The sequence below is a fragment of the Mus caroli genome, unplaced genomic scaffold (assembly GCF_978045245.1).
Source record: "Mus caroli unplaced genomic scaffold, Mus_caroli_1 scaffold_1, whole genome shotgun sequence".
NCBI classification, from domain to species: Eukaryota; Metazoa; Chordata; class Mammalia; order Rodentia; family Muridae; genus Mus; species Mus caroli.
This window is the reverse complement of record NW_028227256.1, coordinates 163,860,132-163,915,811: the sequence shown is the minus strand read 5'-3', so window position 1 is coordinate 163,915,811 and position 55,680 is coordinate 163,860,132. Positions and strand designations below refer to the sequence as shown.

Below are 55,680 nucleotides of genomic sequence, written 5' to 3'. Positions count from 1 at the left end.
TCATCACCCCATGCCCAAGACCCATTAAAAAAAAAACCAACCAAACAAACAAACAAACAACCCTTGTTTTTGCCTGGATATGTGACCTTGCTGACCTTGACCTGTGAAATCCGATGAACCCACCAGAGAGCTGCCTCCAAATAAACCTGTCATTATCTACTTTTAATCTGGTCTAATCTGGTTGATTATCTGTCAGTGAGAAAAGACGACCAGTTATCTGAAAAGATAAAATTTTTAAATGAATTTTCAACTCTACTTATACACAAATTAATACACAAAGGAATGTAGTTGGGAAGTAGAATGAGAAAACCCAGGCAAGATCAAGCAACACAGTTTGAACCAGTATGAGAACTCAGTATTACTAAATACACAGGCTCAACCTCGAGTCAGCAGTCACCAAGTAGATGAGAAAAGTATTTCACAATAACTTCGAAAAATGACACCTACTAATAAAACTGACCCCTCCCCAAATTACCCAGACCTTATAAGAAAGCCTATAAAACTTTATTCAAGGATGTTTTGTGAAACGGAAGTTTTCAAATATGTTGTGTTTGGTGGTGGTGTTGTCGTCTTGAAAACACCCTCCTGTTCCCACCTTTTCCCTCTCAGTGCTTTACACAAGCTCGCTAGTTCGGGCTGTGAAACACTCAGGAACCGAAAGCACCTGTGAGTCCTCTTCCTACTAACGGGATACATCACGCAACAATGTACAGGGAAAAAAAAATAATAATAAAAGCACCAGGCCTACCACGTGACAATCCCCGCCTACCGGGCAAGTGAGTCAGCCAATCACAGTGCTCTCCCCACCTGCGCCTCGCTCTTCCTCCCGCCCGCCCCCTCCGCCCCCTCCCGCACGAGGTGGAATCTTCCAGTTTCAGGCTGTTTCCCCCCCCACAGCAGGGGGCTCAATGCGGCTGCGCGCTGCGCCCTGATTGGCCAAGCGCCTGGCTGAAGCGCGCGCAGGCTCCGAGCTCAGTTACTAAGGGCGGGAGCCCGGCAAGGGCGCCGGCTGCTTGCTGAGTCTCTGGAGGGCGTCGAGGCCCGACGACGCCATGCCCAACCGCAGGGCCAGCCGCAATGCCTACTATTTCTTCGTACAGGAGAAGATTCCCGAACTGCGCCGGCGAGGCCTGCCGGTGGCCCGCGTGGCAGACGCCATCCCCTACTGCTCGGCCGACTGGGCGGTGAGGCTGCGGGCAGTTGGGCAGCGGGGAGGGCGCGGTGGGAACCCAGCCTGGGGGGAGCCCGTGGAGGGGACACGGCCCAAGGGCAGGACCAACCGACAGAACCTTCCAGAACCAGGGTGTGGATCGGACGCCTCACCGCTCTCCTCTCTTGTCTCCCTCTTCTCCCCAAGCTCTTGAGCGAGGATGAGAAGGAGAAATACTCAGAAATGGCTCGAGAGTGGAGAGCAGCCCAGGGAAAGGATTCTGGGCCTTCAGAGAAGCAGGTAAGGGCAGCCACCTCTCGCCCGCCCACCCTTGGACTCCAGCCACAGTGGAGCCCCAAGAACCTTCGGGAAGCTTCCAGATAGTGCACAAGCCTCAGGGGAAAGGCAGGTTTGGGGTTGGGGGGATCAGGGCTTGCACTATACGGCTCCCCGAGTGCCTTTCAGTTCTTAACGGTTAGACAGCTGTAATAATAATTTCTAAAAAGCGTAGGCTTTTATTTAAATGATTCCTAGAAACAAGCTTGTTAACAGTGCTTTAAATATTGTAATAACGAGATGTGAAGACCTGGGTTAACATTTGTAGATCCTACAGACCCCCCCCCCAAAAAAAAAAGTTAAGCAAATTCCAGAGTATTGGGATAGTAGACTACTAAGTCGGTATCTACAAGGTCATTACAGAAGTCTTTTTCTTCTCCCTTATGCTGTTTTTCTCTGTTTGTACATACTGAAATTTCTTAAATTTGTGACATTGGATTGGAATTCAAAATTGTGGCAAGTTATTTGTAAATATGGTAGGTAGATTTATATTTTAAGTTGATGTCTTAAGTCAGGTGGATTTTTGAGGATCTGTGCTTGTGAGCTTTGATTGCTCTTTTCAGATTTTTCTATAAAACATACCTCCTCAAGGGACTGGTGATGGCTCACTGGCTAAAAGCTCTGGCTACTCTTCCAAAAGTCCCAGATTTGAGTCGGTGCACCCACGTGCTGACTCACAACCATCTGTAACTCCAGTTCCCAAGGATTCTGATGCCCTCCTCTGGCTTCCACTGGTGCTGCACACACACATGTGACATACATACATGCAGCCAAGCCCAAGCACCTGTCTGCACACACACACACACACACACACACACACACACACACACACGAGAGAGAGGGGGGGGGATGAAAATTTGAAGAAAAAATTCTCCATAAAACTTAAGTATATTGTGTGTGTGTTCATGTTCGTGTGAGCCCACTTGTGCTTGAGTTATGATAGTTGGAGGCACAACCTTTTGTAATTTTCACTTTTCAATGAAAACCACAGATAACATTATAGACTTTATGATTTTGTTCTGTTTTCTTTAAATACTCTTCTTCTGCACGCCAGCCTGGCGTTTAGTAGGTACTGACTCGGGGAAGTAAGATGACAGAGAGTGCACAAATGGCTTTCAGCTATAGCTATTTACACCCGCCTTCCCATAGAGTGCTGTGGTTGGCTGGTATTTACTGCTAAAAGTCATGTTTTCATTGGCCTTGAGGGAAGGCTGACATAGTCCACAGGCTATTTTGAGGTTACTTTATTACATTTAAATATGGGAAGTAAAGTATCTAGCAATGGCTCTGCTTAAAAGTGTTTGATTGGTGATTCTCTTACTTTCAGAAACTTGTATCTACACCACTGAGGAGACCAGGCATGCTTGTACCAAAACCAAGTATTTCTCCCCCTGATATGTCAAGTTTATCTATAAAAAGTGATCAAGGTAGAGTATTCCTAAAATACTTCACTCAAATTTGAATGGCATATGGGGCAATTTTTAAAAAAAATGTTCTGTATGATGTGGGAAAATGGAAATAGTGTTTGCCATGCCATGGAAAGGACCTGCACCCATATATAGAGTGGTGGTCATGCTAGTTTATAATCCCTGTGCTAGGAGGTGGAGACACGACAGCTAGGCAGCCTGGCTAATTAGTAAACCTCAGATGCCCATGAGAGATCCATCACAAAGAAACATGGACAGCTCCTAGAGAATGACACTAGAGATTGGTGTGTGATAGCCTCACTCAAGGACATCAAGTCCCCACACCCATGCAAGTGCATCCCACCCCCCAAATGTGTTCTGTTCCTTTGATCCTACATTTCAAAGTCCTTGACTATACAGATTTAAACATGCTAGCACTGAGGTAATGCTGGATGAACTAATTTGCATTTGTTGAAATAATACTGGGAAGTTTTTTGTAACAAAAGTCCCCTGGTTTCTACCACTTTACATATTAAAAACATTAGTCTTCTTTGTAGCTTCCATACTTAGATTATAGAGGTAGACAAGAAGGATAAGGCTTTTAACCTATTCCCCAGCCTAGTAAGAGTGGATTCTAAGTGTTGGAATACAAAAACAGGTTACGGATTGATGGATATGTTAACTTAAAAGCTTGACTTTTAATCATTCCACAATTTATAAATACTTGAAGACCTGTGGTAACCCATAAAGATGTACTATTATTATTCGCCAATTAAGAATAAGGAATTTTAAAATATCCTGGGGTGGGCAGGCATGAAGCAAAGATAAGTTATTTCACTACCTTAGAGGAGAATGTAGCTAAGGGCCTTTTCTGTTCCTTCTGGCTGGCTTTATTGTGTTCTGCCTTTGTTTAACACAAACTTTTAACATTGGTCTTCCATGGCCAGTGCTAGTCCCACATATTTCTCATGTATATAGGTGGTCTTCTGTATAGTAGCAGAAAGTACAAAGGCAGAGAACTAAATTTCCATAGCTATGGCTCTACTTCATTTGTTCTCTTGGACTTTATTCCCCAAACCTATTTGCTGCATATGTCACAACTTATGTATCTGCTGAAAATAATGCTAACCTATAGCTGAATCATGTAAAAGCTGTTGCAAGACTGAATAATTCTATTGCTTTATATAAAGAATGGTTACTACTTAAATTCTTGATAAATGTGGTTGCAAAGTTTTTTACTTACCTGGTATAGTTGAGTTTTCTCTTTTATAACTCACTAGCAAAGACAGAACACATACCTGCACAAAAGCAATTCTAAAAGTCTTAGGGTTCTGTTTTGTTTTTCAGCTCTCCTTGGAGGCATTTTTTATTTTCTGAACATTTTTAGCCATGGTGAGCTACCTCCTCATTGTGAACAGCGCTTCCTCCCTTGTGAAATTGGCTGTGTTAAATACTCCCTCCAGGAAGGTATTATGGCAGATTTCCACAGCTTTATCCATCCAGGCAAGTACCCAGCATTTGATAGATCCTAAAGAGCATATAACTTTTAAAAACTGGCTTCATAGTAGTAGTTTTCTTAAGAGCTGGTGGGTTCTTAAAGAGTGCATAGACATAATACTTAAGTCCCAACTATTTTGGTTGATTGGTGCTTTTCCTCTTAAGTGAACATTAGAGTTCAGAGGATAGAATTCAGAAATGCACAACCTGCTGTTCTTTTACCCATGGCCTCACATCTTGGGGTTTTTCTGCTTTGTGTCTTTCCACTATCCGATCCTTCACCTCAGTAGTCTTTAGTATGAAGCTGATACTGCTTTATAACCTTGAAAATACCTTTCTGAACCAGCTAGCTCATTTGTAAAGTATTAGTGACTATTGAGACAGTGTGGAGGTAGACCAGTACTCTAAACATCCTTAGCCATCTCCTTTCCACTATTCAATTACACTAAAAGCAAAACAATAGCCCAGGGGAAACTCGAACCTGTAACATCGGCACTCTTTCAGAAGCTAAGTAAGGCAAGATTATTTAGCCTACACAGTGATACCCTGTCTCAAGGAACAAATGAAAAGCAGGATAGTTACAAAGAGTAGGATCTAACCAGTTCCCAAAGGACGGAGAGCAGTTAATACCCTTACAGTCAAGAGGGGAAATGTATCAAGAGAGGAGAGAGCTTGAACATTAATTTGGACATGTTCATTCTCAGAGGACAGCAGAGTTAATCATCTTATGCTTGTGGACATTGCTGCTTAGGGCAAGCCATACAGTTTTTAGTGTGTGTGTGTGTTTTGAAACACTGATAAGATAAAATTTCAACATTCTGAAAAATGTGTGTATGCTTGCAGTGTTGTGTCCCACCACCCACAGAGCTGTCCATTGGACCCTAGCTATAGAAGTTGTTTGCCATGACTTTTCTTTCTTAGTATAATTTTCCTGGAAGGAACAACTTGCTGTGAAAATACATAAAAATTATGTTAGTTATCATATGTTTGATTTATACAACAACCACCAAGACAAAAGGAAACAAAAAACAGAAAAGGGCAGTATGAGTTTTAATTTTATATTTCAAGGTAATAAAAGTAACCCACACTGAAACTTGGTCATCATATGAAGGATTACTGCAGCACAAGTAAGAGAACTTCAGATTTCTGTTTCTCAACAAAGTACTTTGTGTTATAGGTGAAATTCCACGAGGATTTCGATTCCATTGCCAGGCTGCAAGTAAGTATAAAGGAATTTGGGTAAGAGGGTCTGAGTGTGAACAGCCCTGTTAAGACTTGCTCCTTTAACTTAGAAAATGCACGCTGTGGGGAATGATAGGTGGAATGATCTTTAAAACCTTTAACCTACACATGCACACTCCTGGTATAGGGGACAGGACTGGGGCCTTACACATGCTAGGCAGTCACTGCCACAGTGCTGGACTTGCAGCCCAAAACTCTTAAAGTTTTCCTGACTTTAACTCTTCTTCTTTCCAAGGTAATACAGATTTACTTTCCTGATGTTAATAATCCATAGGTTTCCCAGGTCAGCTGTTGGCATAGTGGCCAGGCTCTTAGGAAAGTCATGAGAAGTTTCAGGTGATCCAGACTTAGACCCATTTATGAGCAATGTCTATTTTAAAACATTTTTTTTTTAGAATCCATACTTTTAAAAGTTCAGACTGGAGCAGTTTTGAGGTTTGGGTGAGAGAATCAAGCTTTTAAGTATTTTGTAACCAAAAAGCTTGACTATGACTAAATTTATCTAAGATTGGAGCTCAACTCTTACTAGAAACAAGGTTTTAAGCAGTTTCCTGTTTGACGAAAATGAAAATCATTAGTTTTACATTAAATTGAGATTCATTCAATATATTCTTTAAGGAACCATTTAATTCCTACTTGTACAGTTTAACTTTAAAATGTGGTCAACTAGTCTATAGAAGTATTAGAAATAGATGTTTGTCAAGCCTACTGTAACTGGAATATCATAAGTTTTATAATGCTTGTGTGTGTGTGTGTGTGTGTGTGTATACACATGAGCATGCATGTGATCAGAGGACAGCTCTGGGCAGTCCGTTTGTTGCCCACCTTGTGAAGCTGGATCACGAGTTTCTCGGGTGCCTCTGTCTCCCATCTTGAGATAGATGTGCTAAGATTACAGATGCCTACTGCCACATCCAGGTCTTGTTGTTTTTTTAATAATGTGGGTTTTAGGAACTGAACTCAGTCTGTCAGAGTTACTTACCTGTTGTACTGTCTCTGACCCTATAATGCTGTTTTTATACAAGTATTTTGTATTATCCCATTATATTTTGTATTTGTCTGGTTCAAATATTTTAAAAACAAGCAAACAAAAACAGTACAGATCTGTTGTTTGCCCTAGAACCAAAGTTGGAAACTGTGGACTAAGGAGTTTGAAATTTTCTGTTCTTTTCTGTTCTGTTCTTTTCTTTTCTGTTCTTTTCTGTTCTGTTCTGTTCTTTTCTTTTTTTTTTTTTTAATTATGCCTCCTCATATATTTTGAAATAGGAAAAGAAGCTTATTCAGAAACATTTTAAAATCTCCCTCACAAGTTACATTATTTGAGGTTATTGTGCTGGTAAGTAGATGGTAATTAAAAACAAGTGGAGGAGCTAGAGAGAGAGGTGGCTCTGCAGTTAAGAGTACTTTCTAGAAGATTCAGGTTCAGGTTCCAGCATCCACATCAGGATGCTCACAGCCGTCTAATTCAGGGGATCTGATGCCTCTTCAGGCCTCTATAGGTACCTGCACTCAGTGTTCATAGACATACACACAAAGAAGTAAGTGAAATAAGTGTTTAGGACCTAAGAATGAAGCCAGGGACAGTAGCTTATACTTGTAATTCCAGAGCTTGGAAGATTTAGGCAGGAGGACCTGGTACAACTTGAGGCAAGCATGGGATATAAACAGAGTTTGTTGCCAGTCTATGCCACAGAGCAAGACTTAAACTCAACAAAAATCTCAAACATGTTTTTTTGTGAAATCTAGTTTCTGGTTTTATTTTTGTGTCTTAACTTGAAACATGGTTTCAGTGGGTTCATCATCCGAGTGGGTGCATTGCCTTCCTGCTGTGTCCACTCAGTTATTTAGAGTGTCACTGTTGCCATTCCTTTGCTATTTTAGGATCAGATCTTTAAATATTTTGCTTAATTGCATGTTTTGCAGTATTTTCACATTAAGCAAATTAACAGACTCCTTCCTTTCTAAAAGCTGCCTCTCTTATCTCTATCTCTTATCTCTATCTTACTCGAGGCCAGGAACATTTTCTTCTTGCTCATGCTGAGGATCAACCTAAGCAGGTACTACTGCTGAGCTACAGCACAGCTGGGAATGGCTTCCTAGTTTATTATTCCAGATAATTGAAACAGCACAGTGTTCTCATTCAGACAAACTTAAAATGTTTGGAGCTTGCCAATTTAAGCCTGTCTCAAGTTGCCAATTAAATAACCCTGGGAAATGTGCCAATTAAATAAGATAAATGATGGTTAGAGTGACAGCTGTGTTGACATAGTACCTAAAAATGCCTGTGCTAATGTAGTGTACTGACTCGGAGAAGACCAGGCTTCATAGAATAATCTACCAAGCCAGATTTATATATTGATATGTGCTCTATTTAAGCAGAGGCCAGCAAACATGCACATAGATTTCTCATGGCTATGGAGATGGCTCAGTGGGTAAGATGCTTGCTGCCAAAACTGATGCTTGCGCTCGATCCACAGGAACCCCATGTACCTCCTTCCTGAACAAACAGAGACCTGACTGCCTGGTCTTCAGGTAGTGAAGTGAAATGAAGACTGCTTCACAGGCATTGTAGGTTACTGTGTGGGAGTAGTAAAGTGTCTCAGGATTGAAAGGCATTTTAGTATGCATTCCAGTGACACCTCCTTCCCACTTAGGCTCCTGACAGAGAGGTGCTTCCGGTTCTCTGTGAGCTGGGGACTGAGGTCTTGACTCCTTCCTCCCTTGAATGAGAAGCGCTTGCCTTGGCTCATCTCACTGGTCAATGTTAACTTTTCCTTAGAGAAGCTGTGCTTGAAGAGAGGCCAAGCTTGGAGTCCATGCTGCAGTTGTCTATAGGAAAGGCCCATCAGCTTTTCAAATGCATCTTTATCCAAAAAATGCACCATCAACTTACCCTGTAGACTGTTAATGAACAGCAACATACAAGTGCCATTGGCAGCCTTCCCTCCCCCACAAAGGTCTTTATAAGAGAAGTGTTACAAATTTGGTGTTAATCGTATTTTCTGAATAATTTTGCTATGTATATGTTCATTTTTTAATTTTTGTTTTTATAAATATGTATTAGCATTTCTGTAGTTATTTTTAAGCACATCTTTTGCTCATTTACTTCTTTTTCTTACATTCTGTATGTTTAGTATAGAACTTTACTGTTTGTTTATTAAAATGTATGAAAATGCCCTTTTCTCATCTTGAGCCTTGCATTTTTCACTCTCTGTGAGGCCTTTTTTAAGAATTTCAGTACTAGGTGCTGAACCCTAGGTTCTGCACATGCTAAGCAAGTACTAGATTGAGCTGCATCCCTAGCCCTGTGTGCTGCTGTCTTTTAATAAGCACAAGGGTTGGGTTTTAGTTAGCAAGCACTCAATTTTTATCAACTGTGACTGTAAATCGCTCTTTACTACCTGAAGGTTAGTCATCTGCCCTAAACTTTGCTATTTGTTTTTTGTATCTGGTGCTTACTCCACCTGGAATTGAGAAACGGCAATTTAATTTCATTGCTTTCTCCTGTAGACAGCCAGTTATTTGACATCATTTAGTGAACAACCTAATTTTCCCCAGTATGTAGTGCTTCTTAGACTAGATCATACTTCTGCTTGTTTTTTTTTTTAAATTGGTCTGATGGGATTTGTTTTTTGTTTGTTTGTTTTTTGAGGAGGCTGGCTTGACTATCCTTAATTAAGCATAATAATTTGAAAATGTTTAGATAGCTCCCCTGACCTTGTGAAATATCATAGCTATTTTTGACCCATGTTTTTCAGCCACAATTTGGAACCAGTCTTTCATTCACCAAAAACAAACAAACAAACAAACACCCCTTGTTGATAAATTGGGATCATCTGTAAGTATTTGGGTCATTTTGGGGAAGATAGATGTCTTCATAACGTAGCCTTTCCATCATGAAACAAGCAATTCCAGGTCTATAATTTCCTTAACAAGGTTATTGTTGATCTTTTTTTAAAAGATGGGAGTCTTCAACCTTGACTAGCCTAGAATTTCTTATTTAGAATAGGTTATCATATCTAGGACAATCCCCTGCCTCTGAGTACCTCCATCACCTTGCCATTTTTATGTTGTCTTGTAAGTGCTATGTTTTGAATTGTCTTCTGATTTTTTTTACTTAGTTTTGCCTTAGTATGAAGGCTATGATCTCTACTTTGTAGTGTCTCACCAACAAGTAATTCGTTGTAGTTTCTTCTTCCCTCACTTCCCTTATTTTTGCTGTGCACACTTTTATCAGAGTGAAGAGTTCCTTCTGTTTTCAGTTTGATTACAGATGAATATTTTAATAAGAATACTCTTTTCAAGGCTCCAGTGTGAATTCATTAGCTACTTACCAACTTAAAGACTTACCAACTGCTAAACTGTTTCGTGTCCTGGGTAGTGGTGGCTCACACCTTTAATCCTGATGCAGAGGTAGAGGCAGAAGCAGAAGGATCTCTGATTTCAAGGCCTGCTTGGATTACAGAGTGATTTCCAGAGTAACCAAGGCTACGACAGAGAACCCTGTCTCAAAACAAAAACAAAACCAAAACAGGCAACAAAACTTGTTTTTGCACTCTAGAGAAAACCCAACATAGTAACCATAGGTCTCTTAATTGTTGTTTGGCTTGCTCATGCTTTGTCTTAGCATCTGTACATTTATGATGCTGTTGACGTCTTATTTGGTTACCAGGTTTACTTTCTATGACGAAAGATGATGGAAATGGGTTGGGATATGTTTTGTTTTGTTTTAAGTCTGTTTTCTGGTTCTGCAGAAGGTATTTAATAAAGTTGTTATTTCTTTGAACAGAAGTGACCTAGTTGTTTAAAGACTTGTGTTAGTAATTATATTATAATTATGTTTATTCGGAGAGGCCCCACCAGTGCCTGACAAATACAGAGGTGGATCCTCGAAGCCTGCCATTGGACTGAGCACAGAGCCCCAAATGGAGGAGCTAGAGAAAGGACTCAAGGAGCTGAAGGGGTTTGCAGCCCCATAGGAGGAACAACAATATGAATTAACCAGTACTCCCAGAGCTCCCAGGGACTAAACCACCAATCAAAGAGTACACATGGTGGGACTTATGGCACCAGCTGCATATGTAGCAGAGAATGGCCTAATTGGTCATCAATGGGAGGAGAGGCCCTTGGTTCTGGGAAGGCTCTATGCCCCAGTGTAGGGGGAATGCCAGGGCCAGGAGGCAGGTGTGGGTGGGTTGGTGAGCAGGGGGAGTTGAGGGGGATATAGGGGGTTTCCCAAGGGGAAACCAGGAAAGGGGACAAATTTGAAATGTAAAGTAAATATCTAATAAAAAATCAATTACATTTATTAATATGCTTTCATAGCTTCTTAGTTATTGTGTTAATCAGACAATCCCCCCACCTTCTTCCCTGTGTGTATGTGTGGTCATATTACTATTATCCAAGGAATGTTTATGGTTGTGTCTGGCAGAACACTGGAGTCACTAGGCATCTAAGATTACCTTAATGCATGATCAGAAATTGAGATAATCTAAAATTATGCTTCAAACTTTGCAAGTAATCCATCTCCGCTCTCTAATGGAGAGAGAGAAGGGGGACAGGTTACTACCAGAAAATTAGACATAAGATTTGTACCACACGCAGTAGAAGGCAGGAGACAATACATTTTATTAATATTTTCACATAGAATATCTAAACCAGTCTGGCCTTGAACTTGTGATCTTCATGCCTTACACAGAGTCCTCCCCCCCAGCCCCCCAGCTCTGAGATTACAGATAAGCACCACTAAGCTTAACATTTTATTTACACAAATAGAACAAAAGCATCTTAAATTTTTACTGAGTCTGCTAAAAATTGTGTAATTTTTCATGTTTTAAGGATTTTCTTTCTCAGTTCTTTGTCTTTCTTCCTTTCCGAGATTCCAAGCTCCAGTTCCTCATTATTGCATTGTTCTCTATAGTGCATTGAAGTAGAAGTTCACTTGTTGAACCTAGTAACTTCCACCACACCAAAGAAACTTTTGGGTACCATTCTATGAATTTCGGTTTTGATTCTCCTTTCTGTCTCTGTACATGCTATTTCACAAAGACTGAAAAGAAGGAATTTCAGAGTAACTTAGGCCTTCAGGGAGCTATGTTCACTTTATTTATTTATTTATTTTTACTTCTGGATGCACTTAGAGGACTCAGGTTTCTAATCATGGGTTCTAAGAATGTTGCTTGGCCATTTAGCTGCCTCTAGAATTAACAAGTGATCTAAACGCAGCCTTTTAGAAGCTTCCTAACTTATCACCAAGTCTTAACTGCTGTACATGTATGCTCTGCTAATATCTTAGAAGTCCTGTTTTTTGTGGAAGGGTTCATCTGAATCACATGAGATATTTTTTTTTTCTGGAGGCAGGGAATTCACACTGCCTTTAAAAATGATTTACTATTTTTAATGTGAATGAGTGTTTTCTGATGTATGTTTGTACATTACATGCATGCCATTGAGACCAGAAAGAGGAGGCTGGGTCCTCTGAACTGGAGTTGAAATAGTCGTTAGCCACTCACTGTATGGATGATGGGATTGGAACCTGGGTCCTCTAGAAGAGCAGCCAGTGCTACTAACCACTTGATCTTCTCTCCAAGCCCATACACCCTCTTTAAAATAGCAGTCATGGGCCAGCAATATAGTTCATGAGATAATGGCACTTGTTGCTAAGCCTGAATACTTGGGTTTAGTCATGGACTCCACATGGTGAGGAATCCGCTTCTGTTAGGTTGTCCTGTGAACTCCACATGCATGCTATGGCATGTGCATATGCTCATAACAAATTGTAAACAATTTTTATGGGAGAGGCTAGAAAAATTGCTCAATGCTTAAAGTGCTTGTGGCACAAATGTGAGGGGTGGAGTTTAGAGCCATAGAACTTATTGAAATACCTGGTACCTGTGATTCCAGCCTCAGACAGACACAGTGAATCCCCAGAGACTAACCATACCAGCAAGTTCTGGGTTTGAGTGAAAGACCCTGCCTCAGTGAGTAAGGTGAAGAGATCAAGTATGATTCCTGATAGCACATTCAGGTCTCCACATGCATGTGCATGTGTGTCCTGTTGTACCCGCCCCCCATTCCTACAAACATCCATACACACATGTATACACACATGAAAATGAAAAAGTTATACTATGAAGTCCTCCAGCATTTAACAAAACATGTTTGAAAGGCATCATGGGAACAATGCAAACACTGTAGACTTGGTCATCAAGAAACATGGGTTCAAGTAATGACTTAATTGTTGATTATTTCTGGGAGTCTCCGTGGTCTCTTCTTAATTTATGCATTTCCCACCTTCTAGAGTAATCATAAGATTTTTGTTGAAAGTGTGTACAGTATCTAATGAGAAGCAGGCTTGGCACAAATGCTTCCATGTGCATTACCCACTCTTCTGTAATCCTGTGCCCACACTTAGCTGGCTTGTCTTCCTCAGCTCAGGTGTTGACCTTCCACCTCTTTATTTCCCTCAGGTGATTCTAGTCACAAGATTCCTATTTCAAACTTCGAATTCGGGCATGATCAAGCAACTGTGTTACAAAACCTCTATAAATTTATACATCCAAACCCAGGGAACTGGCCACCTATTTACTGCAAGGTAATACCCAGTAAGAAGTTCTTTTAAGGTTATTCTTTTAGACACCAGAAGATTTTAAAAAGATACTGAAAGAACTTCAGTTTTCTGTTAGTTGTATGTTTTTAAATGTTCTGAATTAATTTTTGTGAAATTAGTATAGCCTTTAAATTCCTAAATTTTGGAGGCTACAAAAGCTGAGTGTATTTTTTTCAAATCCCTTTTGAAATACCTGCAATATCTGTTTTTGTTCAATGAATGGATACTCCATTCTGTATCCATACAAGACTATATGCTACACAGATTACTTTCCATCCAAAGCTGTCTTTATCAAGTAATTTTACTCCTTTTGTGATATTTAGAAAAGACTTTGCTTTATCTAAACTCTCTAGGATAGTGGTCACAAATTGGGTCCTAAACTTGCTACACATTGTATTCCCACGACCAGATCACATGATCTGAACATTGAATTCTTGATTGGCCTACTCTTAAGTCTCATTTGATTTTTATAAACTGTATTAACATATATGCGTTACTATCTGAATTCAGTTAGTATCTACACACACCTTAATTTAAAAGGACTGTTAATTAAAATAATCCAAAATAGGTGAAAATAACAATGATTTTCCTTCTGCAGTCTGATGATAGAGCCAGAGTCAACTGGTGTTTGAAGCGTATGGAGCGGGCATCAGGTGAGTGGAAACGGGGGTCATTGCGGGAAGTGCAATACATACTTTTAACATATGTGTTCTGAATGCCCAAATTCACTAATTTTATTTTTCTATTCACTAATGGAAGAAATAAGGCAAGATCTAGAACTTCTCACTGTAGAGGACCTTGTAGTTGGGATCTACCAGCAAAAATTCCTCAAGGAGCCCTCTAAGACCTGGGTGCGAAGCCTCCTAGATGTGGCCATGTGGGACTATTCTAGCAACACGAGGTATTGATAGTTATTTTGTAATTTGCTAATGTTGATATCTTTTCTGAACTACATTCTGAGAAAATAGGCTTTGACTAGGTTTTAGGTTTTGTGCTTTTTTCCTTTTGTGAAGTACTTTTTAGTTAAATCTGGTAAACATCTAAAACTATTTTTATGTGTATTAATTAGTGTTTGTGCACACACCAAATGAGTTCCTGAAATTCCTGGAGGCCAGACAAAGGTGTTAGATCCTCTGTTGCTGGAAACCAAACCCTAGGCCTCTAGAGGTGCTCTTTACTACTGAACCAGCTCTCCAGCCTAGGAAAACTTATTTTTAGATGTCGTATTTAATATTAACATCCAATAATTGATCAAAAGATACATTGCTGCTTTACACTAAAAACAAAAAATACCACCAAATGACCTACTAGTTTTAACCAGTAAGAATTTCTCTGCTAATGAAACAATGCTTTTAGATTTATTTTGACTTTAGTTTTACTAAATTGTTTTCACATATATAATATATAAAGATACATGAGTAAATTTGCAAAAATGTTTATTTTTATTTTGAAATAATCCTAGATTTACTGAAAAGTTAAAAGAACAATAAAAAATAAACAGTACTCTCTTGGTTTCTTTAATTAGCATATTAACACATTTTCATAATGATTTGTCTCTAAGTACATACACACTTTGTCTAAGCCACTTGAGAGTAAATTAAAGTCACTCTGCTTCTTTGTAGCTAAGTATGCCGATATTCCTAAGGATGAACACTTCTCTTATAGAAGCATGATTACCAAAGTCAGAATATTGCCATTGACACAGAGTACTATTATCTAAGCAGAAGTTCATAGCTTGCAAGTCCTTCCATGATGTCTTTAGAGATAAAACAGTATCTCAAGTCCAGTCCTGGGTCACATTTTGCATGGTCTTCATGTGTCTTACAAGTACTTTGATCTGGAACATTTTGGTCATGTGTGTGCCTGAGTGTTACTAGGGCCCACCTGGAATTCATGGTCCTATGCTTCAGCCTCCCAAGTGCTGGTATTACAGGCATGTACCACTCTACCACTCTCCTGGGCTCCTTAGTCTCTTACGGTTTTGACATTTCTTTGAAGAAAAATGAAGTCCAATTTTTTTTGGATATTTTCTCTATTTACATTTCAAATGTTACCCCTTTCCTGGATCCCCCTCCGAAAAAAACCCTCCCCCTTCCCCTGCTCCCCAACCAACCCACTCCTGCTTCCTGGCCCTGGCTTTCCCCCACACTGAGGCATAGAACCTTCACAGGACAAAGGGCCTCTCCTCACATTGATGTCAGACTAGGCCATTCTCTGCTGCATATGCAGCTGGAGTCATGAGTCCCACCATGTGTGCTCTTTGGAGGTTTAGTCCCTGGGAGCTCAGGGGGGTGCTGGCTAGTTCAAACCTCTTCAGCTCGTTGGGTCCTTTCTCTAGCTCCTTCATTGGGGATCCTGTGCTCAGTCAATAGATGGCTGGGATCATCCACCTCTGTATTTGTGAGGCACTAACAGAGCCTCTCAGGTGAGAGCTATGTCAGGCTCCTGTCAACTAGCACTTGTTAGCATTCACAACAGTGTCCAGGTTTGGAGATTGTAAATGGGATGGATCCTCAAGTGAGTCAGTCTCTAGATGGTCATTTCTTCAGTCTCTACTCAACACTTTGTCTCTGTAACTCCTTCCATGGGTGTTTTGTAACCCCCTTCTAAGATGGATAGAAATATCCACACTATGGTCTTCCTTCTTCTTGAGTTTCATGTAGTTTGTGAATTGTATCTTGGGTATTCTGAGTTTCTGAGCTAATATCTGCATATCAGTGAGTACATATGATGTATGTTCTTTTGTGATTGAGTTACCTCACTCAGGATGATGCCCTCCAGGTCCCATCCATTTGCCTACAAATTTCATAAATTCATTGTTTTTAATAGCTAGGTAGTACTCCAGTGTGTTGATGGACCACATTTTCTGTATCCATTCCTCTGTTGAGGAACATCTGGGTTCTTTCCACCTTCTGGCTATTATAAGTAAGGCTACAGTGAACATAGTGGAGCATGTGTCCTTATTACATGTTGGAGAATCTTCTGGGTATATGCCCAGGAGTGGTATTTCTGGGTCCTCGAGTAGTACTATGTACAATTTTCTGAGGAACTGCGAAACTGATTTCCAGAGTGGTTGTACCAGCTTGCAATTCCATTAGCAATGGAGGAGTGTCGCTTTCTCCAAATCCTCTCCAGCATCTGCTGTCATCTGCACTTTTTAATCTTAGCCATTCTTACTGGTGTGAGGTGGAATCTCAGGGTTGTTTTGATTTGCATTTCTCTGATGACTAAGGATGCTGAACATTTTTTTAGGTGCTCCTCAGCCATTCAGTATTCTTCAGTTGAGAATTCTTTGTTTAGCTTTGTACCCTATTTTTTTAATTAGGTATTTATTTCATTTACATTTCCAATGCTATCCCAAAAGTCCCCCACATGCTCTCCCACCCACTCCCCCACCCACCCACTCCTACTTCTTGGCCCTGGTGTTCCCCTGTACTGAGGCATATAAAGTTTGCACAACCAATGGGCCTCTCTTTCCACTGATGGCTGATTAGGCCATCTTCTGATACATACGCAGTGAGAAACACGAGCTCTGGGGGGTACTGGTTAGTTCATATTGTTCCACCTATAGGGTTGCAGATCCCCCCAGCTCCTTGGGTATGTTCTCTAGCTCCTCCATTGGGGGCCCTGTGATCAGTCCAATAGCTGACTGTGAGCCTCCACTTCTGTGTTTGCTAGGCCCTGGCATAGTCAAAACACATGAAACTCAAGAAGAACAAAGACCAAAGTGTGGACACTTTGCCCCTTCTTAGAATTTGGAACAAAACATCCATGGAAGGAGTTACAGAGACAAAGTTTAGAGCTGAGACGAAAGGATGGATCATCTAGAGATGGCCATATCCGGGGATCCATCCCATAATCAGCTTCCAAACGCTGACACCATTGCATACACTAGCAAGATTTTGCTGAAAGGACCCAGATACAGCTGTACCCCATTTTTAATAGGGTAATTTGTTTCTCTGGAGTCTATCTTCTTGAGTTCTTTGTATATATTGGATATTAGCCCTCTATCAGGTGTAAGATTGGTGAAGATCTTTTCCCAATCTGTTGGTGGCCTTTTTGTCTTCTTGACAGTGTCCTTTGTCTTATAGAAGCTTTGCAATTTTATGAGGTCCCATTTGTCGATTCTTGATCTTACATCACAAGCCATTGGTGTTCTGTTCAGGAATTTTTCCCCTGTGCCCATATGTCCGAGGCTCTTCCCCATTTTCTCTTTTATAACTTTCAGTGTATCTGGTTTTATGTGAAGGTCCCTGATCCACTTGGACTTGAGCTTTGTACAAGGAGATACGAATGGGTTGGTTTGCCTCCTTCTACATGCTAACCACAGTTGAGCCAGCACCATTTGTTGAAAAAGCTCTCTTTTTTTTTCCACTGGATGGTTTTAGCTCCTTTGTCAAAGATCAAGTGACCATAGGTGTGTGGGTTCATTTCTGGGTCTTCAATTCTATTCCATTGACCTACCTTCCTGTCACTGTACCAATACCATGCAGTTTTTATTACAATTGCTCTGTAGTACAGCTTGAGGTCAGGGATGGTGATTCCCCAAGAGGTTCTTTTATTTTTGAGAATAGTTTTCACTATCCTGAGTTTTTTGTTATTCCAGATGAATTTGGAAATTGCTCTTTCTAAATCTATGAAGAATTGAGTTGAAATTTTGCTGGGGATTTCATTGACTAGGTAGATAGCTTTTAGCAAGATGATCATTTTTACTATATTAATCTTGCCATTCCATGAGCATGGGAGATCTTTCCATCTTCTGAGATCTTCGATTTCTTTCTTCAGAGACTTGAAGTTCTTATCATACAGATCTTTCACTTCCTTAGTTAGATTCACACCAAGTTATTTTGTATTATTTGTGACTATTGTGAAGGGTGTTGTTTCCCTAATTTCATTCTCAGCCTGTTTATCCTTTGAGTAGAGGAAGGCTACTGATTTGTTTGAATTAATTTTATTTCCAGCTACTTCAGTAAAACTGTTTATCAGGTTTAGGAATTCTCTGGTGGAATTTTTGGGGTCACTTAAGTATACTATCATATCATCTGAAAAATGTGATATTTTGACTTCATCTTTTCCAATTTGTATCCCTTTGATCTCCTTTTGTTGTCTAATTGCTCTGGCTAGGACTTCAACCACTATATTGAGTAGGTAGGGAGAGAATGAGCAGCCCTGCCTAGTCCCTGATTTTAGTGGGATTGCTTCAAGTTTCTCTCCATTTAGTTTGATTTTTGCTGTATATTGCTTTTATTATGCTTAGGTATGGGCCTTGAATTCCTGATCTTTCCAAAACTTTTATCATGAACGGGTGTTGGATTTTGTCAAATGCTTTCTCAGCATCTAATGAGATGATCATGTGTTTTTGCCTCCTGATTCTGGGACCCTGTGATTCTGAGATCTTGGGTGTGTCAGAATTCTTGGCAGTCAAGCTTCCTCTGAGACCCTGAGATCCTGGTGTGACTAAGTTCCTGGGATCCTAAGATCCTGGGCATGTTAGAGTGCCTGGATGTGGTACCTCCTCTGGGGACCTTGGGGCTGTCTGCTAAGTTCGAAACCAAGGTAGACCAGTGCTGAAGGAAGGAACCCAAACCACTGATCGGGTGGGGCTCCTGTGTCCCTGCTCCTACTGTCTCCAGACACTCCCAGTTCTGTTGGAAGAGATGTAGTGTTCCACTCACCAGTGATCCTAAGATCCTGGGTGTGCAGGAGGTTCCCAGAGAAACTGGACTCTGAGGAGTTCTGTCTCAACAGCGATTTCAGGAAGGACAGGCTCTAATCAGATATATCAAGGGCAGGGAGCACTTGAGATAATCAGATGGCGGGAGGCAAGTATAAGAACAGAAGCAACAGAAACCAAGGTTACTTGGCATCATCAGAACCCAACTCTCCCACTGATCCTGGAGAGTGGACAGTCCTCTGGGGACCATGGGACTATCTGTTGAGTTTGAGCCCAAGGAGGCCTAACACTCGAAGTCCACTTATTTTATAAAATGTTTCTCAGTTTGACTTGGCTTATGTTTCCTCATGACTAAGTTAAGGTTACACATTTTAGGAGGAATACCACCAAAAAAAAAATGTTATATCTTCTCCACATGTCACACACTTGTCGATATGTCAGTTTGTCCCATTCCTGATTGACAACCTAGTTGCCTTAGATCTGTTGAAGTCCCCTTTGATCAGTCACTTTCATGTACCAACCTCATAATTGGTTCACATGAGCTCAGCAGTAGAGTGCTACCTAGCTAATATAAGGCCCTAGGTTCAGTCTCCAAACCAAAGTAATTTAAAGTATTTTTGCAGATAATGAAATTCCTTAAATTGACAAATACTAGTTCTGGCATCCAGTGATGATTTAGTTGAAAGGGTTCCTCCCATGCTTGTGAAGTAGTGATCTTTCCTTGTCCTTTCAGCATTTCTTAGTTAGAATTCTATAATAAAGGCTTTTGTGCCAGGCGTGGTGGCACATGCCTTTGATCTCAGCACTCAGGAGGCAGAGGCAGAGGCAGGTGGATTTCTGAGTTTGAGGCCAGCTTGGTCTACAAAGTGAGTTCCAGGACAGCCAGGGCTACACAGAGAAACCCTGTCTCGAAAAACCAACCAACCAACCAAACAAACAAACAAACAAAGGCTTTTCTTCAGTTTTTACTTCATGTGAGTATAGGCTTGTGTGGTTTTATTCAGTGAGTTGTACTCTGTATCAGGGCTTGTTTATTAAGCTCTAATAGCATATGGGGCCTGAAGGGGCTCCTTCAGGCAGCGGTCTCTGTGTCCCTTCACAGCATCTGCTCGGTTGCTTGCGTGCTGTTTCCTTTCTAGTGCATTCCAGCTTCGTCTTTCATTGCTTCAGTCATCCCTTGGATTAGTGGTTTGTCTGCTAGCCCTGTTCCTTTCAGTGCAGAAGCTGCTGAGAATGAGAAATCTGTTCAGTTTATATGTCTTACTGTTTGAGTCTTGAGAGGCTTTAACAGAAGTTTTCAATGTTGGTGGAACCATGGCAGTTCAGAACTCACTTCTGGTCGACTTTAGTCTGAGGAATAGCATCACAGGCATTTTCTCAAAGTTACTGGGGTTATTTCTTTCACCCCTTCACAGAACTGCTTGTTTCTATCCCATGTTGTTCCTACCTCCATTTTGTTGGCTTAATTAGCCTTTGAATGTATAAAGTACTAGCATTTTTCTCACCATGCATATTCAAAAGTGTCACTCATGTATCTGAAACCCTACAAAGGTTTAGAAATTAACTTGGCTGGGGAGAACTGACTCTAAATAAAATGTAGAGTTGTGTCATGTTTGTCACACAGGTTTGTAGGTCTAATATTGGTACACTGATGAGGGGGGCAGTTCCTTTGTCAATTTTACTTCTTCCATGGAAACTGATTTAATTAAGCATCATAATTCTAACAGTATTTGTATATTTTGGGGGGACTATATAGAGTGAAAAAGATTTTTAAGTGTTTTGAGATGTCTGCAAGGAAGGAAACCTCAAAATTTTTATTTCCAAACTTTTAGTGCTTTTGTGACATCCTACAGATTATGAAATGTCATTTTGAATATTCATTCTCTAATAAATCCAATAAAGTAAATGTATACCTTTTAAATGAGTAGATTAAAGGCCTTTCTGGATTCTGTTTCTTTTCATAAATTACAAATCTTTGCATTAAGACCAAACTATGTTGATTGTTATATAAAAAAAAACTATGGTAATTTATGGTTATAGTTTTTTTGATAACAGTATATAATCAATTTTACAAACTGTCCTGTGAACACATGAGAATATCCTCTTTGGGGTTGTAGGATTTGAATCTATCCACAAGATCTACACTGATTGGTTGGCTAGTCAGTTTTCTGTTACTGTAATTAACACCCAAGATAATCAGCCCACACAAAGAAAGGGATGGTTTAGCTCAAGTCCATGATCAGTTGGCCCCTTTCTTTTCTGATCATTCATGCAGTGTCTTGCAGTAGGAGTGTGTGTGGTAACGCAAACTGCACTACTCAACACTGGGAAGTTAAAGAGGAGGGGACTGGTGTTAAGCAGTTGTTTAAGCAGACACACATTAGCCTCAACTACCTGAAGGCCTCCCACTCACCTTCCTCCTTTTTAACATAAGGTCTCACTATGTAAATCATACTGTCCTGTACTTGTTTTTAGATCAGGCTGTCCTTAAACTTGAGATCCACCTGCCTCTGCCTCCAAGTGCTGGAATTATAGGTATGCACCACCACACCCTATACCTTGCTTCCTAGATAAATCTATCACCTCTGAGGAACCACTAAGCTGAGGACCTTTGGTGGCACTTGGGCCTCGGCAGGAACTTAGCCACAATGACTGTGCTTGTTGCTTGTTCACGATGGTTATTCTGCCTCACTGTCCTCTTGAGTGCTGAGAGTAGACACATGTGGTACCTTGTCTGCAGATTTTCTTACTCTTAGTTAACTCTTTATCTTCTTGATAGACTATCTAATAGGACTAGTGTTTTTACTATGTGCCCATTAAGCTGTTTGCTTTTAAAGGAATCTGTACATTAAAAAGTTTGGTGAATCTTTGTGTATGTTGAAGGGAAACTTAAAAGGTATTTCCTAGTTTGGTTTTTTGGGTTTTTTTTTTTTTTTTTTTTTTTTGGCATGGTTACGATTTCCACAGTCACACTTTGTGTCCATGAATTCCTAAGAAAATATAACTCCATTATGTTGTATATTCCTTTTGCAAAGCTTATCATTTTCTTAGCTTTAGCTATATAGGTTTTTTAGCTTAGAGACTTTAAAGACTCTTGGCTTGTTATTTAAGGTCCATTTTATGAGGCGTCCAATAAACCATTTCAGTATGCAAAAATTGGCATCTGTTTTTAGAGCTTTTTCTCAGGTAGAAATTTTTCTTCCACTCTTAATTTCTGTTAAGGAATCCAATATACTATAGTACCTTCCACTTTAGTTACTTTCTCTTTTTACTCTTTAGTCGTTTATTCTCATAGCAGTTTTCTGGTTTCTAGTTTCTCTGTCAAGATGAATCTCTGTTTCTTTGGGCAGTTTGTAATCTACTTAGGACTTTTTTTTCCTGTTCTGATTTCTGAGTCTAGTCAACTCTATTTCTCATTTTAAAAATTGTTTATAGTTCTGAATTTTTCTTATTCAGAGTATGTTTCCACGTCCTCAGGTGCTTGTGTGAGAACACTTAATTCCATGTGGAATGTTCGAATTTTCGTGGTTTTTTGGAAGTTACAAGTGTTTTCTTATTTTCTTTATGTTCTGATGTCTTTCTGTGGATGAGGCCTGCTGTCTCTTTTGTCTGTTGGGTAGATGTTTTGACAGAATGCAAGTTCAGTTCAAGAGCTCCCTCTTCTGTCAGTGTAGCAACCAACATACAGGCTCACTAACCAATGACTGTGGGAGGTGGCTGAGTTTCCATGTTTATTTGGTTGCACAGGATCTTACATGGATTCCTTGGGCTCCTTCTTACCATTGATGATTCAGCGCCTAAGGGCCCTCCTACACCGATGCTTTCTTAACGTACAAGGGCTTTGCTCTTCCAAGTCTCTAGGTCAGTTTTTATCTAGAAGGGTCTTCCTCTTTCTGGGGATGATTTAAATTTAGTCTCAGGTACTCCTCTTTCCTTCTTCTCTCTTCCCTACAGCCTTTTCTGAACTCCACAAATGAGATAAAGACTTGAAATGAGACAGATAAATTTCTCCATTGCAATAAAAAGTTTTCTCTTTATAATAGGGTTTTTAGTGTTCCATCCTCTATACTGTTAGTGTAGAATCTTATTTGCTGTTTTTTGTCATAGTTGTTGTTATTGATCTGTAAAATGTTGTACGCGATGTTAGGATGGGCTCAATACAGTTACTTCAGTTACTGGCCAAAGTATTTCTAAAACTACATCCAGAAGTATTTGGTGTCTATGTTTGTTTTCAGTATTACCCTCTGTGCCACTTAAAATACTGGTAAAATAGCACTTTATTTTAATAAGATTCCCAATGTTATCTGGGATTTTTTTTCCAAACAGCTGACCTTTGGTGCATATTTCTGTTCTGGCCTTTTTACCTTACCAGAAGAGATCAATAAAAAGTTTTCAGAGACAAACTATTTTTTAAACTCTTAAATACTGGCCAAAATACAAATTTTTTTCAAAATATTAAATATATAAGCTTAGACCATGGTAATTATTTCATATACCTTAATAGCAACTATATACTATCTCTCTGTGTAAGATGAATTCCAGCATCAGTTATACTCTTTGGGATTTTTTTATTTTTGGTTTATTTATAGCTTTCTTTTCTTTTCTTTTTTTTTTTTAAAGATATTTTCTTCATTTACATTTCAAATGCTATCCTGAAAGCCCCCTATACTCTCCCCCTGCCCTGCTTCCCAACCCACTCACTCCCACTTCCTGGCCCTGGCATTCCCCTGTACTGGGGCATATAATCTTTGCAAGACCAAGGGCCTCTAATCCCATTGATGGCCAGCTAGACCATCCTCTGCTACATATGCAGCTAGAGACACGAGCTCTAGGGGGTACTGGTTAGTTCATATTGTTGTTCCACCTATAGGGTTGCAGACCCCTTCAGCTCTTTGGGTACTTTCTCTAGCTCCTTCATTGGGGGGCCCTGTGTTCCATCCAATAGCTGACTGTGAGCATCCACTTCTGTATTTGCCAGGCACTGGCATAGCCTCACAAGAGATAGCCATATCAGGATCCTGTCAGCAAAATCTTGCTGGCATATGCAATAGTGGCATAAAGTTTATGGGATGGATCCCCAGGTGGGGCAGTCTCTGGTCCTTCCTTCCATCTCAGCTCCAAACTTTGTCTCTGTAACTCCTTCCATGGGTATTATGTTCCCCATTCTAAGAAGGAACAAAGTAATCACATTTTGGTCTTCCTCCTTCTTGAGTTTCATGTGTTTTGCAAATTGTATCTGTTAAATCCATTTGTTTCATAACTTCTGTTAGTTTCACTGTGTCTCTGTTCAGTTTCTGTTTCCATGATCTGTCATTGACGAGAGTGGGATGTTGAAGTCTCCCACTATTATTGTGTGTGGTGCTATGTGTGTTTTGAGCATTAGTAAAGTTTCTTTAATGAATGTGGATGCACTTGCATTTGGAGCATAAATGTTCAGAATTGAGAGTTCATCTTGGTAAATTTTACCTTTGATGGGTATGAAGTGCCCCTCCTTATCGTTTTTGATAACTTTGGGTTAGAAGTCGAATTTATTTGGTATTAGAATGGCTACTCATGCTTGTTTCTTGGGACCATTTGCTTGGAAAATTGTTTTCCAGCCTTTTACTCTGAGGTAGTGTCTGTCTTTGTCACTGAGGTGGGCTTCCTGTATGCAGCAAAATGTTGGGTCCTGTTTACATAACCAGTCTGTTAGTCTATGTCTTTTTATTAGGGAATTGAGTCCATTGATATTAAGAGATATTAAGGAAAAGTCATTGTTGCTTCCTGTTATTTTTGTTGTTAGAGTTGGGATTCTGTTCTTGTGGCTGCCTTCTTTTATGTTTGTTGAAAGATTACTTTTTTGCTTTTTCTAGGGTGTGGTTTCCCTCCTTGTGTTGGAGTTTTCCATTAATTATCCTTTGAAGGGCTGGATTCGTGGAAAGATATTGTGTGCATTTGGTTTTGTCATGGAATACTTTGGTTTCTCCATTTATGGTAATTGAGAGTTTTGCTGGGTATAGCAGACTGGGCTGGCATTTTTGTTCTCTTAGGATCTGTATGACATCTGCCCAGGATCTTCTGGCTTTCATAGTCTCTGGGGAGAAGTCAGGTGTAATTCTGATAGGTCTGCCTTTATATCTTACTTGACTTTTTCCCTTACTGCTTTTAATATTCTTTCTTTGTTTTGTGCATTTGGTATTTTGATTATTATGTGACAGGAGGAATTTCTTTTCTGGTCCAAACTATTTGAAGTTCTGTAGGCTTCTTATGTGTTCATGGGCATCTCTTTCTTTAGATTGGGGGAGTTTTCTTCTATAAAATTGTTGAAGATATTTCCTGGCCCTTTAAGATGGAAATCTTCCTTCTCGTGTATACCTATTATCCTTAGGTTTGGTCTTCTCATTGTGTCCTGGATTTCCTGGATGCTTTGGGTTAGGATCTTTTTTGCATTTTGCATTTTCTTTGATTGTTTTGTCCATGTTTTCTATGGAATCTTCTGCACCTGAGATTCTCTCTTCTATCTCTTGTATTCTGTTGATGATGCTTACATCTATGGTCCTGATTTCTTTCCTAGGGTTTCTATCTCCAGAGTTGTCTCCCTTTGGGTTTTCTTTATTGTTTCTACTTCCATTTTTAGATCCTGGATGGTTTTGTTCAATTCCATCACCTGTTTAGCAGTGTTTTCCTGTAATTCTTTAAGGGATTTTTTTGCTTCCTCTTTAAGTACTTCTACCTGTTTAGCAGTGTTCTCCTTTATTTCTTTAAGTGAGTTATTAATGCACTTCTTAAAATCCTCTACCAGTATCATGAGATAGGATTTTAAATCCAAATCTTGCATTTCAGGTGTGTTGTGGTATCCAGGACTTGCTGTGATGGGAGTACTGGGTTCCGATGATACCAAGTGGTCTTGGTTTCTGTTAGTAAGATTCTTACACTTTCCATTTGCCATTTGGTAATCTCTGGTATTAGATGTTCTAGCTGTCTCTGGCTGGAGCTTGTTCCTCCTGTGATTCTGTTAGCCTCTGTCAGCACTCCTGGGAGTCCAACTCTCTCCTGAGTTCCAGTGGTCAGAGCACTCTCTGCAGACAAGCAGGGAAGGTACACAGAGGTCTGGAACTCAGCTCCACCTCCTGGCTGAAGATGAAGGCCTGAAGGGACCCTGTCCAAGAAGTTCTGTTGTTTCTAAAGCAGCCCGTGCACTCTCCTGTACAGACTGGTCTCTGAGAGACCTGGGATACAAGAAGTTATAGTCTTTATAATAGAAGAAATACAATGATAAGTTCAGTTAGTAAATACAGGCTGAACAATATTTAAAGTAGCTTTACTGTAAGACAGTTTTGGAGGAGGCCTGTGCTATAGGGTTGGTTCAGAGAAACTAATGACATTGTACCACAGCCAGCTTAGTGAGGAAGCTGTAACCATGTGCCTATACCTGTCACTGAGCACTTCAAAAGTAGTAAGATTTTGATGGAGTTTAGAGCTTAATAAACTATAGAAGCTAGTTATAAACTGCTAATGTAGGTCAAGAGGACTGATTTTAAACACTGCTCTAAAGTTCCTACTAAAAGAGTTAGTAGTCAGTGGCTGATAACACATTATCTTAAAGTCTAGGAAAAATGAGTACGTTTTAAATTAACCCAATTTAGTAATTAGTAAGGTAGTAAGGGGCATACTATTTTAGAGGCTCAAATGTTTAAATTTTAATAACTGTCTTATTCTAATGTTTCTTGTCAAATCGTCTTTGGGTTAACATACAAAGTCTGTGGCCTGCAGCATAGCCATTATTTAATCAGCAAATACTGACTCAGACATAGTGACACAAACTTCTAACCCCAGCAAGCAGAGTCAGAGGCAGGAGGATTGTTACAAGTGCACAGCTATCCTAATCTATATAGGGAGTTCAGGCCAGCCAGAACCCCATCAAAACAAAACAAAATTTACTGCATATCTTTCTTGCACATAGCAAAAGTCATGTACCTCTACCTTCCTGAAGCCAACATAGGAAAGATACATGCAATAGGTAATTTTAAGAAAATTAACATTTTAGTTGTAATAAATGCTAAAGAAATCAACTGATAAGTGTGGAAAGGGAGACTATAAAGTGAACGGTCAAGAGAACTATTTAATTGTAATATGAAAGTAAGAGATGAAGCAGAAGGAAAAATAAATGAAGAGAGCCTATTTAATTGTAATATGAAAGTAAGCGATGAAGCAGAAGGAAGAATAAACGAAGAGAGCCTCATTAGAAACAGTAATTTACCAAGTATGAAAGAAAACTGATTGGCTCTCTAAGGCTTTTACAGATGCATTGAAAGGAGATAAGAAGGAAGTGTGGAGCCTATGAGTATTGGATGAGCTGGCATTAGATGATATGGGACAAGGATGGTGACAGTAGAGACAGGAATAAGTGGTTTTAGATTAGTAACAAGCAGTAGACCTTGCTTACAATCTAGGGAGAGAAAATGGAAACTGAATGACAAAGCATGAAGAGCCGAGTTTAGAATATTCTGGGAGCCTGGTGAAGCATCTGATGAGCCCACAGTGTAGATGAGATCACTTACAGGGTCTGAGCAAGAAGACTCAGTGCAGAACCTTTATTAATAGCTCTGCCATTACTATAATAAAGCTTGGGCAGCGCTGTGGGTTTGGATATGTCAGCACCTCAGCCTACAGTTGCTATGTTACACAAATGAGTCATGTCAGTGTCCGTGATGGAGACTGGGAAGGTGAAGAGTGAAACCGTGTTACATGCAGTAACTAACTTCACAGTCCACCATCAGCTGTTTCTTCACTTTTGTTCCTTGGTTTATCTCATTGTTTGGGAATGTAAGTTCTATGGCATTTTTGGTGCTGCAGACTTTCTTTGAATATCTGGTTCTCCTTAGTTATGTTTATATTTAGAAATGAGGCTTCAAAACCAAGTAAACGGCCCATTTTGTTTAGTGAGAACTACCAACTAGTCAGGCTTTGCAGAAGGGGAAACCAACAAAGGGGTTTGGTAAGTTGGAAGCAGAATCCTAAATTTAAGAGCAGTCAGCTTATTCCCTTGCATGGTGTTAGAGAATGACAGATCTTTGAACAGAAATTCAGCCTCCTAACCTCCAGCATCCCTTTCTTAGTTTATTTGTCTGTGTACATGTATGCTATGGAAAGTTCTGATAGGCAGATCTTTAGGTAGCTCTTTCCCTGCCTACTCTGCGGGTCACAAAGGCAGTGACTTGAGACACCATTCCTCATTTATTCCTATACTGTTGTTAAGCTGTTATATAGAAGCTATTGTTTTTCTTTGCTGTGTGGATCTAGTTGACTGTGGTTTTCAAATGACTTTGGGGACAAGAAATAAATGTATGCATGTATTTAATTCTCCAGCTTAAAGCCTTGGCAATAGTAGTTTTAAGAAATGAGATTTTATAGTGTGACATCACTTTAGAATTTCATCCTTAGTTCAATTAAATAAGCTTTCTTTATTTAATAAAAATTTGAGCAGATCTTGTATAATACATGAGACCCTAGGTTCTGTGAGTAATATGGTCAAGCGTGACATAATTTTTAACCTCAGTCTCCTTTCCAATAACAGCAGTGAGATATGTGAACATACTAGACTCTTACATAAAGGGACTTCTAAGAAACCTTAAAAAGCGTTCAAAGAATGATGTTTGATCAGACTAGAGACAAAGTTGATTTCAAATTACGTCACTGTAAGGGTTTTAAAACCGTGAATACTTTATGGGGTGTTTTATCTGATTTTTTTTTTTAAACAGAATTTCTGTGGGCAGTGATACAGGCTAAATAGAGGACATTTCCATTAGAAAGCAGGCTCAGCAGTGATTCTGGACTAAGGATGTACACGGACTGTAAGGCCAGTGAGTGAGTCTCACTAGGCCATAGAGAACTGTAGGATGATGTGAATTCTGACAGTAGTTTCCCTTGGAAGGAAGAGTATATTCTGACATAGGGGCAGAAGAAGTCATCAGGACTTTATGGAATAAGAAGAGGTGTAAATAACTTTATGCTGTGTATATGTGGGTGAGGCAGCATCAGGAGCTTGAAAAATACACAGTAGGTAAATTGAAACCAGTGTACGAGGGGCTAGAGATGGAGTATAGTGCTCTTCCAGAGGATCAGAGTTCAGTTCCCAGAACCCATGTTGGGCACCTCACACTACCTATAACTGTAATCCCAGAGAGTCTACCCTCTGTGCTCCATAAGCACCTACACTCCCTTACATAGGTACACACATAATTAACATTTTTTTTTTAAATAACAAACCAGATCTGATTTCTGATGGCAGTAGTACTGGGTACTTTTTCTTTTAACTCCAAGATACTCAAGTTTTTAGAAGTTTTATTATGGTTTAGTGGAAAAAGATTAATAAGTGAGTATAAATAGATTAAACAGCACCACTTTAAGTAGGTGTCTTAGTCAGGTTTCTATGCCTGCACAAACATCATGACCAAGAAGCAAGTTGGGGAGGAAAGGGTTTATCCATCTTACTTTTCCACACTGCTGTTCATCACCAAAGGAAGTCAGGACTGGAACTCAAGCAAGGCAGGAAGCAGGAGCTGATGCAGAGGCCATGGAGGGATGTTACTTACTGGCTTGCTTGAGTTGCAGTCCTGAGTTCCTTTAGTGATGAACAGTGGTTTGAAGGTATAAGCTAAATAAACCCTTTCCTTCCCAACTTGCTTCTTGGTCATGATGCAGGAATAGAAACCCTGACTAAGACAGTAGGGTAGCCATAAATTTAGAAACATTTTCGTTTGGAGGTTTGAGATTTTAAGTTTTTGTATATTGTTTAATACTTGAATATATTATTTAACGTTGACTTGTTATTTTTTCATTATGTGTCTGTGTGTGGGTTTGTGCACATGGGTGCTTGTACAGAGGGCTTCAGAACCCCCTGGAGATGGAATTTTAGGCAGTTGTAAGCTGTCTGACATGAGAGCCAGAAGCTGAGCTTGTTCTCTGGAAGAGCATTTTGCTCCTAACTGTAGGCATTTCTCCCACCCCTTGGGTGTATCTCAGATCTGACCTGTAGAGAATGCATGTATCTGGGTAGGTCTTTGTTACTTGAAATCTAGACAAGGAGCAAAACTAATAACCAACACTAACACTTAGTAATTCTATATGGCTATCTACAATATTGGTTCTTACATCTCTAATTTAGAGCTTTATGACTCACATTTATTGTATCACTAGTCTTTGGAAATACCAGGGGTGGGGTGTTAGATTGATTTTAGATCTACAGTTAACTGTCACTTGGCACAAATAACTTTATAGTTAATGAAAAGCACTTTTTATGGTTTGCAATGAAGATTCTTGTTAAGTTTAAGCAAGCTTTGTATTGCTAGTAATACTGTTCTGAGTCTTAGTAGATGGTACTTGGTAGGAAAACACAAGTATATCGTTTCTGTGTTTGTAGTTCTGGATTAAATCATTTGTCTGACTTTGGTCATTTCCTCTCTAATGTTTTCTCTTGTCTCCATTCAACCATCACTTTTTCAAGGTCACTCCCTTCCATACTGTTGCTACTGCTTCACATCAATGCCATAGTTCTTTAGAACTTTTCTTTAAGTATGCCTATATGTCTTTTGATACTCATTTACCACTACAAAGAAAGTGCTCTGAGATGACTTCATTCAGTTCTGTGTCCTTCATGCCTAGATCATTGGCAACATGTGTGCAGTCCATGTTTAGTGACTGTGTTAACTTTAGTTAATGCCTCTATAACCCTCATTTTAAGGTAAAATTTAATTGTATGATTATGTCTAGTTTTCACATTAAGAATTTTCACTGGAAGAGGTAACATACAACTCTACTCTAATATCTGTATGAAATTAATCTTTGAGGAGCACTGAGATAGCTAAGTGGGTAAAGGTGCTTGCCCGTCAGTTTGATCCTGGAAACCCATGTGGCAGAGGAAGAGAACCAACTCTGCAAGGTGCCCTCTGACCTCCACATACGCACACACTCCACATATTAAATACGCACAGTAGTAAAGCACAAACAATAAATACATGTGACAGATGTAAGAAATGTTGAGTAATAGTGTCAGTTTTTATTAGCATATCTCAGCTAGTTGAATTGGAAATCTAGCATATAAAAAACCTTAACCAGGTAATGTGGCTTAGCTACTTAGGTTAGTCCTGGGGATAGAACTCCAGACTTTATTACACACTCTATCCTCGACCACTTATTAGTACATTGAATCCTTTTTCTTGTACAGGTGCAAATGGCATGAAGAAAATGATATTCTCTTCTGTGCTTTAGCTGTTTGCAAGAAAATCGCGTAAGTATAGGAAGGAGTTCTGTGTGTGCTCTGCAGGGAGTCCTCTCTGCCTGGGGTGCTTGCTGTTGTCTGTCCGCCAGGGCGTCTGTTCACCCTCCTTACTCTAAAGTCCAAGAAAACCAAAGGTGGTTTTTGAGGGGTTTTGTGGTTGTTTTTTTTTTTTTTTAATGTTACTTTTACTGTTCTGTCCACATCATTGCTTACTGAACAATTTAGGCGACTCTTCGGAAGTATTTATTGAGGTGTTTCCTTCTTGGGCCCCTTGAGGAGAGGCAGTTCCCTGCTAGCATTAAGGATATCACTTTCTTGTGATGGGGTCCTAAAATTGTAAGCCATTGTTCTTGTTAAAGAGTGAAAGCACCTACAGGAAGAAGAATTTGTTTGGATTACACTTGTAGGTCACAGTCCATCATTGAGTGGGTGTCAGGGCAGGAACTCAAGCAGGAAACAGGAGCCATGGAGAAGCCTAGTTAAACGTAATGGCTCAGTTTAATTAGGTTTCTTACACAGCCTAGGGCTGGTGTTGCCAACAGTATGTAGCCGATCTCTGGGTTGATTAGCAACAAAGACAGTGCCCACAGACGTGTAACTAGGCAATTCTTGGGTCTAGGCTTTCTTCTCATATGACTTCAGGCCCTATCAAGTTGCTGACAACTGAAGTCACGATGACAGGCCCAAGTCTCAGGGTGCTCTGTCAGCACTGTCCCTGCCGATGCTTTTCAGCTCTGAGGATTATGGTGGTTTGATTTCTACTTCTGCCTTCAAACACTGGAGAATTGTACTGATCCTTCCCCTCATTCCCATACCCTAGCAAACCTGAAATGTTATCCAGTCATTAGGAGATTGCTTGCCAGTAAGAGCATTCATGGTTTGAATGCTGCCTGTTCCATCTCTTCTCTCTCAATCCCTAGACTTTTCTTCAAATTAGAATTCCACCCCTGAGATGCTTTCTTTGTTGGAAAATTTAACCTGAGTGCTTTTAGAGTGAACCAAATCAAGTTGCTCTAGTGAGATCTGTCTCCATTTTTAAAGGTACTGCATCAGTAATTCTCTAGCCACTCTGTTTGGAATCCAGCTCACTGGAGCTCATGTACCACTACAAGACTATGAGGCCAGCAACAGTGTGACGCCCAAAATGGTTGTATTGGATGCAGGGCGGTACCAGGTAAGGAAACCTTGTTGTCACAAAACCTTGGATGTGTCTTAAATTCTTTGATGAAAATCTGGTTTGGTTTTTTTCTTCTAGTTTGATTCTAAGCAATTTCTCTCGTCATTTTCAAGTGAAGATATATTTTTCTATCTTGTAGTCAAGATAGTATCCTCAGGTTTTTTTCTTACTTCCTTAGACCTTCTTCCTAAAATTCCCAAGTTTTGAAATCCATGCCATCCAGGCAACAGTACCTGGCAAGTCAACTGGGCAATCAGTAGGCACTTTAGTTGGGACTCCTCATAGGAGTGACATTGAACCAAGGGAGCAAGTAGTTTTCCAATTAAAAAAAAAATTATTTTTACTGTCAGCTAAGTAATCCAGCTCCCTGTTGTTTCAGTTCCTTATTTTCCTCCCGTCTCACACCACGTAAGTCGGCATCCTATGGTCATAGCCTGTCACAGGGGCTACTGTTCACAGTCTCAGCGTCACTTGGCCTCTTTTCTGACTTCACAATCCTCCTCGAGCAACCCAGTACCAGTAGTTCTGTGACCTCTGCTGTGACCTGCAGTTCACTTACCTACAGCTCCTCTATCTTCTGCTCCCTTACAGAGTTACTGCACTGCACAATCCCAGTGCACCATTTGCATGTCTAAAGTTGTAGCCTCTTGTTCTTATTTCCTTTACCACCTCCCTTCTAGTCTGTTTTTCTACTGCTTTATCTAAGCTCCATTAATCCTCTTGTCTTCATCATACTTGGTTGACAGGCTAATCCTGATTAAATTTAACTCCTCACCTACTCTACTCCTTATATTTGGGAATTGAAATAAATCTAGAATGAACTACTATGAGAATACTATGCCAGGTATGAGAGTAAATAACTATAATCCCAGCCACCCTGGAAGCTAGGGGGAAAGATGACGAGTTCAGGGCCAGGCTGCGATGCATAGCAAGTGTAAGAGCAGCCGAGGCAGCTGAGTGAGACTATTTGGTCTTGGACTTAAATAAGGGATAGGATGTACTTGCATGATATGTGCAAGTCTTTGGGCTTAGTCACTGCCTACACACACATGCACACGCACACACAGGAGGATGAAAGGAAGGGAAGGGAAACTTCCATACCACTACAATGACTAATCTTCCTAAATTTCTTTTATGGTCAGTTTCATCAACTCATTGGCATTGCCTGGCTGTCATCATTTTTGTAGTCTAATTTCTCTTCCAACTCATATCCCTTTCCCCATGCCCTCGCTATAGCTAATACTGATGCTTCCACTTCTCCAGGAAAGCAGAAGCAGTCACAGCAAGATTTTCTACATTCCTACCACGTCACCCACCTGCCTCTACTTTATAGTCTGCTTGTACTGATGTTAATGAACAAATGTTCTCTATTCCTATTTAAAATTTGTATATTGGATCTTGTTCTTAGGCTGACCAAAGGCATGACTGCTGGGATTTTTGAATCTTCAGGGCTCTATCTATTCTGAATCATTCTTCTTTACATTTCTGTCTCTGTCTTTCTCTCTCTACCTATCTCTCCGTCTCTGTCTCTGTGTGTATGGTGTGTGTGTGTGGTGTGTGTGTGGGTGTGTATGTGTATGTGTGGGTGTGGTGTGTGTGTGTGGGGGGTATATGTGTGTGTGTGTGGTGTGTGTGTGTGGTGTGTGTGGTGTGTGTGTGTGTGTATGTGTGGTGTGTGTGTGGGGGGGGGTGTATGTGTGTGTGTGTGGTGTGTGTGTGTGGTGTGTGTGTGATGTGTGTGGTGTGTGTGTATATGTATGAATGGGGGAGGGGGAGTCTGTGTCTGTGTAGGCATGTAAATGAGGTCAGAGAACTTGTGGGAGTTGGTTTTCTCCTCCTACTGTGTAGGTTCCAGGATCAAACTCAGGTATGAAACTTGGCATAAGCACCTCTGCCTATTTTGCTAGCCCTGTTTACTCTTATCAAAACAAAAATATGCTGGAATCTCATTGTTTAAAAAATAATCAAAATTCTTAAACCTGTGACTCTGAAGTCTCCAGAGTCCATCCTGTCTCCTCCCTTACAGAAAGCATGGATAAAGGTTGTGGAAATACTTATGTTTGCACTTTTAGTAATCTGGAATTAAAGTAGGCCATCTAATAGTTGATGAGAGTGAACACTTTATCTGGTATTTTCCTGTTCCTTTACAGAAGCTAAGAGTTGAGAGTCCAGGATTCTGTCATTTCAACTCTTACAATCAGGAACAAAGATCAAATACATCGACTGGTGAGTGCGTTTAGTTTGTAAGAATGGGTTATGCCTTAAACTCTACAGAGACCCCAGGGTGTTTCTGGGTGGTCATGAGGATATAAGGAGCTTTTTGAATTGAGTATTTTGTTTGAAACAACAGTTAAAACACTTTGAATGTGTGTAATTTTTTGTCCCGAATGGAATATAGCATTCCTCAGATTTTTGAGCCGGACATTTCTAAGAAATCCTATTTTTCTTGTAGTAACTACAGTTTGATAGGCTCGATGTGATATATGATGTCTTTTGGGAAAGATGAGAAATTTCAAAAGCCAGTTAAATGAAATGTCCAGTGGTACCAAAGAACTTCATTTGGGGTTTCTTGCCTCAAAAACAAACGGAAGCATTTTTCTTTACCCACTTACTTGCCTTTTGCTCATGATCTTTTCATTGTGGCTTAGTGAGAGTCCTGCACTGGTGTGTGCGCCACGTCATACATACACACCCACATTTAACTGAAGTGCCTCGTTATGATATGCATGTCAAATCGCCATGTCTGGTTTATTATCTTTTCACTACCTTAGGTTGTTATCCATCTGGGGTGAAACTTTCGGGCCCTCACAGCAGTGTTCGCGGAAGAGGAATTACCCGCTTACTAGAGAGCATCTCTAACTCCTCCACCAACATCCACAGATTCTCCAGCTGTGAGACTTCACTCTCACCTTACATGCCCCAAAAAGATGGGTACAAATCTTTCTCCTCCTTTTCTTAATGATGGTACTTTGTGCAATTTCTGGAAAAATAACAAGCCAACTTCCTTTCTGACTACAGTCATATTAACAAACATCACATCAATAGTAAATGTCACTCCTAAAACCTACTTAATTTGTAAGGAAACTATTTCATAGATTAAAAGTAATTGTGGTTGGAGAAGATCTTGGCACTCTTGCTTGTTGTGTTTTATTTGTTTTTTTTTTAATTTTCTTCAAAGACTTATACTTTCTAGTGGTATGATGGGGTATGTCCTTACTGTCTGAGTACTCAAACAAAACTGAGATGATTTCAAAGCAATTATAAATATACTATTCTTTCCACTGACAGTAAAGATATTAAGTATCTATTAAAAGAGACTTTAAAATAATATTAACTCAATTCTTCCCATTATGAAATGAAAACATTACACTGAGACCTATGGACTATTTGCACTGCAAATAATTAAGAAAGAAGTCTTTAAAAAAAATATTGAGCTGGGCGTGGTGGCGCACGCCTTTGATCCCAGCACTCAGGAGGCAGAGGCAGGCGGATTTCTGAGTTTGAGGCCAGCCTGGTCTTCAGAGTGAGTTCCAGGACAGCCAGGGCTACACAGAGAAACCCTGTCTCGAAAAACCAAAATAATAATAATAATAATAATAAAATATTGATGTTATTTTAAATAGTGTTTGAAGTAATCTGTCTTTGGTGAAAGAAACCAGTTAACAGGATGAAAGACTAAAATGAGAGACAAGAGAGCTTATGTCATTTACTCCCAGTTACATGTACACATAGGAATAATTATTGGCCTCAGAGATTTATTTTCACAGAATAGCTTAGTCTTTCAGAGAAAATAACCCCAAACCATATTATTAGTACAATTCAAGTTCTTTTCCTCTTCAAAAAAACAAAAAACAAAACAAAACAAAACAAAAAAACGTTAACTAAAAGTATTAATTTCCCTTAAGAAAACTAAATATCAGCTGACAACTTTTGGGCATCTGGCTGAAGGATCTCTGCCCCTTTGACTCTCACAGTGGCTATAACCAAGGACAGTGACTGCCATAAGGTCACACAGTGTTGTTGTGATTCAGGTGTCCTTGAACTTACATGGAACATATTGTCCTCAAACTCCCATCCCTTAAAGGTATATGTTTAACTTTAGTTTTTTTTTCAAACCTTATTTTTAATGTGGGTTCTTAAATGCTTTAACCTCCCTTTTAGCCCAGCATCCATCAGAGGTAGTGGGAAATAAAAGGATACAGGGAAGTGGACCCATTTAGAAAGGTTCTTTGGAGCAACTCCTGTCTCTGTTTTGGAAATCTGCAGTTCAGTTCACAGGTGAGATGTGGTATCTCGAGCCACTCTTCACACCTCACAGATACACCAACAGTCCAGTTCAGGAGAGTTGGCTTAGCAACAGTGGTGACAGGACCTAGCAGAGATAGCCAGGCCTCAGCCTTGGTACAAGTTAGCAGGAGGAATGCCAGAAGTTCTCAGCTGTGCCTCTCTCAGTGAAGTGAAGACATGAAACACATTAAGTGTTGCACAGCTAGCTCTATAAGCAAGCCTAGCTCAGCCTCGGTCACTGTTCTATTTATACCTTCCAAACATCATGTGTCTTCCATGTGTACCTCAGTGAGTGTCTTGTCTTAGCATATATGTCTGTCTCAGCTGGTATCACTGCCAACCAGCCCTGTCCTCAGAAGCAGCAAGAAACTGCAGCCTACTACCAGAAATTTTTTGGTACATTTCTCTCTATGGAGTCCCAACAAATGGAGCTCAGCTATGCATTGTAAGGTGGACCAGTACATGGTTAGCAAAGAATCCATCATGTGTCCTTTCACATGCTTGCTTTAGCAGAACATCCTTTCATCTGTGTCTGCTTCAGCTAACTGTTTCTTCATGCATTTGCCCCAGCAAAACACCATCCAATCAACTTTCCAAAGAGCCTTAAGTTTCCGTGTCACAGACATGCCCCGGTGTGCTTACTACTTTCACTTATATTTGTCTGGGTTCATGACCCATTCTGCTCTAAGGTGCCAATTCCTGTGCCCAGTAGGTGTCAGAATCAGTAGTTACTATTGCCAATAAAGAAGGCATACAGAATTTCAGAGGTACCTCACACAGTGAAGTTAAAGACCCCAATCACCACTCTTACCGATTCCATTCTTAGCCTGCTTAATTTCATTTGTGTGAATATGCTTTAAGAGTCGCCTAGTGTTGGGCTCAGAGTGCTAAGATGAAGGAAGACAGCTCCTGATGTTGAAGAGTTCATTGTCTAGGGAGGTAATAAACACCTGCGTGACTGTAAATGCTCTTCAACACATGGGAGATGACGTGCACCAATGGGAATCCAGAATGCTTCCTTGGGATAGTTTTTTACATGAATGTTCAAATCACTGAGTAACCAAAAGAACTGTCTCTTCAGCAAACAATCCTAGGACAAAAAGAAAACTTTGGAGTCCTTCAAATCCATGCTGAAACTTAATGCTCATAGTTACATTGATTGATGGGTTAGGAAAGGTGATCCAGTCCAAAAGGCTCTGCCTTCATCAGAGGGGGACTGGCTAGCACCTTTCTCAAATAGCTTGACTGAGAGTTCTCTACCCTTCTGTTCCTTTTATCATGTGAAGTCCCAGCAGCCATTCTAGATGACAGCATCCTCTTAAAAAGAGATGGGAATCCTTTGGCATCTTAAATTTGTGCTTTTATAGCCTCCACAATGAGGAGAAATTAATCTCTATTAAATTAATAGAAATCTGGATCTTGGGCATTGTGTTATAAATGCACTAAGATAAGATCTTACCTCATACCTTACACAAACATTAGCTCAAAGTTGATGTAAATGTAAATTGTAAAGCTATGCAATAACTAAAAGAACTGTAAATATTCATGCACTCAGATGAGGCAACATTCTTAACTGACACCAAAAACAACAAAGGAGAAAAAAATGGGCAAATTGCAATTTATCCCAGTTAAATCCAAAGAAAGTCATCAGTGTGTATTAAAGGGCTGTCAAGTGAAAACCCATAAAATGTGAAAAACAATTCACAAATTGTTTTATCTGGTAAGGATCTAATACTCAGAATATGTGCAGAACTCTCAAAACTTGGCAATAAAAAGCAGGCCAAGGATAGTCATTTCTTCAAAAAAGAGTTACAAATAGCCAAAGCACATGAAAAGACAACATCATTAGCTGTTAGCAAATGGAAGTGAAAACATCAAGGATACACTAAACACGTAGTTTTCCCAAAAGGGAAACTAAGAATGTGGGAAAATGAGGACTTATACCTTGTTAGTAGAATTTCAACTGGTGTAGCTGCTGTAGAAACCTATTTGACAGTTTCTTACATACAACCAACCATACAATTCAAGTCCTGGTGACTGCTTAAGGGAACCAAACCATAGTTCCACAGACACTTGAAACTGTGGCATAGTAAGACATCAAGATAGAAAGCAGATGTCCATCCACTGATAGACAAAATGTATATTCATACAGTGCTATGCTATTAATGTCACTTATAAAATATATGATGTGTCATATACAGTTTTGTATTATATACATACACACACATACATATACATACATACATATATATATATATATGAAGAGAGAGAGAGAGAGCTAATGCATATTGCAACATAAAGCCCATACTGTTATACAAACAGAATTTTCAGAAGGCATTCATAGACAGTAATAGACAGTAGATTTGTAGTTACCTGGATTTCTTTTGGTTATAATTGAAACATTCTCCAATCAATATAGTTTTTAAGGCCTTGTATTTAAAGAGCACTAAATTGTGCACTTAGTGGTGCATACTACCAGAAGGCACATTTTATAGTGTGTGAGCTTTCCCCCACCTCAAAAAAACGGGACTGTATGCAAAGGGGTGATTCATTTTTGTGGAAAAAAACTAAAGGGAAGTCTGAAATTACTTTAATCCAGATATCACAAGCCAGCCATAGAGAGTACAAAAAATTGAAAACAAAGTGGGGAAAGAAATGCAAATGATATTTGTTAAAGTGGAGGTGTTTGAAATATGAGGCATATCCGAAGCAGTAACCTTTGTGTGAGTGCATCAAGATTACTTTTTGTCGTTTTTACTTAACCAAAATTAATTATATCATTCCTCCTCCCTCGTATACCTCATGTCCGTGCACTCCCTAAGTACAGTGCCTCTTCTTTACCACTGTTGTTACATATAAGTGAAGGAAACATATAAATACAACCTGCTGAGTGCTTTCAATGACACCTGCAGGTATATGGTTCTAGGGCTGACCTCTTGGTATTGAATAACCAATTGGGCGCTCATCACCAGAGTTTAATTGCTTATAGTTCCTCATCTAGGGATGGAGCCCTATGAGATTTATCCCATCTATGTTAGACTATCAGTTGGCTTTGGAATTATTCAGGCTGTATTTAGGCAGATATATTGGTGAGATTTCATGGGTGTGGCCTGAAAGAACAATCAGACTTCTTGCTCCTTTGGCTTTTATAATCTTTCCAAACCTTCTCCCATAATGTCAAGCCTTGGGCATAAGAATAAAATTGTAGATTTACCCACTGGGGCTGGGCCCCCGTGGTCAGTTGTTTTCTGCAGTTGACTAGCTGTGACCTTCATAATGGGCTTATGCTTCAAAGAGATACTTCTTTGATGAGTGATAGCCACGTTTCTCTAAGTATTTAGAATGCACTTAGAAATTATACTAGTCTAGTAAAGTAGCAATAACAGATTCTCCTCTAAGTCCATGACCTCACAGGCCCTCGGGTAGTTGTCTAGGTTTACAGAGCAGACCTGATTTCCCTCCTGCTAGGGGTTCTTAAGTCCAAATAGACAGTTCTTTGTCACTGCAAAGATGTGTATGCCACTTTTGCACCTTAGAGATGCCTTGCCATGCTGGTTATGAATGTGGCAGAGCTATTTGTAGACTAGAACATCAAGCCTGGCCATACACCAAGAAGTGGTATAGCTGGATTATATATGGTAGTTTAGTTTTAGCTTTTTGAGAAGTCTCCATCGTGTTTTTCTGAGTGGCTGTGCCAGTTTGCAATGCAGCAGTGAATAGTCCTGCTTTCCTCTCGTCCCCATCAGCAGTTGTTGGTTTTCTTGATCTGAATCGTGAGATGAGGTTTCAAAGTTGTTTTAATTTGTATTTCCCTAATCCTAAAAATGACAAACATTTTTTAATGCTATCAGCTATTTTTATTTCTTCTTTTGAAAACCCTCTGTTCAAATCCACAGCCAATTGTTAAATTACTTTTGATTCTTGGGCAAATGGAGTTCTATACAGAACAATCCTTTCTTTATAGCTGTATCCTGTATATTATGTTTTCTTCTAAAAGTTTTGGGTTTCATGTTTAGGTTTTGATACAGTTGGAAGTTAATTTTTTTGTGCAGGGTTATAGATATTGATCTAATTTCGTTCTTCATGTGAACATCCAGTTTTCCCAGGACCATGTGTTGAACATGCCGTCTTTCCTTCATGTATGTTTTGGCATCATCTTGAATACTATATGGCTGTGGTTACCCATACTCAGGTTTGGGCCTTCGGTTTTGTCCCTTTGGTCTACATGTAATTTTGTGTTGATATTACCCTGTCACACCTGAAGTCTGGAATGGCCCCTCCAGGGCGATGTTTGCTCCGATTGCTTTGGCTGTCAGGTCTTTTGTCCTAAAGAGTTTTCAGATGATTTTTTGTTGTGGGGATTTTGGTTGGCATTGTATCTGTCAGTTGCTTTTGATAAAATGATCATTTCCATATTAACTCTACCAATCCAGGTCTTTCGTTCTTTTAGTGTCTTCCTCGAACTCTTCAGATATTCTTCTAACCTTCTGAGTTAGGTTTATTCCTGTTTCTGTGTCCATGATCTTTCTCAGCACATCTTAGTTGTTAGTGTATAGAAAGTCTGCTGATTTGTGTAAGTTGACGTCCTGCCAGTTTGCTGAAATTGTCGTTTCTAGAAGTCTCCTAGGAAAATATTTTGGAATCCTTTGTGTTTAATATCATGCATGTATGCAAAAGGGATGGCTTTACTTCCGCTTTTCTTATTTGTAGCCCCCTAATTTCCTCTTCTTGCCTTATTGTTCTAGCCAGGGCTTTGAGGACTCTGTTGAAAAAGGAAGTGGAAATAGTGGACACCCCTCTATGTTTCTGATTTTGGTGGGGTTGCTTTGAGTTTCCCTCCATGTATGATAAAGCTAGCTGTGGGTTTGTCATTCCTGGCCTTTATTATATTGAGGGACATTTTCTCTAGTCCTATTCTGAAACGTTTGTTACAAAGTCATTTTGGCTTTTGTCAAAGGTCTCTCTTTATCTATTGGTTAAAGCCCATTCGTATGACTTCCTACATTTATTGATTTATGATGAACCTTCCCTGCATCTCTGAGAGGAAGCTAACTTGATCATGGTAGATCCTTTTTATGCGTGCCTGTATTTGGTTTGCAAGTATTTTGTTGAGGTTTTTGCATCTATGTTCAGCAGGCCAATTGGCCCATAGTTTTGGGGGTGCTGTTGTTGTTGTTGGATCTTACCTGATTTGGGTATTAAAGTGATACTGGCTTCATGGAAGAGGTTTGGAAGAGTTCCTTGTGTTCTTTTCTTTCTTTTCTTTCATTCTTGGAGTTGGAGATATCTTTGAGACCTGATGGTCTGTCTTTTATTTGATCCATTCTTCTTATGGGGCTTCCCCTGAATTTTCTAATTGGTTTTTTTGAGTCTTCAGTTCCAATGTCATTTCAGCTTGAGTTCTTATCAATATTTCTATCCCTTTATTGAATTTTATTTTCAAAATCTGGGTTGCCTTAGTCATTTCAATCAACCTTATGGGTATGTTTGTGTTTTCTAGGCCATTGTGATGCATTTATTCTCATTGGGTTGTTTCTGCGTTTAAAAAAAAACCCTTGATGAAGTTTATGAGTGTTCTTTTAAGATGTGTCCTGGGGTTCAACTAGGAAATTCTCATTGGAGAACATTCCCATGAGACTGGAGGATTTGAAATGTGGAGAGATACACTCTGTCCTTTCAGATTGTTTATTTGCAATGAGACCTGGGCATGTGGAACTGACTTTGATGGTTGTATGTCTCATAAGGACATAGCAGACTGGGCTGTATGTCCTAGCCCAAGCCTGGAGTGTGGTGTGGGTGGGCCTTCTAGACTGAACTAGGTCACAAGTTCTGTCTGATGATTGGGGTGAATGCAGGTGGGTTAGGGTTAAGAGTTGAGGACTCACCAGGCTGGGTCCAGAGCGTATTGTGGGCTATGCTGTGCTGGGGAATAGATGTGGCATGGGTTGCCACTGGATACGGTCTGGTGGACGGGGTCTGAGCAGGTACAGGATGTGTAGGGATCACTGTAGAGAAAGGTAAGGAGGTGGAGTATGCTATGCTAAGTCATTTGCTTTTGTCAGGATTCATGTTAGAGCACTAAGCACCTATCTACCTTCTCTCCCCCAAAATAACAGGAAATAAAACAACAGTCTACTCTAAAAAACAAATTAGAAATTGATGAAGAGCTAATAGAAAAGTCATGAAGGACAAATGTCATAGAGAAAGCTGTATCAGAAATGTATTCTCTGGTTTTATTTTACTAAAGATAAAGATCATGAAATCCTAGAAAATAGTAAATTTAAAAAGAAAAATACTGAGCGGGCTAGAGAGACACAGTAAGACACTAGACATAGCGTGGGCAGACATATAATTGGGGCCCTACTGCCTATAGAGATTATCATAAAGGTGTGGCACAAGAGCCTAAAGATTATATTGGAGGCACCACCCTGCCACCGCTTAGGTGAGCAACAACACAGGAGCATTAAAAATGCACTGAGCTAGGCACAGTCTCACTTGCACACAAAATTTCTCAAATAATGACAGGGCATTGATGAAATGAGGATCCGCGTAGGAAGAGAATTAATGCTAGAAAGTCAGTGTCTCTCATGCACAACCTGACAACTCACCAGGAAGCCTCCCAGAAAATAGGGTTGCAGGGGGCGGGGAGTAGCTGACTACACATCTGTGATGATTTGTCAGGTTGACAAAACAGAACAAGTCATCTAGAAAGAGGCAACCCCAAGGAGAAAATGCCTCCATCAGATTGACCTATAGGCCAGTGGGCAGTGGGGGGATTTTCTTGATTGATCATTGATGTGGGAGGGTGCATCCCACTGTGGGCAGGTGGTCCTGAGTGCATAGGAAAGCAGGCTAAGAGGGCCAGAAGCAGCCTTCCTCCTGGTCTCTACTTCATCCAGGCTCGAGCCAAAAGTTTTTGCCCCAGCTGCTCTTCATCAAGTACTGTAACTGTAATGAGCCTTCCCTCTCAAGTTGCTTTTAGTTGGTGTTTCTCACAACAATAGAAAGTAAACATAATGCATAAGCATAAACAAAAAATGAGAATTCAGACCACTGTGAAAGACAAAGATCATTAACAAGACACCTGAGATACTAGAAAAAATTATTTCAGGTCCTTACTTTTTAAAGGATCGAGAACTACCTATTAGACTCAAGCAGATGACTGAAGTAAAAAGCTGGCACCTGGATAAAATTTTAACATTAAGTGGAGGAAAAGGTCATCAAAGTGGAGAAAAACTCAGTGAAAGAACAGAGGTTCTGGGGGAAAAATAGAAACATTAGAAATTAATTATTCCAGTATAAAACAGTGGAACACTGAAGTGACAATTCTGGAATTTTGGTTTCTTAAAAAAAAATGTTGGGATAGGTTTTCATTTTAATCCCAGGTGTAGGATATGGAACTGCTCAGATTGTCCACAGCAGTTGACTTTGATTTGTTCCCTGCTCTAGCAGGGCCTGATTTTGCCAGCAGCCAGATAGTTTCCAATAGTTGTGTGACATTTGGAATTCTGGGCACATTTTAGAGGGTATATAAATGCTAGGACCCTGAGAGGTGTGGTGAATTATTGGTTAGTTGGTTGTTGTTGGTTGCTGTTGGTCAAGATTTGTTAAGTAGTCTTGTACAAAGAAGAACCAAGAATTCAATAGCATAACATCGAGCATCAAACTTGCCCCAAAAAACTCAACACTCCTTATCAGCAAGAAGTAGTCTAAAGATAACATTGTCCCTCTCCCAATTCCTGTCTTTATTCGGGGATCTCTTTCCTTTCCTCTATATCCACTTATCTACTATAAGGGGGTTGAAAGGGTGGAAGAAAGACGAACACACAAAGTAACAGGCTACAGAAAGCATCATCAAGAAGATAAGAACAAGCAAGCAGAAGAAAGTATTAGGGATACAGGACCAGGTCAAGGGTATAACTCACACACATGGGGTGGGGTGGGGGAGGTTTCGACAAAGTCGGAAATAATGCACTGATACATATAAAGAGAGCAAAACTCAAACACCAAGTCAAAGTGAAACATAAGCATCTATGAGATGGAAGGAGATAAGATAAATATCTAAGCAAATGGACAGTCTGTCCACTGAAATTATAGCAGAAAATTCCCCTAGAAAACATGAACATATCAAATGAGATATTTAAAACCCTAAATAGAGATGACAAGAAAACCTTTCTATGATATATCAAAGATGTGAAGAACGTAGGGAGAAACTATATGAAAACTGTAAGAGGAAGATGCTAACTCACAAAGGCAAAGACATGAGAACTTCAAGTCTCTCATCTGCAGCCATGAAATTATGGCATGACACATGTCAATCTCTGAAAGTAAACTTGACCAATCAAAAAATTTTATCCAGCAAAACTGTCTTTCAAAATCAAAAGAGCAAACATTTTAAGACCAGCACAAATTAAAGACAATACATGACAACCAAGCCACCACTGCAGAAAAATGTTCAAAGTAAAACTCTGCACAGGAGGAACAATGATGGTCTCAATCATGAAGGCACAGCCAAAGAAGTATTACATGAGAGGAATATGCCATGCCCTACACAGTAAACCAACAAATCCCTAATACCAATAGAGGAAGAGCAAAGAATACACGTAAACAAAAGAAACCAATAGCACAGAAATTAGAAAACTCAATAATACCCAGAAATGTAAGTTGCCTCAATCCACTATTTAAAAGATTCACTATCCATTGACTACAAGAAACATACCTCACTGTCAAAAATGCCTATGGAGTCAAAGGACAAAAGTCAACCTATCAAATGGAAGTTGGAAACCATCTGGCATAGATATTCTGAAATAAGCAGATTTTAAACAGGAACTAGGAAAGAACACTTTGAACTAACAACAGTGTATTTGATCATACACATTGAACTATTGTAAATGTATCTGCACTGGGTGTTAGGAGTCCTGATTACATAAAACACCAAATGACCTGAATGAGCAGATGACTCTGTTCTGGGTATAGTGACTCCGATATCTCATCATTATGTATAGGTCATGCTCTGGCTGGTTTTGTGTGTCAGCTTAACATAAGCTGGAGTTATCACAGAGAAAGGAGCCTCCCTTGAGGAAATGCCTCCATGAGATCCAGCTGTAAGGCATTTTCTCAACTAGTGATCAAGGGGGAGGGCTCATTGTGAGTGGTGCCATCCCTGGACTGGTAGTCTTGGGTTCTATAAGAAAGCAAGCTGAGCAAGCCAGGGGAAGCAAGCCAGTAAGTAACATCCTTCCATGGCCTCTGCATCAGCTCTTGTCTCCAGGTCCCTGCCCTGTGTGAGTTCCTGTCCTGACTTCCTTTGGTGATAAACAGCAGTGTGGAAGTGTAAGCTGGATAATCACCGTCTCCCCAACTTGCTCCTTGGTCATGATGTTTTGTGTAGGAATGGAAACCATGACTAAGACAGGTCATATAAGTCAGCCAAGAAAAATCAGATATATACCAGAAATCAGTGGACTGGTGTCAGCTGATATCTGTGAAATATCCTATTCAAAGGATACAGAATATACACTCAGCAGCCTGTGAACCTTTCTCTAAAATGAATCACATTGTCCATCTCAAAGCCAAAAGCCTCCTATCCAAACTCACCAAAGGAATCAAAAGCAAAAACGAGAAAGCACAGATTAGTAAAATTCTAGATGTAAAGGATGTTACAACAGATTCCAGTATAATTTCACTCACCATTTCTGCTAGACTAGATGGTTAACTGGTCAGCAAGTCCCTGATATCCTCCAGCCTCCATCAGTACCAAAACTCAAATATATTTCTGTACATCTGTCATGGTTTATATATTCTTGGGCCAGGGAGTGGCACCATTTGGAGGTGTGGCCTTGTTGGAATAGGTGTGACCTGGTTGGAGTAGGTGTGTCACCCTAGTTGCCTGAAAGTCAGTCTTTCTCTAGCAGCCTTTGGATGAAGACAGAACTCTCAGCTTTGCCTGCACCATGCCTGCCTGGATACTGCCATGCTCCCACCTTGATAATAATGGACTGAACCTCTGAACCTGAAGCCATCCCCAATTAAATGTTTTTTATAAGACTTGCCTTGGTCATGATGTCTGTTCACAGCAGTAAAGCCCTAACTAAGACAACATCCTTATAAACATTTAGAAAACATTACAAAAAAACTCACAGCATTTGTAATAGAAAATCTATGAGATACCTAACTAAATATGATCAAATTGTAAGAACCATATGCAGAAAATGATAAAGTTTTAGTGAAAACCATAAGAATATAATTGGAGATTCTCGTTTGTGGATAAACACAATGTTATAAAGTTTTCATAATTCCCTTAGCTGACTGAGTGCATTTCCAGTCGAAATGACAAGTTTTGTTTTCATGAGACATATGTCAATTCCGTGAATAATAAAGGTGAAGAAAAAGCTAGAAGTGCTCCCATAGAGAAGTAATATGGAGAAGGGGAGGGGACTTACATAGACAGATGAACCACAGAAACAGAATCAGAAGTGCCCCACCCCCGCCCCCAGAACAGTGGTGTGTGACAGACTTGGCATTTCAGAACAATGTGGCTACTCAGGTGATTGTCCAGGAGCAATGGATGATCCCAGAAAGGAAAAACCTAAAAGTTACTTCTCCCTCCACACTATTTAAGAACAGCCTGATTTTGTTTAAGGACTTTGTGTGCTGAAAAGAACCTTTAAGGAAAATAACACCTCCTCATCTTCAGGCTTTCAGGGCTTTTAAGACATAATATTTTAAGGAAGGAGTTCACTGCAAAAGAGACTATTGCTGTCTGCAGAACTTTGGATTTAAGAAATTGCATTAATTAAAAAATTATCTACAGCTACATTAGATTTAAAACATTGCATCCATTAAAAAATTATCTACATTAGATTTAAGACATTGCATTCAGTTTTAAAAGTTTTCTAACTGGGAAGAATATGAAAAATATAATTACAGGCATGTTCACCACAAGTGGTAGAAATTATGCTATCTTTGTCCTAAAGACAGTTTCTCCCACTTGACATGCTGAGGACAGTGGTTGATGGATTACTGGAGACTGTAAGGGTAAAAAAGAGCCTGTTCTTCATGTGTTTTCTCAGGAAATGGGGGGGGGGGGGTCCTTAGTCACTGAGTTGCTATTTTGTCCGTCCTTTGAAAGAAAAACAAATAGCCTGAAGCTTTGAGTTTGGCCCGAGCTGAATACCACCTGGGGGCATTATTCACCCACCACATCACCGCTGGAAGATGCTAAAATGTCCATTCCGCCGTTTAAATTAACAGATGACAATTTAGATCAATTGGGCTTCCCAGGAGCTGAAAGGCAAAGCTGCCAGCAGAGTGCAAAGAACAGCTACCATTTGTACCAGGATTTGCTAAAAATAATACACATTTTCTGTCTCCTGCCAGCATACCGTGGCGTTAACCACAACTGCTTTCATGATGGAGCGGGTCATAACGGAGAGCGGTGAGCACTTTAAAAGCCTTTAGCTAGTAATGTTAGACCCTTGACTTTTACCAGGTGCAGCTAATCCCTGTTTTGAATATTTCCATTTTTCTGGGTTCTGCTTTTAGCCAAAAACCTTGTCAGAAGGTAAAGAAAGCACTGTCGTACACTCCTGGCTGGGGAGATGAGCATGCTTGCTCTGGGTCCACTGAACTCAGGTCTACACATTCACCCTCCAGCCTAACTTCCCAGTAGCCCTGTCTTTCCAGCCACATCCTGAACACAGTCCCTCTCTGCCTTGCTGAAGTCATGAAGCAGTCTCCACCCTGCAGGAAAGTACTTTATGTTGTCTCCCATTGGAGGACAACAGGTTTTAAATTTTAGCATCACACCTCCTGTCACCAGAGGTAGAGTCCCTTTTGCAGATCGCTGGTCTCATTGATAGAGTTTAAACACAGTCTCAGAAAGGCGCTGGAAGATCATCTGTTAGAGCGAAGGACAGTAGGGCAGTGCCCCAGTGTCTGGAGAAGGAGACAGAGGAGGGAGACACAGAACGGCACAGTCTCGAGAGCAGAGGTAAAATGTTGACACCAAGGAGAACAGGGTGGGCAGGATGGGAAGGAAACAGCAGCCACCTGGGCCTTCGCCCCTTGCAGTCACACATCCCAGGGTGCTGTGCACCTTGGGCAGGAAAGCAGCGCTTCACCCTTTCAGACCAAAACAGAGCAGAAGTATTTAATCTCGATATTACTTGGCTTAAGCTTGTAGTGGGCTAAGAGCTGCTTTGTGTAGCCTAGAATTCAAGAAGTGCTTCAGACAGGAATAAAACTCTACTTATTGTTATCAGTTACCTTTTAACCTGTTAGCTTTAGGCCAAGAAGGAACAGCTAGTGGTAGCTACCGTTTTCAGTTTATCCCTCAGCATTGCAGTAGTGTTAAGAACCATGGGTCCTTAAGCCTTACAATTAGCTACGCACATTTTGGATCTTTACCATGAGAGACCAGCAATGGTATACTGTTTGTTGACCCATAGAAGGCCAGCACTTGAAAATGAGTCAGAAGCAGCTTATAGCTATAGCTATACACTCAAAATATACCTCCTTTTTAATTTCGTCAATTCCTGACAAGCCTGGTTTGATTTATAATGAAGTTAAGGGTTTTGGGGGGATTTTTTGGGTTTGGTTTTGTTTTTAGTAGATCTCACTTTGTAGCTCATGTGAGTGTGTGATCCTCCTATCTCGGCTCTCCAAGTAAATTAGATATTATGGACCACTGATGGGTGTGGTCCGTGTCCTGGATCTATGTCATTATCCACAGTCATACATTTTATTTTCCCCTTCAAAAACCAGAAAAGAATTTCCCAATGATCTTGAGTTCATGGCTAAGGCCTTATAACAATAGACATATTAATAAGAGAAAAGCATACAAATGGTAAAGTCTGCATAATTTGGGAAACTTCCTGAGGAAACAATGACTGATAAGCCATGTGACTGTGGCGTGTTGAGGACTGAACAGTTCCGGACAGTCTGATGGGCCAAACGGTGCGATCAAGTGGTGAGACCTTAGCAAGAACTCCTGCTCTGATCCTTTCCAGTCTCTGAGCTTTGGAGACTAGGGTGTTCCTTTGCTCTGGGTAACAAGAATTTAGTTCTCACATGATGGTCTCATGACCTACTTCAGAGGAAGTCAGAAAATCCTTGTTAGGTTCTATGGCCTCCTTCAGGGAAGATCAGAGAAGCCTTTATGTTTCTGCTCCTTCCTGCATATCTCCTTCATCTCACAGCAGTGCACCCTCAACCCCATCTCTGGCCCATCTCTGTAGACACTGCTTTGAACTTCCCATGGCTGGTTTTGCCTGATGTATCTAGGGCTTGGTTCCCTACCCTTGTTCTTTTCGGTGAATATATGGGAGGTAGACTAGATTGATGTGGGGAGGGGTGATGTTGCTTGGTGGCTAGAGACTGATGCCATCCCAGGGCTGTATTAGTAAGACTGCCAGGAGCTGACTGGGACTGGCATGGCCAACCCAGGCTACTACTAACTGTCTTTTACCTCATTAAAATGTCATCTCCATTAGCTGTGGGAAATTGCCTGCTCCTCTCAGGTATCTGATATTTTGCCACATTAAAAATAAATAAATAAAAATAGAAATAGAAAGGAAGAGTGAACTCTGTCTCAAAGAAGACCTTAGTTCAATTCTAAGATTCTCACCTTAACTCATGAATAATCCCCCTCCATTACATTTTACCCTGAGAGCAACAAGCTCTCCTTGTTCCTGTCATCCAGCCACTCATCTCTCCCACTCATTCCCTGAGGATTGTGACTCTGCTCCATTGTTATGCTCCCTAATGCTACCTCTGCTCTGGTGGTCTCAGTCTCCATGGCGACGATCCTTTCAAATCCAGATGACTCCTCTCCTCAGTGCACTTGCCATTCACCCACGTCCACTGTCCACAGCCTTATTCATGTATTAGTCATCATTATCCATAACACATCTCTCCACACACTCTGCTAAGCACCTCTGGTTTTTATTTTATTTTTCTAATTTGTTTTGTTTTCTTGAGACAGAGTCTCACTATGTAGCCCTCGCTGGTTATCTCACTAGGTAAACCAGACTGGCCTTGAACTCAAAGAGATCCATCTGCCTCTGCCACATGAGTGCTAGGATTAAAGAGGTGCACCACTAAAGCAGGCCTCTCTGCTGTTTTTGAGTTTACTTCCTTTAACATCCCAAGTCAACAACTCTTCATCACTCATCCCTGTGTCTTCCTGTGTACTCGCTGTGTTTCTTACCATGTGTGGTGGTTTGAATACATTGGCCCATGGGAAGAAAGTGCTACTGTTAGGAGGTATGGCCTGGTTGGAGTAGGTGTGGCCTTGTTGGTGGAAGTGTGTCACTGTGTAGGTGGGCTTTGAGGTCCTATGCTTAAGCTCCATCCACCCAGTGCAGAAGAGACGCTCTCCTAGTTGCCTTCGGATCAAGATGTAGAACTCTTGGCTTCCCTACACACTGCCATGCTTCCTGCTATGATGATAACGGACTGAACCTCTGAACCTGTAAGCCAGTCAATTCAATGTTTGCCCTGATAAGAGTTGCCTTGGTCATGGTGTCTTTTCACAGCAATGGAAACACAAACTAAGACACCATGTTAAAAGTCCAAGACAGGGTGATAGTCACTCCCTTGCACACATTCACACCTCCTTATTTATCTTTCTCTTTCTTTAATTGCTTGGCAAAACACCAAGTTTTGCTAAATTTAACACTGGGGAAGCTTAAGACATTCAGCTGGAGTTCTCAGCTAAGAGTCCAAGGTAAAGTGTCCCCTCTGCCCTCTCCATGAATGGGCTTGGCTTCTCATATTCACTGTAGATGCTTTTTTTTTTATTGGCTAAACAATACTAACTTCAGTTTGAAATATATTCCCTCCTACATGTTCTCAAGCACATAACATTTTAATATCTTTAACTACTTGTTAGTTTCCGTTCTTTGTATGAGAGTTACGGGGCCAGTCCACCCCTGGACCGAGGGTTTTGGAAGAGAGAAGGGAGGGCCATCTTAATCCAGAGTCCACTTTTAATAAGCTTAAGTAGCACGTGACAAGTTACCAACTGTGATGTGCTTTATTCTTAATCGTCTTAGAAATGTTTGACCCTTGCTTTTTTATAATTTGTCAAAATTGGGATACAACTAATTATCAAACACTAATTTGTTGATGTTGTTTAGTTTACAGGTTACCGATTGTACTGGCTGGTTTCCTATGTCAGCTTGACACAAGCTCAAATAATCAGGAGCCTCAGTCGAGGAAATGCCTCCATGGGATTCAACTGCGAGGCATTTACTCAGTGTCAGTGGGGGAGGGGAGAGTCCATTGTCCACCCTGGTGGTCCTGAGTTCTATTAGAAAGCAGTCTGAACAAGCCATGTGAACCCAGCCAGTAACAGCATACCTCCATTGCCTCTGCATCAGCTCCTGCCTCCAGGTTCCTGCCCTGTTCCAATTCCTGCAGTGACTTCCTTCAGTGATAAACAATTATATGGAAGCCCCCAAAAACCCTTTCCTCTCCAACTTGCTCTTTGGTCATGGTGTTTCGTTGCAGCAATAGAAACCCTAAGACACCAATTTACCATCTAAATTTAAGGTTTGGGTTGGAAAATAAGCTCTGTAGTTTGGCACAATATTGATTTTGTTTGCCTTCACGGATCATTTAACATATTTATTCCCTGTAACACCCATGAACTGATAGTTATACCCAGGTACTGGATCATATATATTTTTTCAATCTTGTTTTTCTTTTCATGTGATATTTGCACTTGTAATGAGAGGAATATTTTGTTACTTTAAAAAGTGGTGATCCTTGGTCACACACACTACTTTAGCAGAACCTGAAAAACCGCCTTTTTCTTTCCTTTTCCAAGCTAAAGTACTTTTACAAAAAAACGGTCCCTATCATCATACCCTCTCCCTAGCCACTGAGGAAAAAGAAAACAAGTATTATTTCGTTTACCTATTTTAAGTTAATCATGTGGGCTGTTGTAGCGTCTTTTCAAGAATCAATGAATTGCTATGGTTACTTTCTACAATCATAAATTTAAAGAATTCATACATGCATACTAGTGGACTGCGTTGCTTCTAGATCAGTTTTCAATAAAGGAATAATTCAGATGGCCTGGGTTTCCAAATCCTGCACATTCCAAAGAGAATTCTAACCCTTGACCAACTCATAGGAAAACCTTGCTGGTAAGAATGTCTTCTGTCAAGTACCCAAGGAACTGAAGGGGTCTGCAACCCTATAGGTGGAACAACACTATGAACTAACCAGTACCTCCGGAGCTCGTGTCTCTAGCTGCATATGTATCAGAAGATGGCCTAGTCGGCCATCATTGGGAAGAGAGGCCCCTTGGTCTTGCAAACTTTATATGCCCCAGTACAGGGGAACGCCAGGGCCAAGAAGTGGGAGTGGGTGGGTAGGGGAGCGGGGGGGGGGGGGGAAAGGGGGTATAGGGGACTTTCGGGATAGCATTTGAAATGTAAATGAAGTAAATACCTAATAAAAATTTGGAAAAAAAAAAAGAATGTCTTCTGTTTGGACCTTCAGACTATAATGAATGGGTAGTCTATGCTAACAGCATTATCTGTGGTAGGAGTCCAGGCCTGGCAGTGTGAGCTGACCTATAAAGGGTCATGCCTATGGGACCAACCCCTTGTGTTCTGACACCAAACCTTCTGTGCTTAGCCATTCTTCACACAAATTGCCACTCATCACTGTCTGGAAAACTCAGGGCTGTGCTGGGAGACGACCCCTGGAACCTTGCATGTGGCCGCTGGGCTCTGTCCTGTGTGTCGCCTTCCATTGCTGTCGCCTTCCTTTGCTGTCGCCTTCCATTGCTGACTTGACTTCTCTCCTTCCGTGTGTAAACGGTAACCAGGAGGGCAGCCAGCTCTCTGAGCTCTATCTGTGCTTCTGGAAGTCATTTCACTGTACAAACAACTTCTGTGGGCAGTGGCCTCAGCCATCTGTGGCCAGGGCACTGCTTCTGAAACGTGGATCCTGCTGACTAAGGCTTTGATGCACATATTGTCAGAGCAACACTTTGTGCGGTTTGTCTTTCTGCATCTGCATATTTTTGCAGATATGTCTTTGAGACAGTGTTCTAGCACCTAGATCCCTAAACAACAAATATCTGCTATGGTTTCTGGATCAAATGGTAAAATATCTCTAAACACTACCAAAATGTCTCTAAATTATGCCATTTTTCATTTCTGCCAATAAAATCTGGATCAAAGCTCTTGCTTTCTCCTAGCAGTAACAATAAGTATGTGGTTGGATTGTGGAGTTTTTCCAGCCCCCTTGGTGAGAAATGGTTCCATTTAAATTCCTCTTTCCGTTAGATAAATGAACGTTAGTGTTATTTCACAGAAGTAAGGCTAATTTTCACTTTTTCTTTGTGAATTGTCGGTTCACATCTTATAGGAGGCCTTTCCTCATGCTTCAAATTATCTTTGTGTAAATTAAGACAGGCCCAAATTATAGCAAGTATAGAATATGTCAAAATGGCCTCAGGTCCTATTGAAATTGGGTTAAGGGGGGGGGCATGGAATATCACAGGACTCTAACATATACACAAAAGCAAAAGTAGTTTTCAATGATTATAGTTGAATTGTAAGACAAATACTGGAAGCCAGGCATGAGGGTATTTGCATATAGTCTCAACACTGGTAAACGAAGACAAGAGAATCAAACAAGGCCAGCCTGAGCTACATAGTGAGACCCTATCTCAACAACCGAAGTTAGGTATCTTAGGTATTCGGGTTCATTGCATACAATGATCCATCTAATAACTACTATATACATACTATGCCCTTTCGGGGGCACTAGAAATACAGCAATAAATGTTCTCTCCTTTCTTGAGGACCAACAGAGAAGAAAATGCCATTCTTCCAATTGGAGCTAAAAGACGAAGCCTAAAAGATTATGCTCATATTTTGCCCCCTACATTTGCATTTTCCTCAGTAAGGCTAGCCACCCATGGCTGGAGCACTTGGCACAAGACTGTTAAAAGCAGCAATAACAGTCCTAGTTTCCACCACGACGATGACTGGTCGCCCTGGGAGAGGATCTCCAGGTTCATATTCTCATCATCAATAAAAGGAAAGAAATCCAGAGATCTTAACACTTTTCCAAGTCTGAAGGCCTCTGGTGTTCAGGTCTTCCTGGGCTATTTCTACAAGATCAGCCTTTGAGAAGCGTAACCGGGACCCCAGACCCCCAGCCCAGCCTGGCAAATGCATCCTGAGCGGTGCTTGGTGGCATTGTTTCAGCTTGACTGTTCCTGGGCCAAGCCACAGAACTCTGCAGGGTCATGAAACAGGTTCAAAAGGACCACAGGATGTTTGCAATGTGACAACGAAAGTCACTTCGAGAAAAGTGGGAGAAAGAAGACAAAAGTGCCTTGCTGGGGCAGGAAGGCTGCTCTGAGCTGATAAATTATATAAATTGTTCCTTACCAGGGAAGGGCTAAGGCTTGTAAGAAGAAAAAGCATATGTAAGCAAAGTAACATTTATTGAAGGGTTCTGCCCCCACCCCTGGCCCCACGAAGTATAGTAAAGCATAGTAAAGACCAGAACTTAGTTAAACCTCTCACTAGCCCCTTCATGGCTCCTGAGAAGTCACTTCAGTGTCCTGAGCTTATCTAGAAATTGAGAAGAAAGCGGCGTACTTAGAAGGTTGGGATGGGTCAGGGTTTTCCGCTCTGCTTTCCATATTCCTTTTGTCCCCTGCGCTGCCTCTTTCCTGCGCGCTCCCACCTCCAGCAGCATGAAGCGCGCATGCCCATTGCAGATTTAGGTAGGGAGACTGGCAAGCTGGGGTGTTGCTGAGACTCGTTTCTCCAGAAAATTGCTTATTAGTGTTTCGGGAGGGTGTTTGAAGCTCTTCCTGGATGCCCGGTGAGATGAGACACTCAGAATCCACTCCACAAAGCCCTGCTCCAAGGCAGCTGCTGCCTCTGCTCCTTCAGGAGTGACAGGAAGTGGCTGCCCATCAGCCCAAGAGCTCGCCTCCTCTCTGGCAGAGAATGCAAAGCTTCTTGCTTCTCAGGCTTTGATTGCTAAGTGAGGCAGGCAGA

General features: G+C 40.5%; 1 protein-coding gene across 1 annotated transcript; it reads left to right on the top strand.

Annotated features, from left to right (window-relative positions):
* The first annotated feature begins 952 nt into the window (after nt 1-952).
* Nucleotides 953-35,471, top strand: Mael (maelstrom spermatogenic transposon silencer). The gene is made up of 12 exons (XM_021166086.2): nt 953-1,184; nt 1,358-1,450; nt 2,814-2,913; nt 4,240-4,395; nt 5,567-5,608; nt 13,101-13,225; nt 13,839-13,893; nt 14,000-14,141; nt 31,120-31,182; nt 32,215-32,347; nt 34,501-34,576; nt 35,122-35,471. Exons 1-12 carry the CDS (start codon nt 1,053-1,055, stop codon nt 35,307-35,309), a joined length of 1,305 nt encoding a protein of 434 aa, XP_021021745.1. The 5' UTR covers nt 953-1,052; the 3' UTR covers nt 35,310-35,471.
* The last annotated feature ends 20,209 nt before the right edge of the window (nt 35,472-55,680 follow it).

What these genes read in the sequence shown, in the direction of transcription:
- Mael (XM_021166086.2), top strand. Translation starts at nt 1,053, where the DNA reads ATGCCCAACCGCAGGGCCAGCCGCAATGCCTACTATTTCTTCGTACAG. An exon ending in GACTATTCTAGCAACACGAG is followed by an intron (nt 14,142 to 31,119) that starts GTATTGATAGTT and finishes TTTCTTGTACAG; the next exon opens with GTGCAAATGGCATGAAGAAA. An exon ending in TGGATGCAGGGCGGTACCAG is followed by an intron (nt 32,348 to 34,500) that starts GTAAGGAAACCT and finishes GTTCCTTTACAG; the next exon opens with AAGCTAAGAGTTGAGAGTCC.